Source organism: Nicotiana tabacum, chromosome 6 (assembly GCF_000715075.1).
Source record: "Nicotiana tabacum cultivar K326 chromosome 6, ASM71507v2, whole genome shotgun sequence".
NCBI lineage: Eukaryota > Viridiplantae > Streptophyta > Magnoliopsida > Solanales > Solanaceae > Nicotiana > Nicotiana tabacum.
Window position 1 is genome coordinate 212,307,592 of NC_134085.1, and position 70,266 is coordinate 212,377,857.

The 70,266-nt window shown below is 36.7% G+C and overlaps 8 protein-coding genes across 9 annotated transcripts; 3 read left to right on the top strand and 5 right to left on the bottom strand.

Moving 5' to 3' along the window:
- Nucleotides 1–20,420: 20,420 nt before the first annotated feature.
- Nucleotides 20,421–23,672, bottom strand: LOC142182321 (uncharacterized). The gene is made up of 4 exons (XM_075256571.1): nt 22,098–23,672; nt 21,865–21,935; nt 21,506–21,776; nt 20,421–20,867 (listed from the first exon to the last, which is right to left on the bottom strand). The coding sequence occupies exons 1-4, from the start codon at nt 23,670–23,672 to the stop codon at nt 20,421–20,423; spliced, it is 2,364 nt and encodes a 787-aa protein (XP_075112672.1).
- Nucleotides 23,673–30,502: 6,830 nt separating this feature from the next.
- On the top strand, nt 30,503–32,294 carry LOC107793212 (uncharacterized). Its single transcript, XM_075256572.1, has 5 exons — nt 30,503–30,541; nt 30,630–30,745; nt 31,119–31,350; nt 31,580–31,690; nt 32,238–32,294. The coding sequence occupies exons 1-5, from the start codon at nt 30,503–30,505 to the stop codon at nt 32,292–32,294; spliced, it is 555 nt and encodes a 184-aa protein (XP_075112673.1).
- Nucleotides 30,608–35,860, top strand: LOC107793211 (uncharacterized). The gene is made up of 5 exons (XM_016615508.2): nt 30,608–30,745; nt 31,119–31,350; nt 31,580–33,138; nt 33,251–33,993; nt 35,400–35,860. Exons 4-5 carry the CDS (start codon nt 33,286–33,288, stop codon nt 35,679–35,681), a joined length of 990 nt encoding a protein of 329 aa, XP_016470994.1. The 5' UTR covers nt 30,608–30,745; nt 31,119–31,350; nt 31,580–33,138; nt 33,251–33,285; the 3' UTR covers nt 35,682–35,860.
- Nucleotides 35,861–35,987: 127 nt separating this feature from the next.
- LOC107793209 (PHD finger protein At2g01810-like) lies at nt 35,988–38,729 on the bottom strand. The gene is made up of 4 exons (XM_075256574.1): nt 38,373–38,729; nt 38,008–38,257; nt 37,959–37,965; nt 35,988–37,830 (listed from the first exon to the last, which is right to left on the bottom strand). The coding sequence occupies exons 1-4, from the start codon at nt 38,668–38,670 to the stop codon at nt 36,112–36,114; spliced, it is 2,274 nt and encodes a 757-aa protein (XP_075112675.1). The 5' UTR covers nt 38,671–38,729; the 3' UTR covers nt 35,988–36,111.
- A 1,372-nt stretch (nt 38,730–40,101) lies between these two features.
- On the bottom strand, nt 40,102–43,081 carry LOC107793213 (zinc finger CCCH domain-containing protein 39-like). Its single transcript, XM_016615511.2, has 2 exons — nt 42,176–43,081; nt 40,102–40,606 (listed from the first exon to the last, which is right to left on the bottom strand). The coding sequence occupies exons 1-2, from the start codon at nt 42,768–42,770 to the stop codon at nt 40,410–40,412; spliced, it is 792 nt and encodes a 263-aa protein (XP_016470997.1). The 5' UTR covers nt 42,771–43,081; the 3' UTR covers nt 40,102–40,409.
- Nucleotides 43,082–43,903: 822 nt separating this feature from the next.
- On the bottom strand, nt 43,904–44,985 carry LOC107793208 (uncharacterized). Its single transcript, XM_016615505.2, has 3 exons — nt 44,826–44,985; nt 44,648–44,722; nt 43,904–44,547 (listed from the first exon to the last, which is right to left on the bottom strand). The coding sequence occupies exons 1-3, from the start codon at nt 44,880–44,882 to the stop codon at nt 44,221–44,223; spliced, it is 459 nt and encodes a 152-aa protein (XP_016470991.2). The 5' UTR covers nt 44,883–44,985; the 3' UTR covers nt 43,904–44,220.
- A 1,910-nt stretch (nt 44,986–46,895) lies between these two features.
- On the top strand, nt 46,896–47,913 carry LOC107793215 (uncharacterized). Its single transcript, XM_016615517.2, has 2 exons — nt 46,896–47,058; nt 47,240–47,913. Exons 1-2 carry the CDS (start codon nt 47,005–47,007, stop codon nt 47,687–47,689), a joined length of 504 nt encoding a protein of 167 aa, XP_016471003.1. The 5' UTR covers nt 46,896–47,004; the 3' UTR covers nt 47,690–47,913.
- Nucleotides 47,914–48,947: 1,034 nt separating this feature from the next.
- Nucleotides 48,948–58,800, bottom strand: LOC107793214 (uncharacterized). 2 transcript variants are annotated; one of them, XM_075256644.1, is made up of 12 exons: nt 58,573–58,800; nt 54,339–54,437; nt 53,989–54,101; nt 52,624–52,778; nt 52,457–52,545; nt 51,832–52,369; nt 51,330–51,440; nt 50,251–50,489; nt 50,091–50,173; nt 49,719–49,830; nt 49,559–49,633; nt 48,948–49,477 (listed from the first exon to the last, which is right to left on the bottom strand). In XM_075256644.1, the coding sequence occupies exons 1-12, from the start codon at nt 58,660–58,662 to the stop codon at nt 49,301–49,303; spliced, it is 1,881 nt and encodes a 626-aa protein (XP_075112745.1). In that variant the 5' UTR covers nt 58,663–58,800; the 3' UTR covers nt 48,948–49,300. The 2 variants fall into 2 exon arrangements, with proteins under 2 accessions (XP_075112745.1, XP_075112746.1); XM_075256645.1 differs by having other exon boundaries at nt 53,989–54,096; nt 58,573–58,784.
- Nucleotides 58,801–70,266: the final 11,466 nt, after the last annotated feature.

Here is a 70,266-nt window from a genome sequence, read left to right on the forward strand (position 1 = left end):
ACCTCAGTAGGGCCCTGACTTTCCTCGTCACTACCCAACCGAGGTTAGGCTTGGCTATTACTGAGTACCGCTGTGTTGTACTTATGCCCCTTCTGCGCATGTTTTTCATATATAGACCCAGGTACTGCTGATCGGGCCTACAATCCTTGAGGGAGGCGACTGCTTTAGAGACTTCGAGGTACATCTGCCGCGTCCGCAGACCGAGTAGTCCCTTTCTATTCCTGCTTTTAGTATTTAGCCCTTCTGTACTATCTGTTCTTATTAGACAAATTCCAGAGTTAGAGCTATGTAGTATTTCCTTTTCTTAGCTTGTGATTCGTGGGTTTCCGGGTCTTGAATTTAGATATTGGTTTTGAGATCTATATAAATATGGTGTATGCCGAGCGGCATATTTAACACTGTTATTGCCTTATTTCTATTTTTAAATTGTTTTACTTCCGCAAGTTTTGGTTATCTTTCGCAAGTTTAGGCTTACCTAGTCGTAGAGACTAGGTGCCGTCACAATGGTTCACGGAGGGCGAACCGGGGTCGTGACAAAAGGAAATAGGTTCACATAAACTATATCAAAGGGAGTATTAATTAGTGAATCAAAGTATTGGAGACCGAAATATTAAATACAATTCAACCACCTCTAGACTCTTCAAATGAAAACAAAAGGGAAAGAACAATGTTACAGCCGGGATTCGAACCTACGTAAAAGGAAAGAAATTGGAGATTTGATCAACCAGCGGGTCTATGGGCATTTCTGGTTGGATTTAATATTAGAAATACCTTTATTAGTAAGTTGATAAAAAAAGAGAATAATTTATTAGTGGTTATATTCAATATTACAAATAGCTCTTTTTGTTAGAATACAACGTAACTAATCCAAAATCGTGGGGAGAGATAGCAACAATAATATAGTAGCTAAAATGCCATTAAAATCAAAAAACACTATAAGAAAAAATTGATATGTTTAAGTTTCATAAATCATTAAATACCAAGGTTTATACAAAACAAGCAAAATTTCTTCAAAATGTTCTGGACCAAATAAAATAACAATGCAATTAGGCCTACTGAGAACTCCAAGTTTTAGCAATATTCTTTATTATAGTTCCAAGTCTAGTTCGGCATTTAGATCAAACAAGCTTGATTGCGATTGTGCAACGTCAATTTGCTGCAATTAAAATCAAACAAACATTATAAGAAAAGATGATATGTTTAAGTAATAAATCAAATGTAGTCACAAAAGTATACCTCATTCACACCTAGGGTACCATTATGCTCAAAGTTTTTACCTCTCACCTCTGCCTTGCCCATTATCCCTACCCATGCATCCACCACTTCTACCAGCACCTCTACCACCACGATTGCCATCATTCCTACCACCCCCCTCTAACGCCAGTTCTTGTGCCATTATTACCTCCAAATACACCATGCGACTGTGATCTTGTAAAGTAGTATTCAATTCTTCCTCTATATCGATTTAAACGCCGCTTGCCACGTGAATTAGTGTATTGGGGATCTCGTAGAGTTGGGCCTTCAGTTTCATCTGAGTCATCCTGGTCGGGGTTTGGCATGATCATTTCGTCGTTCCAGTTTTAAAGATCATGTACCATCTTCTTCAAATTATGCTTAGCATATTGAACCTTCACGCTAGTGCCCAGTGCTATATCACAAGCCATGTCAAAATACTTCAACATGCTCATGTATGTCTTGTACTCAGGAGTCATGTTTGGGTAACCAACTTGATGGAACCGATTCAAGTGTGGCCTAATAACATCGCTTCTCCACCTTGTCAGTATATACATTTCATCAATCTTATCAATCTTCTTGTGCGACAAGATCTTGAGTATATGGCGACAAAGTATCCCTCTAGACTCGAACCATTTGCAGCTACAACTAAAATAATCGTTGATAGGCATATATTCAACAGTGTACTGAACTGGATTTCTATCATTTTTTTATAACTGAATAATCACTAACTAGGATTTTCTCAACACCGGGGACAACTTGATGATCGTCGGGGCTGCTAACTTCACAATGATACAATTTCCTTAGCTGTGTCTTGAAAAATTCATACACTATACGCGTATAACACTGAATTGCCTGCTCTTCCCTCTTGAACATTAACTCACACACAATTTGAAAGCCCTTTGACCTGTATTCTGCTTCTAACTCTTTCTCATGCTTAGCACTTATAGCTAACTCATACTGGTGAACAAACATCCTAAAAGTGCTTTGACGGGTAATATATACATCAAAGAAAGCATGTATCCCTTCACTTCTTTGTGTAGATAGCATACCAGCCCAAAAATACACATCAAGGTACACATGAACCCATTTTCCCTTCTCAAAGTAAAGTTTATTGAAGCAATTCCTTGTATGCAAATTATACCTTGCAATATATTCTGTCCATTTTCTCTCTAAAACTTTAACAGTAATGTGACAACCCGGCTGGTCGTCGTAAAAATTTGCGCCCCGATCCCCTATTAACTGCTTTCCTCAAGTTTATTTCTGCTATTTAGATTTGCCGGGATGCTCAATTTTGAGTTTCGGAGAGTTTTGGGACACTTAGTCCCTAAATGAGAGCTAATTGTTGGAAAGTTGACCGTAGTCGGAACAGTGTGAAGATGGCCTCGGAATGGAAATCTGATGGTTCTGTTAGCTCCGTTGGGTGATTTTGGGCTTAGAAGCGTGTTCAGATTGTGTTTTGGAGGTCCGTAGCTAATTTAGGCTTGAAATGCCGAAAGTTAAATTTTTGAAGTTTCCTGTTCGATAGTAGATTTTGATCCGAGGGTCGGAATGGAATTCTGGAAGTTGGAGTAGCTCCGTAGTGTTCAATGTGATGTGTGTGTAAAGTTCAGGTCATTCGGACGAGGTTTGATAGACTTTTCGATTGAAAGCATATTTTAGAGTTTTTGAAATTTTTAGGCTTGAATCCGATGAAAAATAGGTGTTTTGATATTGTTTTGAGCGTTCCGAAGGTTGGAACAAGTTTGAACGATGTTTTAGGATTGGTTGACAGGTTTGGTTGAGGTCCTAGGGACCTCGAGATGATTTCGTATGTTTCCGATAGTTTTGCGGAGCCGCATAAGCGACGGAGTAACAGCAGAAGCAGAAAAGGAGGAAAGACAGCAGGGACCGCAGAAGCGGCCCCGCATCTGCAATAGGATAGCCGCAGATGCAGAAATCGAGCCTTAAGTGAGAAGTCGCAGATGCGACCATGGTTCCACAAGATGCGGTAATAGCTAGGCAGAAATATGAAATTTCGGGGTTTAGTTTCATAAGTTAGAAATTCGATTTGGAGCTCGGGAGAGGGCGATTTTGAGAGGAAATTGAAGAGGAGATTATTGGGTAACGATTCTTTAACCCTTTCTAGTTATATTCCATCAATATATAGTTAGTTTCATCATTTAATTTCGGATTGGAGATGAAAATTGGGAAAAAGTTGGATGAAAGTTCTTAGACCTAAAATTTGACTTTTGATCGGGAATTTGACTTAGATTTGGATAATTTTGGTATGCATGAACTCGTGAGAGTATGAGGATTCTGAAAATATAAATTTTACCCGATTCCGAGACATGGGCCCGCGGGGCATTTTGGTCATTTTATCTAATTTCGCGTATTAGCTTAGAATTTCTTTGTAGAATCAATTACTTGAAGTGGGGCCATTTGGAGTTGAGTACTCGTGGAAAGAGCGTAGTTTCGGGTTGATTTTGAGCCGGTTCGAGGTAAGTGGCTTGCCTAACCTTGTGTAGGGGACTTTTCTCCTTAGGATTTGGTATATTTGATAATTGAAATACTTTGTACGTGAGGTGACGAGTGCGTACTTATGCTAATTGTTGGAAATCTAGTTTTCATTAAGTAATTACTAGTATGTTTCTTTTCTTGTTTTTATTACTCGCACTATTAAGCCTGTTGTTAGCTTAGGAAAGCATGTCTAAGTGATTTAATTGTTTTATTTGCTCAAACTGCCTTACCTGAATTTTGTGCAGCATGCTAAGCTAAAATTACTTGTGCCTTAATATGAAATTGGCCATTTCTGAATATTTTCCTGTTGCTGCTGTGTATTTACATTGGGACTACGGATGTGGTATTCCGGTAGATCCCCCTTGTCTGTTTATTTGGGACTACGGATGTGGGATTTCGGTAGATTCCCTCTTATCTATTAATTTGGTACTACGGATGTGGGATTCCGGTAGATTCCCCAGCACAGTATATGGAACTACGAGACTACACCCGGTAGATTCCCCCAGCACTGAGTATTTATATTTGGGACTACAGATCAGGATTTCGGTAGATCCCTACGCACTGATAGTTGGACTACGGGATGGGATCTCGGGAGATCCTTCGGATATATATGATGGATTACAGGACGGTGTCCCCGAGATCCACTGAATAGATGTAATTGGGACTACAGAACGGTATCCTGGAAAGTACCCTGGTTGTTATCTCTGTGTTGAGTTGTATTTCCTTTCCGTGATTATTTTATCTCTATCCTAGTTGGTGTTGTTCTTTCTATTCTGTGTTATTTCTTACTGTTGCACTTAATTATACGGTCTTATTCTACACTATTATACCTTATATTTTATTTAACCTCAGTAGGGCCCTGACCTTCCTCATCACCACCCGACTGAAGTTAGGCTTGGCACGTACTGAGTACTGTTGTGGTGTACTCATGCCCCTTCTGCGCATGTTTTACATGTGCAGATCCAGGTATTTCACTATGTCTTATCATCCTTGAGGTGAGGCGCTTCTATAGAGACATCGAGGTATATCTGCCGCATCCGCAGACAGAGGAGTCCCTTTCTATCTTTCTGTAATAGTATAGCCCTTCAGTATTCCTCTTTTGGTTAGACATTTCTGGAGTTAGAGCTTCTTATGTATCTCTTAGCTTGTGATTCATGAGTTTCCGGGTTTTAGGAAAATGTATTGGTTTTAAGAGTTAATATTGTGTATGCCGAGCGACACTTTTAAACGTTGTTTTATTACTATATTTCTGTTTTAAATGGTTTTCTTCCACAAATTTGGTTTATCTTCCGCATTTTAGGCTTACTTAGTCGTAGAGACTAGGTGCTATCACGATGGTTCATGGAGGGCAAACCGGGGTCGTGACAAGTTGGTATCAGAGCTCTAGGTTCATAGGAGTCATGGATCACAAGCCGATTTATTAGAGATTCGTTGATCGGTACAGAGACGTCTGTACTTATCTACGAGAGGCTATGTAATTGTTAGGAAAATTCCACTTTATTTGATTTCCTTGTCGTGTGATATTTTGACATCACAATTCTGAACTTCTATCTTCTATTCTCTTACCGATGGTGAGGACACGTGCTACCAGAGATGATCAGGCACCCACGCCCATGTGAGAGTTGCCAGAAGTCGAGGCCGGAGTAGAGGCCGAGGACACGCATGTGGTGCAGCCAGAGCACCTGCGTGAGCTACCACCGAAGTGCCACCAGCAGTTCCAGACGGAGTTCAGGCACCAGATGCGCCTACTACTACTACTGCTCCATCACTTCAGGAGACATTAGCATGGTTCCTAAGCATATTTGGTACATTAGTTCAGGCGGGGTTGATTCAGGTTGAACCAACTACCTTACAGATCAGGAAGGGACCCAGAATTCTGCTACCCCCACTCCAGGGCAGCGAGTTCTCATTGGTCGGGTTCCAGGTGTCATAGTGACACAGCCTGTGATCCTAGTTCAACGGGTGGTGAGGACCTCTCGCCGAGTAGAGGACGGGTGGGTCTAGGAGAGAGAGAACAGATAAGGTCAGGATAGAGAGTATAGGGAAGTAAGGAGACCTCGTAGACTAGAGAGACCCACTGGTCCTTATTCTGGAGTAAGAGTACATCATGGTAGAGGTTTTGTGGGTCAGACAGCTCAGTTTGCATCTCAGATTTCACACGGTGTTTCAGGAGTTTAGGGGTCTTAGAGTACCCGTACCGCACATCTTCCACTACCACGTCCTCCTAGAGCTTGTTTTGAGTGTGGTGACACACGTCATATGGTGAGGGATTGCCCCAGACTTGGGAGGGGTGCACCTCCACAGACTTCTCAGCCACAGTGTGCCCAGCAGAGTTCTCAGGATATGGTTACAGCTCCAGTTGCTACCCCACCTGTTCAGCCAGCTAAAGGTGGAGACTGGGAGGTAGAGGTCGCCCTAGAGGGGGAGTCCAGGCCCGATACTATGCCCTTCCTGCCTGTACCGAGGATGTTGCCTCAGATTCTGTCATCACATGTATTATACTGGTTTGTCACAAAGATGCATCGGTTCTATTCAATCCAGGCTCCACTTATTCTTATGTGTCTTCTTATTTTGCTCCTCATTTAGGTGTATATCGAGATTCTTTGAGTTCCTTTGTTTATGTTTCTACTCATGTGGGAGATTTTCTTGTTGTGGAACGCATCTATCGGTCGTGTTTGGTTGCTCTTAGTGGTTTTGAGACCAGAGACGATCTATTGTTGCTTAGCATGGTAGATTTTGACATTATCTTGGGCATGGACTGGTTGCTATTCTTGATTGTCACGCCAAAATTGTGACGCTGGCTATGCCAGGTGTACCGCGTGTTGAGTGGATGGGTATTTTAGATCACACTCCCAGTAGACTTATTTCTTTTCTTAAAGCTCAGTGTATGGTTGAGAAGGGGTGTGATGCGTATTTAGCTTATGTGGGAGATGTCAATATTGATACCCCTTCAGTTAATTCAGTCCCAGTAGTACGGGATTTTCTCAATGTATTTCCAGCTGATCTTCCTGACATGCCGCCTGATAGAGATATTGATTTTGGCATTGATCTATTGTCGGGCACTCAGCTAATTTCTACTCCTCCATATTGTATGGCTCCTCCTAAGTTGAAAGAGTTGAAGGATCAGTTACAGAAATTGCTTGATAAGGGTTTTATTTGGCCTAGTGTATCACCCTGGGGTGCTCCTGTCTTGTTTGTGAAGAAAAAAGATGGTTCTATGCGTATGTGTATTGATTATCACCAGTTGGACAAAGTTACAGTTAAGAACCGTTATCCTTTGCCTCGTATTGATGATTTGCTTGACCAGCGTTAGGGTGCACGGGTGTTTTCTAAGATTGACTGGTGCTCAGGTTACCATAGGTTGAAGATTCGGAAGCCATATATCCCGAAGACTGCTTTCAGGACTCAGTATGGTCATTATAAGTTCCTTGTTATGTCATTTGGGCTGACCAATGTCCTAGCAGCCTTTATGCATTTGATGCACAGTGTGCTCCGGCGTATCTTGACTCGTTTGTTATTGTCTTTATTAATGATATTCTAGTGTATTCCCGGAGTCGGGAAGATCATGAGCAGCACTTGAGGATTGTGATTCAGACTCTGAGAGAGAAGAAGTTATATGTTAAGTTCTCGAAATGTGAGTTTTGGTTAGATTTAGTGGCATTCTTAGGCCACGTAATATCGAGTGAGGGTATTTAGGTGGATCCGAAGAAGATAAAGGTCGTACATAGTTGGCCTAGACCATCCTCAGCTACAGAGATCCGCAGTTTCCTTGGCTTGGCAGGTTACTACCGTCATTTTGTGGAGGGGTTTTCATCGATTGCAGCCCTTATGACCAGGTTGACCCACAAGGGTGCTCCGTTCCAGTGGACGGAGGAGTGTGAGGCAAGCTTTCAGAAGCTCAAGACAGCTTTGACTACAGCCCCAGTTTTGATATTGCCTACATGTTTGGGGTCTTATACGGTCTATTGTGATGCCTCGAGGATTGGCCTCAGAGCGGTGTTGATGCAGGACGGTAGGGTGATTGCCTATGCATCCAGATAGTTAAAGATACATGAGAAGAACTACCATGTTCAGGACCTTAAGTTAGCTGCCATCGTTCATGCCCTAAAGATTTGGCACCATTATTTATATGGGGTTCCCTGTGAGATTTATGCTGACCATCAGAGCTTGCAGCACCTGTTCAAGCAAAATGATCTAAATTTGCGCCAGAGGAGGTGGTTAAAGTTGCTGAAAGACTATGACATCACTATTTTGTATCACCCGGGCAACGCCAATATGGTGGCCGATGCTTTGAGTTGCCAGGCAGAGAGTTTGGGGAGTTTGGCTTATTTACCAGCATTGGAGAGGCCTATGGCGATGAATGTTCAGGCCTTAGCCAGCCAGTTTGTGAGATTGGATCTTTTGGAGCCCAATCGGGTTCTAGCTTGCGTGGTTTCTCGGTCTTCCTTATTTGATCGTATCAGGGAGTGGCAGTATGATGACCCTCATTTTCTTGTCCTCAAGGACAAGGTTCAGCACGGTGATGCCAGAGATGTGACTATAGGTGATGATGGGGTATTGAGGATGCAGGGTCGCATTTGTGTACCCAATGTTGATAGGCTTCGGGAGTTGATTTTGGAGGAGGCCCATAGCTCGCGGTATTCCATTCATCCGGGTGCCGCGAAGATGTATCAGGATTTGAGGTAGCACTATTGGTGGATGTGGATGAAGAAAGATATAGTTGGATTTGTAGCTCGGTGCCTTAATTGTCAACATGTGAAGTATGAGCACCAGAGACCGGGTGGGTTGCTTCAACAGATAGAGATTCCGGAGTGGAAGTGGGAGCAGATCACCATGGACTTTGTAGTTGGGCTCCCACGGACTTTGAGAAAGTTCGATGCTATTTGGGTGATTGTGGATCGACTGACCAAGTTCACTCACTTTATTCCTGTGTGTGCTACTCATTCCTCGGAGCGGTTGGCAGATATCTATATCCGGGAGATTATTCATCTGCATGGTATTCCAGTTTCCATCATTTCAGATAGAGGTACTCAGTTCACATCACGGTTCTAGAGGGCCGTTCAGCATGAGTTGGGTACTTGGGTAGAGTTGAGTACAACATTTCACCCTTAGACGGACAGACATTCCGAGCGCACTATTCAGATTCTTGAAGATATGCTCAGTGCGTGTGTGATTGAGTTTGGAGTGTCTTGGGATCAGTTCTTGCTATTGGCGGAGTTTGCTTACAACAATAGCTATTAGTCCAGTATTCAGATGGCACCGTATGAGGCTTTATATGAGAGACAGTGTAGATCCCCGATGGGTTGGTTTGAGCCGGGTGAGGCTAGATTGTTGGGCAAAGACTTGGTTTAGGAAGCTTTGGAGAAGGTTAAGGTTATTCAGGATAGACTCCGTACAGCCCAGTCCAGACAGAAGAGTTACGCTGACCGGAAGGTTTGTGATGTTTCCTATATGGTTGGAGAGTGGGTTCTGCTTCGGGTTTCGCCTATGAAGGGCGTTATGAGATTTGGGAAGAAGGGAAAGTTGAGTTCGAGGTTTATTGGCCCTTTTGAGATATTGAGGCGTGTTGGGGAGGTTGCTTATAAGCTTGCCTTACCTCCCAGCTTGGTAGGAGTGCATCCGGTATTTCATGTTTTGATGCTCCGGAGGTATCATGGTGATTCGTCGAACATGTTGGATTTCAGTTCAGTCCAGTTGGACAAGGATCTATCTTATGTTGAGGAGCCAGTGGCAATAATCGACAGGCAGGTTAGAAAGTTGAGGTCAAAGAACATTGCGTCAGTGAAGGTTTAGTGGCAGGGTCAGCCGGTCTAGGAAGTGACCTGGGAGACCGAGCAGGATATGCGCAGCCGTTACCCTCATCTTTTCACTACCTCAGGTATGTCTTTATGCTCGTTTGAGGACGAACGAATGTTTAAGTGTAGGAGGATGTGACGACCCGGCTAGTCGTCTTAAGAATTTACGCCCCGATCCTCTATTAACTGCTTTCCCCAAGTTTATTTCTGCTATTTTGATTTGCCGCGATGCTCGGTTTTGAGTTTCAGAGAGTTTTGGGACACTTAGTCCCTAAATGAGAGATTAAGTGTTGGAAAGTTGACCGTAGTCAGAACAGTGTGAAGACGGCCTCAGAATCGAAATCTGATGGTTTCGTTAGCTCCGTTGGGTGATTTCGGGCTTAGGGGCATGTTCGGATTGTATTTTGGAGGTCCGTAGCTAATTTAGGCTTGAAATACCGAAAGTTAAATTTTTAAAGTTTCCGGTTCGATAGTGAGATTTTGATCCGAGGGTCGGAATAGAATTTCGGAAGTTGGAGTAGCTTCGTAGTGTTTAATGTGACTTGTGTGCAAAAGTTCAGGTCATTCGGACGAGGTTTGATAGACTTTTTGATCGAAAGCGTATTTTTGGGGGTTTTGGAATTCTTAGGCTTGAATCCGATGAAAAATAGGTGTTTTGATGTTGTTTTGAGCGTTCCGAAGGTTGGATCAAGTTTAAAAGATGTTTTAGGATTGGTTGGCAGGTTTGGTAAAGGTCCCGGGGGCCTCGGGATGATTTCGGATGGTTGGCGGAAGGATTTTTGGAGTTTGGGAGTTGCAGCTTCAGTTGGTTTCTGTCATAACCGCACTTGCGGTTTGGGCTCCGCAGGTGCGGAGCCGCAGAAGCGGCGGAGTAACCGCATAAGCGGAAAAGGAGGAAAGGTAGCAGGGACCACAGAAGCGGGGTCTTCACTGCAGAAGCAGCCCCGCATCTGCTAAAGGATAGCCGTAGATGCGAAAATCAAGCCTTAAGTGACAAGTCGCAGATGCGACCATGGTTCCGCAGATGCGGTAACAGCTAGGCAGAAATATGAAATTTCGGGGTTTAGTTTCACAAGTTGGAAATTCGATTTGGAGCTTGGGAGAGGGCGATTTTGAGAGGAAATTAAAGAGGAGATCATTGGGTAACGATTCTTTAACCCTTTCTAGTTATATTCCATCAATTTATAGTTAATTTTGATCATTTAATTTCGGATTGGAGATGAAAATTGGGGAAAAGTTGGAAGAAAGTTCTTAGACCTAATATTCGACTTTTGATCGGGAATTTGACGTTAGATTTGGATAATTTTGGTATGCATTAACTCGTGAGAGTATGAGGATTCTGAAAATATAAATTTTACCCGATTCCGAGACGTGGGCCCGATGGGCATTTTGGTTATTTTACCTAATTTCGCGTATTAGCTTAGAATTTCTTTGTAGAATCAGTTGCTTAAAGTGTTAATTACATTATGAAATTGAATTGAATAGATTTGGGCCATCTAGAGTCGAGTACTCGTGGCAAGAGCGTGGTTTCAGGTTGATTTTGAGCCGGTTCGAGGTAAATGGCTTGCCTAACCTTGTGTGGGGGACATTTCCCCTTAGGATTTGGTATATTTGGTAATTGAAATGCCTTGTACGTGAGGTGATGAGTGTGTACTTGTGCTAATTGTTGAAAATCCGCTTTTCATTAAGTAATTACTTATATGTTTCCTTTCCTGTTTTTATTACTCGCACTATTAAGCCTGTTGTTAGCTTAGAAAAGCATGTCTAAGTGATTTAATTGCTTTATTTGCTCAAACTGCCTTACCTGAATTCTGTGCAGCATGCTAGGCTAGAATTACTTGTGCCTTAATATGAAATTTGCCATTTCTGAATATATTCCTATTGCTGCTATGTATTTACATTGGGATTACGGATGTGGAATTCCGGTAGATTCCTTTTGTCTGTTTATTTGGGACTCTGAATGTGCGATTCTGGTAGATTTCCCCTTATCTGTTTATTTGGGACTATGGATGTGGGATTCCGGTAGATCCCCATGCACAGTTATATGGAACTATGGGACTGCACCTGGTAGATTCCTCAAGTGCTGGGTATTTATATTTGGGACTACGGATCAGGACTCCAGTAGATCCTCGCGCACTGATAGTTGGACTACGGGACGGGATCCCGGGAGATCCTTTGGATATATATGATGGACTACAGGATGGTATCCCGTGAGATCCACTGAATAGATGTAATTGGGACTACAGGACGGTATCCTGGAAGGTACCCCGTTTGTTATGTCTGTGTTGAGTTGTATTTCCTCTCCGTGATTATTTTGTCTCTGTTCTAGTTGTTGTTGTTCTTTCTATTCTATGTTATTTCTTACTGTTGCACTTCATTATACTGTCTTATTCTACACTGTTATACCTTATATTTTATTTAACCTCAGTAGGGCCTTGACCTTCCTCGCCACTACCCAACCGAGGTTAAGCTTGACACTTACTGAGTACCGTTGTGGTGTACTCATGCCCCTTCTACGCGTGTTTTTCATGTGCAGATCCAGGTACTTTCACTCTGTCTTATTATCCTTGAGGCGAGGCGCTTCTGTAGAGACTTCGAGATATATCTGCCGCGTCCGCAGACCGAGGAATCCCTTTCTATCTTTCTGTAATAGTATAGCCCTTCAGTATTGCCCTTTTGGTTAGACATTTCTGGAGTTAGATCTTCTTATGTATCTCTTAGCTTGTGATTCATGGGTTTTCGGGTTTTGGGAAAATGTATTGGTTTTAAGAGTTAATATTGTATATGTCGAGCGGCACTTTTAAACGCTGTTTTATTACTCTATTTCTGTTTTAAATTGTTTTCTTCCGCAAATTTGGTTTATCTTCCGCATTTTAGGCTTACCTAGTCGTAGAGACTAGGTGCTGTCACGATGGTTCATGGAAGGCAAACCGGTGTCGTGACAAGTAATGCTATCAAGGACCATGGATTTAAATTCTCCAAGTGCAATTTTAGAAGGACGAACACCACTTATGTAAAGAGGCAACTTTGAAAATATATGTCATGTATTGTATTTGCATCACTTCAGCTATGGCTACTTAAATGCTCTGACACTGATCAGTTATGATCGCATCTGAATGAACATTTCCCATGGCCTCAAGCCATGTTCTAAAAACTAATTTGTAACTATCGATATCTTCATGAGACATAAGAGCATATCCTAGTAAGATGGACTGTCTATGGTGATTGATGCCACAAATGTCACAAGGTACGTCGTATCAAAGCATATCGCATCATGGAATTGCTCATATGTTGCCTTACAGTGTGAATGCACCCATACCACATTTTGCATCCTACCAATATTATCAACATCGATTGAATAGAAAAACTCCCTATCCTTTACCTACATTTCACGAAAAAAGTTGAGCAGCGACTGTGCGTCCCTTTCTTGCATTTCAAAATTCCTACTCTTCAAAATAAAGTTTCTACAATCCTTTGGAGTGCAACCCAAATTTTGCGGTCCACCACATTGAACCTCAGCAAGTTTAATATTCTTGGAGGGTCTAATGCCAGATTGATCGTAAGCTACAAGATCCTTCTTCATAGAATCACAAAGGGACTTATGTCCAGCCATCAGGCGCGATATGGATGGGAGCAAATCATGATTGTGACCGTGAACAACCTTAGAGATGCGGCAACAACCAGAATCATCCAAAACAACAGCTAGCCTAGCTTTATAATTGTTACTCTTGGTGGAAAACTTGGTTTTGCGAATCCTAGCCCTATCAGAACAATAATGTATGTACCTGGCAGTGTCACCACCCTTCTTGTTGGAATTTCTTTTAACGACGGAGAATCCTTTCAGTCGTGCATGTTCTTTGTAGAATGCAAACAAAGAATCTTTATCTCTAAATCGCATTCTAGAGATTGGACCTACAACCACATCCTCTTCAATGAATTCATTCTCCATTTCCCGATCAACATCACATAACTCTAACTTATTTCCTAAAACCTGCTCCTCATCATCGTTAGCTTCTCTGTGATATTCTCCATCGGCTTCATCATCATCATCATCATCATCATCATCATCTAAGTGCACAACATTATTGAAACTGCCGTGAGAATCAACATCGACCCATTCGTATTCATTCAACAAACTATAGTCTGATGTCATCCCTAAAGATCTGTACAACTCGTTCCTAACTCGATCAAACCTATTATCTTGGTTGATATTCATGGTTGTTGTATTTGTGTTATGTTCATTTGGATTCATATTTTGTTGCACCGCCAAATTTTCTTGGTTTGAATCCATTTTTAGAGAAGGAGAAAGTGTCGCTTGACTTGGTTTGGTAAGGAGGAAGTATACAAAATTGTATACCGTATTTATTTTTAAGAAAGGAAGAAAATACAATAATTTGTTAAAAATACTAAATCGTATAATTTGTATAAAATACACATAATACAATGGAAATACAAATATAATGCAAGAGACTCTTCAGCTGGCTACATTTAATTTTCGCATATTTCAAGGCTTGGGATTTAATTTTGTGTTTTGGAGGAAAAAATGTAAGCTAATTAGTTAGGAGGTCTTAAATGTCTTTTCACGCGTGTGGCAAATGTTGGGTCACAACAGTTGAGCCGTTTAGCATCATGAAATATGAATATTTTAAGGAAACTTTTCGTTCCTATACCATATACACTACTACAAAAACGACCTTTGGCGGCAATTAAAAATAGCATTAGCGGCAATAACAATTGCCGCTATAGCATTTACCGGCAATTGATCTTTAGCTGGTGATGCCGGGGTCGGTAAAGCCTTTAGCGGTATTTCTGCCAAAAGCTGATAAAGGGTATGATTTATTGCCGCTAAAACTCATCTGCTTTAACGACAATTGTTGTGGCAATTATTATGGCTGCTAAATCCATTCTAAAAATGACTAATAATGCTCCTTTAACGTCCATTTTTATAGCCGCTAAATTCAAAATATTTGTCGGTAAAAGTCCATACCTTTAGCGGTAATTGTTTTGTGGCAATTAAATTGGCGACAATATCTCTTCTAAAAACATATTAGTATGCCCCTTTAGCGTCTATTTTAATGGATAGCAAAGTCAATTATATTGCCGCTAAAAATCATCTTTAATAGCAATATAATGGTTATAATATCCCTATATAAATGTGTTAATACTGTTAAATTGGCACTAAAATTCACAAGCTATAACGGTAAGTTTAGCCACCATTAATAATAGCTACTACATTCAACCAAAAAATAATGCAAATAACAAAATATATTGATATTAATTCATAAAACTATAGTATATCTCGTTAAATCTTAACGAACAAAAGGAAGCACTAATAATCCAAAATATTAATATCACAAAACCTTAAAAAATAACTCATATTGTTTGAAGTAAATAGCTTATGTCACTATATAACTAATCTTAACGAATAACAATCTTCAAATAATCTCTGAAACTCTTCCTCATATTGAAATCTTCCACCCGCTAAATTATCGAACATCAGACTGTATGACCTGAAATTATAAAATAACTATGTCAATAGGAAGTAAATGTTGCCAAACAACAAAGCTGATAATAGTTTGCGAGATAATAGATTACCAAGACAGTTGCCCAGGGGAAGCAAATACAAAAGAATAGGTTGCAAGGCTATGGAAGTCAAAACTGTTTGAAGCAAGCAGGATACTAAACTAGTTAAATACATTCTTTAAATCTCTCTGAAAATAAAATAACAAACTCAGGCGAGAGCATTTCAAATGAGGCTTTTTCAGTATTGCAAAATTATCCAGAGGTTTTCATACATTACTCAACCAGCTACCATGGCACACTCATCATTTTTGTGACACTTTTTAAACAATTTTCTGCTTAATAACAGTTGTAGACGTAAAAATTAATAAAGAGTGTCCTTTCTCTAACAGTTTAAATTATAAACTAGCCGGCCACACAATTCAGTTAACTTCGTATATTAGATAGTTCAAACACTTCAATATGATGTTAGCGCATAACAGATCAGAATTTCCATCTCAAGCACTTTGGTTGTGTTCTTTAAGTCGATAATATTCTGAAATTACTATAACTCTAGATATCTGCAATCCTATAATTCTTATGTTAGAATCTAGAGTTTTCTATCAGATGAATTGCTACAGAACAACACCAAATGTGGTGAGAAACCAGACATTATTTTTAAGACATGAAACGCAGATTTATAGTGATTTGACATGGCTTCATAACACTTCCAAGTCCTCGTCGTGATCCTTTTTTCTTAAACTTCACACATCTCATTTCAAATACTAATATATATATTTTAACTAGTTACTGACCCAAAAAACACATTCAAAGGCAATAGTTCAGAAACAGGATTCTAGCTCAACTATCTGTCATGACAGGATTCTAGCTCAATTATCTGTTATACTTGGTCATGTTGATTGAGTTTTAAACAGTGATCCTTGGCTTCAGTCTTCAGTAAAAGGCAATAGTTCAGAAACAATCAGCACACACAAACAACACACACAAACAAAAACAAAAACACAGAGCAAATCTTGGCTTCAGTGATCTTTGGCTTCAGTCCAGTTTTTATTGGAGCAGTTGATTGAGTTTTAAACAGTGAACTTGGCTTCAGTCTTCAGTAAAAGGCAATAGTTCAGAAACAATCAGCACACACAAACAAAAACAAAAATACAGAGCAAATCTTGGCTTCAGTGATCCTTGGCTTCAGTCCAGTTTTTATTGGAGCAGTTGATTGAGTTTTAAACAGTGATCCTTGGCTTCAGTCTTCAGTAAAAGGCAATAGTTCAGAAACAATCAGCACACACAAACAAAAACAAAAATACAGAGCAAATCTTGGCTTAAATGATCCTTGGCTTCAGTCCAGTTTTTATTGGAGCAGTTCAATTATGCAGCAGTTGTAGCAGAACACACTCAGTCTCCCAATAGATCAATTACTCAGTTCGAAACAGAGAAAAGGTAAAAAGCACACCTGAAGAAAAAGGTTCTGCTGTAGATAGCACTGAAGCCAGGCATGTTCTTATCAGAATTGTTAGCTTCACAGTAACATAGCAATCCAAAAAAGCATTTATATTCTAAGATTCCTGATTTCCAGCTAGTATTTATTTTATTTGTCGTAGGCTCCAAGAATTAACATAGTTGATTTCTTGAATTAACATAGTTATCACTATCACTATAAGTAGAGTAAATTGAATAGATCCAAACAAACAGGCAGCCAAGGTGCAGATTGCAGCAGAGGTTATTGTTATATTGGAAACAGTCCAATTCCAAAATAACAACAACACAGGTAACAAACAAGTGATTGACATGCAGAAGAACACAGATCTTTGGGCTACAGAATTTTCTCAATGTACTAAACATGGAGATTAATCTCCTAGGCATATTGAGCAGGTGAAATCTGCAGAAGTTTGACCAAACAATAGAAAAATTAAATAGTAGCTTGCCGAAGGATAAAGATGAGTAGTACCATGAGACGTTGAAGTATTTTCAGCAACATTAGGTATCCTTGATCTTTGTGGTACTCGTTCATGGCGACTATTGGCAGCAGGGACCTAATAAATATTAACACACCAGATAACAATACTTTTATAGGATTAAAACTTCATTAATAATGTACATAACTTATAAAATTGAGTTACCTGTTCAATTGAGGTGTCATTGATATTTTGAGGCAGAGATTCATTGGAAGCATATTTGCGCATCAATTGTCGCATTTCGAGTAATTCTGATTGCATCTTCTCCTGATTTTGTTTCATCATATTCATTTCTTCATTATGTTTATCCTTTAACTCGGTTATCTCTTGTGTTAACCTTTGGACAGCTTCATTTGACGAATCCTCTCCGATAATATTTTCTAAGGAAGATTTACTACCCCATAGACCAGAAGGAGTTGGACCAAGTCCTAAACCACGAACATATCTACTTTTGTCATTTCCGAACACCTGAGAATACACATCGCCTTCCCAAGCAACACCGCGAGGAGGTTGGTCAGTAGAGCTCTCACTATTGTTCGTCCTTTTATTTATTATTTCCTGGCCATAAAATACATAAATCCAATTTGAAATTCATTTATTCACTTTTATGTTTTTTCCTAACTATTTCCCAATTAAGAAAATAAAAGAAAAAAAATATTACAATTGCCTTGACAGAATCATCATCCAGTGGTCTACCATCCTTACGTTTTGTATGAGTTAATATGAAAACTTGTGCTCGTGTAGCCTCTATCCCATTTACAGCCTAATACAATAAAATTGATGTAAGATATACGTGGAAAAAAAATTAAAACATTATAGTTAGTAATTTGAACAAGTTTACCTGCTCATCCATCAAGGTAGCAATACTTTTGGATCCTCCTGTGTGAGGCATCTTTTGATTGGCCCTATTATTTCTATTTGCTTGGGAACGCCTCTGTCGTTGAAATATTAAAATGATATCTTATAAATTATACATAAAAATTGAGCATCACTAAAATTAAAACACTGAAAATAATCAACTTGAGGTGTTTTAAAGATTTGTTAATACCTTAGCTTTATCTGAAAGCCAATAAGCGACAAGACCACTCCATTGATCCCTCGGTATGCGACTTGGTCTATTTTTCAGCAAAAGGTCTTTAGTCTTATATTTTCGCAAATACTCACCTTTTAACTCACACTTGTAATCTTTCCATTTCTTTCCTAGTGACTTTAGGACATAAGCTTCTCCTCGTCTTGGGATAGAAAACATCTTCTAAAAAAATAAAGAAAAAATATCATGTATAAAAGATTGAACCCATTCATATAATAATAATAATAATAATAATAATAATAATAATAATAATAAAACAAACAAATAAATAAATAATAATAACTACTCCATACCCTCACAAAATCCACCAATTTCTTCTTTTCCTCCTTGTCAAAATTTCTCCAATCATCTACATGTAACGGTGTTAGTTCTGGAGTTCTTGCAATGATTCCTAGAAAGCTAGCAAGCTTTCGACCTTTTTCCCCAATAGCTTGGTTACGATTATTAAACGGCACATCAACTACCTTCCCCGAAGGAAGTTTCCAAATATCTTTTAGTAAAGTAGGCCCACGAACCTTTCTTGGCTCCAAATTACCTAGAATAGAAGATTCAAAGGTCATCAAATGGCAAAAAATTATATGGTTAAATATGTTTAATAACACTATAATTATCTGATAGTTATATGATTGTTTGATGACACCATCTACTAGTGCTGCAAAAATTCTAGAAACTAATCCTGGCTCAAAGACTGCTGTTAATCGAGTAGATGCAGTTGTAGGCTTGGCTGCTGCTGAACAAATCTCAAATGGTCAGTTACAAGAAGGTAATGGGTCAATAAACTATGACAACTCACCAGGTGCAAAGGCTATAATTTTAACCATCCAAGCACATAGCTCCTGTGGGGATCCTGAAGTAAAGGCAACAGTTGGTGGTGATAATATGGTGTCCAAACAACTAGTTCTAAGGTCCAGTAATGAACAAGAAGAGCAGGGCAATGCTGATTTGGATAAAAATATAGGAGTTCGACGAATTCATTCAAAGAACAATTTGGGAGCTGAACTTATAACCATCCAAGCACATAGCTCCAATGCACCAGTTTTACATTTTTCCAATCCTAAGGTAGAACAAATTATTAAGAATGCTCAGAATGAGATGATGATGGAGGCTGCTATGGTTAAACAACCATTGGTAACATTAAATACTTCCGTACATGATATCCCCTCTCAATCAGTAGAGTCTTTTGGTGAGTTTGAAGGGGAATCTGGACAGCTCATGATTTCAACTGGAAATAACAACGAAATTATACGAGCAAACGTGAGGAACATGGTTGCTAAATCAAAATTGTGGAAAGAACAACGAGAGGAGGATGATGAAGAGGACTGGGGCTGGGTGATGCATCTTGACAGTAACCTGGGATTTTATCGGAAGCTTCAAAACTGATGGTGGCAAAGCTAGTAGATGGATACCATACTGAAATTGCAAAAGATCCTAATCTCCCTTTGTCAGCATTTGTTGGTCTAGCAGAGATGGTATCCAATTTTCCTCGACCCGGTCAAGCAACTAATGTCAAGATGCAATGTTACAATTTCACATACACTCAGAGAAGACACCCTCTTACTTGGTTGCAAGTTGCACTATATAACTAGTTCGATATCACAATAGAAATTACAAAAAATCACAGTTGCTAATTACACTATATAAACGAGTTAGATTAACCATTGTATTCACACAATTATGATTTGAAAATGATTCCAGAGAAAAGTGCTACCTGATTCATCATCACTTCGTTGAACTTCAGTACCACCAGCAGAACTATTCAAATCACAAGATTGATCATCATGTGCTTGGTCTTCAGAAGAGTTTTGATTATCCATCAACTGATCAATATAAGTCTGGGTTGCAGAATGGTTTTGAACATCCATCAAATGCTCAATATAAGGTCGCACATCTTCATCGTCGTCTTGTTCAATTACCAGTCGGTTGCGACCTCTAGTTCGCATAGTTCCTTCTCCAAAATGAAAAAAATTTATCTTGCTGCATTACGCTATATTAGTACTAGATTGACTCCAACAAATCAGCAGGCCACTAGCAAAACATGAGGAAGCATCATCCAAATCTCAATATGTGAAAAATATCAACAACTCAGGTAACGCAAACAAAGCCTTGCGAAAAATATTGTTCTAGAGATAAGAGTTATTTATGCACTAGGAAAATAATTATCAAGTGATAGTACCACCTTATAATATCACATTTAAATGGATACAATAAGCAAAATATAAGCAGAAGAAAGCATAATAAATTTGCTCAAACATCCAATATTCAAAAAAATAACACCCTTAGAGTTTATTATATAACACTTGCAACAAAAATATTCTATAAGTACCACCTACCTTATTCAGAATCACATTCATTTTCTATGTTATTTTCTCCCTCAACATTAGCTTCACCATCATTTGGAGAAGGTTGAGAATCTACGTTTGTATCAATTATTATCCCATCGACACCACTTCTTACCCAATCATTATACCCATCTTCTAAAACACAAGAATTTTCTAAAAGAGCCAAGTCAGTGGCATCACTTTGCGTTGATGACTCAAACTGCACACTATTTTCCTCTCCCATATTAAAAATTTCTCGAGGTTTAATTAACCTAGGGAAAAACCATTCATGGTCTTGAGGATCTTGCACAAATATTACTTGTTGAGCTTGTTCTGCAAAAATAAAGGGCTCATGACGTTGTCGATCGCCAGAGTCTGTCAGGTGTGTGAAATTCACAAGTGTGAAACCCAAGTCATCTTCCTTAATTCCTCTACCTTTGGTTACATCAACCCAATCACACTTAAATAAGATGACCTTAAATTTCTCATAGTATTTTAACTTCATTCAATCTGCCATAATATGTGATATTTGCAGATTTTGGAGCATTATCACTTGTACTTGCATAACTTTCAGTCTTTGAAACGACCATAACACCACTATTTTGTGTCTCATTGAACTCTTCACTTTGTTTTATTCGGAATCGATATCCATTATTAACATCGAACGCACTGAATCTTTTGCAATGTAGCTCGGTCCTTATGCTAGGATTTTAACATCATTTAAGATATTAGACGTGGCTTCCAACTCCTTTACCTAACCAAATAAAAGATGCAACTATAAATGTGGATATTTGTACAAGGATAATAATTTAACATAAACAATGACTTAGTCCTACTACTTACTTGCTCCTTGAATCACTCATGAAATGTATCGAAATGCACACGATCAATTTGATGTTGTGTCAAACGACGCTTACGATGTGCTCTTTTAATTTCAGCAATATGTTCCCTATACATGTAACTCGCATATATCAATTTTGTTATGAAATATATATATATATATTTTGTTATAAAATAAGTAATATATATATTAAATAATAGATATAACACTTACTTTTTATAATTCTCAACGACTTATGATTCACAATTGAAAAGTACATGCCGATGTGCTTGCAACCATGTTTTGTCATCCAACTCAAATACATCTACTCTACCGTACGACTCCCCAACAGTAGGAAAAAGAGATTCTTCTTTATTAGTCTCATGCTCAATTTCATCACTCCATTTTCTTGAATAATAAGACCTTGAATCTCCACCCTCTAAATATCGTGAGCAGAATGTCATACACTCATTTGCTATGTATGTTTCTGCTATTGAACCTTCAGGACATGCACGATTACGAACATATGATTTTAAAGTACCCAAATACCTATGGAACAAAGTAATGTTATTAGTTTGATATTAGAGTATTTAACAACTAAAGACATATAACAAAGATTCAGTGATATTCTACATACCCCTCAATTGGATACATCCAGCGATAATGTACTGGTCCCGCATGTTTAGCCTCAGTTGCCAAGTGAATAACCTAGTGTATCATAACAGTAAAGAATCCTGGGAGGAAGAGTTTCTCCATAGTAGACAATGTTTCTGGGATTTTTTTTTCAAGTAGGTTTAACTCTTCTACTTTTAGCTCTTTGCTACACAAAACACGAAAGAATGTGCATAGTTCAATTAAAATTAAACTTACTCTTTTATCTACAAATCTCCGCAAGGCAAGAGGAAGAAGTTCTTGCATTATAACATGACAATCATGAGTTTTTAGCCCAGATAACTTTCGTTTGCGAACGCAACGTGAAATATTAGACACATAGCCATCTGGAAATTTGGCATTTTGTAGTACTTCATAAAATAACTCCTTTTCCTGCTGAGACATTGTGAAAAAAGTAGCAGGAAGATATGCTCTCCCACTAGCTCGATATTGAGGCCATAAGCTTGGTCTTATTTTCATCTCCTTCAAGTCCAATCGAGCTTCTAAGTTGTCTTTAGACTTTTTACCAAGATTCAATAGTGTATAAATTAAGTTATCGCACACATTCTTTTCTATGTGCATCACATCAAGATTATGGTGCACCAAGTTAAATTTCCAATAAGGAAGATCGAAAAAAATACTTCTCTTTTTCCATGTGTTTTTCATCACCCCACTTACCCCTTCACTTGACTGGCCTAGAGTAAATTTTATATCTTTAACTTGATTCAGCACTACTGACCCAGATACTGGAGAAGGTGCAGGTCTTGTTTCTTTAGTCCCATCAAATGATTTTGCATCATTCCGATATTTGTGTCCCGACTTCAAGAAGCGTCGATGCCCCATGTAACAAAACTTTTTGCCATGTTTCAGCCTTTTATATTGAGTGTTTATGTTACAAGAAGGGCATGCAAACCGACCATAAGTGCACCATCTAGATAGAGTACCATATGCAGAAAAGTCATTTATAGTCCACATGAGAGCTGCTCGCATTTTAAATATCTCCTTAATAGAGGCATCGTATGTTTCTACCCCAACATCCCATAATTCATTTAACTCTTCTATTAGAGGTTGTAAAAATACATCGATATTATTGCCAGGCGCTTTGGGTCCAGGAATAAGTAAGGACAGAATGAAGAACTCTTGTTTCATGCACATCCATGGAGGAAGATTATATGGCATTAAAATCACTGGCCATGTACTATGAGCAGTTCGCATTGTGCCAAATGGATTGAACCCATCAGAAGCTAGTCCTAGGCGCACATTGCGAGGGTCTCCAGCAAATTCGGGATATCTACTATCAAATTTTTTCCAAGCTTCAGAATCTGCAGGATGTCGTAGAACTCCATCTTTGTTGCGCTCTTCATGATGCCAACACATTGCTTTAGAAGTTTCCGAAGACATAAACAGTCTTTGTAGCCTTGGTTTTAAAGGAAAATACCTTAGAACCTTGGCTGGGATTTTTCTAGCATCATTTTTCCATCTAGACGCTCCACAAACATTGCATTTACTGACATTCTTATTAGCAAACTCTTTCCTAAAAAGCATGCAATCATTGGGACAAGCATGAATTTTCTCATACTTTAAGCCCGAGCCTTCAACTATCTTTTTAGTCTCAAAGAAAGAAGGAGGAAAATTTTCTCCTTCAGGCAGCGCATCCTTCAATAGTCCAAGCAAAGCATTAAACGATTCATTTGACCATTTGAACATGCATTTTGTACGGTACAGATGCATCAAAAGGGACATTTTGCTAAATTTTTTACATCTTGGATATAGTTCTTCATTTGCCTCCTTCATGAGCCGTTCAAACTTATCCACCTCTGGATGCGATTGATTTCTAGATGGATGAGCAGTATTCTCTTGTAAGTTATGCTATACGCCACCTAATTCACTAACGTCGGTATCCATGAACTGTGTAACACCTGCAAATGCATCATGTATCATTCCTCTCATATCATCACCCCTTTGAGTTGACTGACTGCGATTATTTGCTTCAGCATTGTTTGATCCCTTTAGAGACTCACCATGACAAAACCAAGTATCATAGGATGGTATAATACCATTAACCACAAGATGATCATATGTTGTAGCCCGATTTACTTGATGGATAAGCACACACTCCGTACAAGGACATGCAATTTTTTCTCCATCTTGTTTTTCAGAAAAGGCATGATTTAAAAAATCCTCTACTCCATCCAAATATTCTTTACTAACTCTTTCACAATACATCCATCTTTTATTTGTAGGATTGTCCATGACGTTCAAGATAGTCTTTTCTTTTCTATAATTACTGAAAGAGCTAAAAATGTGTTAGTAAAAAGGTGGAATTAATGAAAAATGTAGCTAAAATAAAATAACCATCCTATTAGCAGGTAATTCCATGGCTCAAAAATATCATTTTAACAATTAAAACTATTAAATGGAAATTTATTTAATCATAAAGTTCATCTCAGGCATAAGTCTTCTGTATTACTTAAGGAAATACACATAGGCAGAACACAGTCATCTAAAAGGTGTAGAGACTTAACCACAAAAGACTATTCAACCGCTATCTGGATGTAGTTTACATGAACGTGAATGAAGGAATATTGGGTAGTGAATAAGACTAGAGAATTGAAAAAAAGGCAAAAACTTCACTGAGCTTATCAATGTTTAGTGTTTACAGGTACTACATATTGACAAGGTAAAGGAATTAAACCTAGAAATTTGAATTTCTCTTCAAACAATAAAAATGCAAGCATTCAATGTTACCAAGGAATATGATCCCACCTGCTCGGGAAATTCCAAAAAATGGTGTAAAATAAACAAAAAGGAGAAGTTTCTTCTTAGTTTTTAGTGGAATAATCAGCACGATTGAGCATCTTTTTACAATGCCAATACCAAGAATAGTTGGAAAACTTATTATCTCCTGTAGGCATTTGCATCTCTATCATGAAAATGTAGTTGAAAAGCTTATACATGGCATATTCTACTCAAGAATGATAGGGAAAACAGATATACAAAATGTAAACAGCTCCTTCAGATCACTTATTCCATGTTTATTTAATGGAGAAAGTTACATCAATTTCACCTTTAACAACTTGTTGACAATAGTTCGTGCAACAAGTGCTCATCAAGCTTTCTTACCAAGATATAAGTGATACAGGAAGCTTGACACCAGGATAAAGAATGGGGATGCATATTTTAGTATATCTATAAGGAACCTCTTAACCACCCTTTTGTATTCTTCTTCCCTCCTACCTGTTATTCCCTGACGAAGGGGAACCTTTTGAACAGTGAAAAGGACGATGAAAAACAAAAACAGGAAAGATAACCACCCACTTTTTGTTCAAAACTAGAAACCAACAATCTGAGTATACTGCGAATAAGCTTCTGATGCAGCCTCGTAGTTTTCTTCAAATAACTTTAACAGTGATATGCATCGACTACGGAGGATTTGAAACAGATATGCATCGACGACAATGAAAATTTTTGAACAATGACAAGAATAACAGAAAACATACAAAGGAACAAATGCATCGACGACAATGAAAATATAAAGATTTGACACCACAATGCATCGACGACAATGAAAATTACACACAACATCTCGACTAGTGGTAGATTCAATGCATCGACGACACTTAGAAATTTCTGAATAATCACATGAATAGCAGAAAACAGAGGAAAAAAATCAGAAAAACAGTCACGGAACAGAGGAGGAATAAACCCAATCATCCCACCTCAATTTAACAGCAGTCGGATATCACAAACAACGGGCATATGCCGAAAAAATTGAACTTTCGCAAATTTCAAATCCCAACAGTTGAAGGCACAAATTCGTACCTGGTAAGCAGATTGCTTTGCCAATAAATACAAGAAATTGAAGGAGAAGAATGAGTTCTGAAACAATCTTCAAACCTACACGAAAATAGAAGTGAGAAACGGATATAACAGAGAATACTAACAACGATGATAGAGCATAATCGAGCAGCACAATCCAAAACTCAACTGTTAATCGCATTGGCTGGGAAAACAGAGAAAATACCTCGGAAAGAATTGCAATTATCTGGGCAAAAGGTTGGCCGACGACCTATATATAAGTGCGATTTTGACAACAAATTGTCTCGTCCGTCTCCAGTTCAATGAAGGAATATGTTTTCTGATTCAAGTCGATGAAGGAATCATATTTCCTAATTTTCTGATTCAAGTCGATGAAGGAATCATAGAAGGAATAGGTTTCCGCTGAATTACTGATTGGAGGGAATCTTCGATTTTGTTCTAAAAAATATGGAGGGAAAGATTAATAATTTGGGGGAGGGAAATTTAAAAAAAAACTTGTTGTGCTGAAAGTTTGGGCATAAATTAAAGGTTATTTTTAATTTTTAATGGCAATTAATTTTTATTGCCGATAAAGGGTTATTTTTTAGTGGCTAATGGTCATATGCCGCTAATATTTAAGCTTAAAGAATTTATTAGCGGCAATTGCCTTATTGCCGCTAAATAATTGCCGCCAAAGGCCTTTTTTGTAGTAGTGATATGAAACTATATTACCAAATATGTTCATAGTTTGCATTTTACCCGCCATGCTAATAGTATTTCTACAAAATATAGACAATTCATTAAATAAGGAATCATTGTAGTTGTAGGCTTCCTTATTTAGGTGCGCTAATATTGGAGAATTAAATATTCTTTCAGATATTTTGCAACGCAAATCATGCATTAATATTATCGGCTATTTCGATTCTAAATTTAGCGACTCTGTTTTTGCGATACACTGTGTTTCAACATTTTTTCTGACTTCACAAATCAAAACGACTAAATCTTCTACAATTCTTCTGCAACAAACACAATTATGTCCAAAATCCCAATTATGCTACAACTGAATGGGAATTTGGATAGCTATGGGAGATTTAGAGAATTTCAAGTCGATGGCATTGTAGTCGATGAGGATGCGAGTTATAGTGTATTGATTTCTACAATAGCACAACAATTAATGATCGATACATCCGAAAAAATTATAGAAATCAAATACAAAGCAAAGGAAAAGAGAGTAGCAATTCCACCATTGCAGCAATTAAAAAGCTTTGAAGCTTTGAATTCGAATTTGGGTTTTCAAAAATCATTATTTGTTTGGATTGGGTGTTGTTGAAAATAATTGGGAATATGGTTTGGAGTTTATATCTCAATTTTGAGGGTTTTGGTGAAGATTAGACTTGGTTTTGGCTAATTTCATATTGAAAGAAGAAGAAGAAGAAGAAGAAGAAGAAGAAGAAGAAGAAGAAGAAGAAGAAGAAGAAGAAGAAGAAGAACGCATGATATACATTATATTGCAGAAATTGTAGAAAAATTTGTAGGTTGTTGTTTATTTATTTTTCTTTTATTCATTTAACTATTGTATGAAGGTTGAACAACACTGTATAAAAATTATATTTAAGTGGTATTATATTGTAGTTGTGTATACATGGAGACGAAAAAGGAAAACAAAAACTTAGGATCATATCCGCTATGTATAACTGTTCGCGATTTCAATATGGAATTGAGTATCACCAATGAGAACACAGTTGTAGGTTTGTGCTGTTATATTTTCTATCAAATTCTGGTTGTATATCAATGTCCTACACTTTATCTACATTTTATCTACAAAATAAACTACATGTCAGAGTAATATATATATATATATATATATATATATATATATATATATATAAATAAACTACATGTCAGAGTAATATATATATATATCAGTATGGATTTTCACAATATCTACAAAATTTCTACATTTATTCTACAATAAAACTACATATCATTTGAAAAATTAATATGAAATACAGAATTTCAATGTTTCTACAAAATTCCTACAAATTGTTCATAACAGTATTTATCTTTATTTTCATGCAGGTTCGTCTGGAACACTAAAGTTACTTGATATGCCAACATCTCCCGTTATAGAGGAATATGAAAGTATAATAATAACAGATAGTACACCAAGTTTTATTGAAGTAGGACAAGTATACCAAGACAAAAAAATTTCATACAACTAATTATACATAGTAAAAATAAATTTCATACAACTAATTATATATTATACAACTTATCTACAATTTTCATACATTATTTCTACTTAGTTATATACAACTACAATATAATACCACTTAAATACAATTTTTATACAATGTTGTTCAACTTCCATACAATAGTTAAATGAATAAAAGAAAAATAAATAAACAACAACCTATAATTTTTCTACAATTTTTGCAATATAATATATGTCATGTCTTCTTCTTCTTCGAGTTTCAATCTGAAATTCAATCAAAACCATGTCTAATCTTCACCAAAACCCCTCAAAATTGAGATATAAACTCCAAACTATATTCCCAATTATTTTCAACAACGTCCAATCCAAACAAATAATAATTTTTGAAAACACAAATTCAAACTCAAAGCTTCAAAACTTTTTAGTAGATGTCAATGGTGGAGTTGTTGCTCTCTTTTCCTTTGCTTTATATTACTGAAATTTGGGGTTGAGAGATAGAGAGAGGCGTAGAGACAATTCTCAATTCTTTGCAACAATCCAAACAAATAAATGTCTTTTGAAAACTCAAATTCGAATTCAAAACTTCAAAGCTTTTTAATGGTTGTCAATGGTGGAGGGATTACAGATTTTCGTTGGTTTTAGAAGAGGAGATCGTGAGATATGGTTTGATACGTGAGTGAGGTGGTGGGATTTGGAGAGAGAAACTTGGGGGAGTGGGAATATATGATTGAGTAAAATTGGGAGACTAATTAATACTATTAAAATCCTAAAATGATACATAAATGGTAATTAAGTATATAGAAGATAATTATATTAAAAGTTAAGTATTAAGAGTAATATAATTTACTATATGGCATATGAATATAAAAATTCCATATTTTAAAGTTGTAAGAACAATGATTGTTTAGGACTTATCCTTAATGTAAAAGAATAAGAAAACGTCTTAGTCCCTTGAAATTTACGTAATTTCCTAAGAAAAAAAATTCCGTCCACGCCTAGTTCTTTCCAGAATTCGGTTATCATTAGAACCTAAGATTCCTTTTTATTTTTTAAAAAATAGGGAAAAAATTCCGTGCACGCCGCCTAGTTCTTTTGAGGATTTGGTTGTCATTAGAACTTTGAATTCCTTTTCCTTTATTTTTTTTAAAAAAAATACATACTTAGAAAATGATGCAAGCGGATGAAAAGAAAAACGGAAAAGGTTATAAAGAAAAACCAGTAAAAATATAGAGAATTTTGAATATTACTATTTTTTGTATATATTAGATTCAGTTTTTACTCTTATTTTATTTGGTATGATGATAATATGAGTTTAGTTCAAATAAAAAAATATGGTCGTGAGGATTCATATTACAATAGTTGTTGTTGTACTGCTTAAATGTGTTCAATTTTATTCTCCGTTAGACTTTTATTTTATTCGTATTCTCATCGTTAGCAAAATTATTTTGTATTTGTCTTTGTCATTAACTGACCTCCAACATGACCTCTTCAAATTTTTCGATAAAGCAGATCTAATTTTGTCAATTCTAACTAAAATTTAAATTTCATTAGGGGTCAAGAGCAAAAATTAGATAATTTTTTAATAAAATAATAATTTAATAAAGTCATTGTATTTTAAATACGGAAAAGGGTTCAAAATGCCCCTAAACTATTGGAAAAGGTTTAAAATACTCTTCATCCACCTATTGGGCTAAAAATACCCCTTCATCCACCTTTTTGGTTCACTTATGCCCTTTGACCGTTAGGTCAATACTGAATTAAAAAATAATTATTATTTTTTTTCTAAAATTAAAAAAAATATTTTACAAAATATTTTTGTTTTTTTAAACTATTGCACCTGTAGTCTACTAATTTAGTAAAGTCTTCTTCTTCTTCTTTTTCTTTTTTTCAGTTTTTACAAAAAACAATTCAGTTTTTACAAAAAATATTTTTTTTCATTTCTTTTAAAGAATTTCTTTGTAAAAACTGGAAAAAAATTATAAAAACAGAAAAATATATTTTTATTAAAATATTTTCGTTTTTAAAAACTGGAAAAATATTTTCAACAAAATATTTGTTTTTGAAAAATATTCTTTTTTTCATTTTTCAGTTTTTTTAAAAAATCAAAAATATTTTTTCTTTAAAAAAAATTGAAAAATGAAAATAAAACTAAATGCTTTACAAAAATTGAAAAAATGATGAAAAAAAATATTTTTCAAAAACAAAAATATTTTGTTGAAAATATTTTTTTCAGTTTTTAAAAACGAAAATATTTTTTGTAAAAACTGATTTTTTTTTGTAAAAATGAAAAAAAAAGTAGAAGAGTTTACCAAATTAGTGGACTATTGGTGCATTAGTTTAAAAAATAAAAATATTTTGCAATTTTTTTTTATGTTTTACAAAAAGAATAATAATTATTTTAATTTAGCATTGACCTAACGGTCAAAGGTCATAAGTGAACTAAAAAGGTGGATGAAGTGGTATTTTTAGCCCAATAAGTGGATGAAGGGTATTTTTAAACCTTTTCCAATAGTTTAGGGGCATTTTGAACCCTTTTCCGTTTTAAATAATATTAGGATAATTTGACTATTTTTCCAACCAAAAACAAAAAAGAAGAGAGAGGAGGAAAATGATGGAAGCAGCGCAAGTGATGGGAGATGGGCCCTTCAGGGTCTTAGTGGCCCACAAAAAAATTGGTTTCCCCATTTCTCTTTTCTTTTTTCTTTTCCTTTTCCGAATAAAGGTTATGGCTCTTTCAGGAACAGTTTCTGGCAATCGGCATGGCGTCTGCGTCAAAGAAATGGGCACGGGACGTCTATTTCATCGCTTCCCGGCTATACTTTCTTCTAATAATCTTCCAAATCCCACTTTTCAGGTTCTAATAAATACCTTCTCATTTGCTTCTGCACCAAATATTTCATGAGATAGGGATCCCGATATTGTTATGTTTTCAGATGGACGCCAAATGCCTTTCCTCTTAGAATATATTTGAATCTTAATTTGATAAAAGTCTTAACCAAATTTCTTGATTAGGATAATTATTAATGATAGGTAGGCGTCAGATTCACCTTATTAATTAATTGGTTCTCCCTTCAATTAATGTACGTTAACTATTCGAACAATTGCCTACGACAGTGTTCCTTGCGTTATGAAACTTTCGAGCCTAAGCATTTTGGGAAAATTAAAATGCTAGCATTGTTACTCAAATTCAAGAACAATTTATGACTTTTGATTGTAATTCTTTGCAGATTCCCATGTAGAATTGGTACATGTACCACACCTATTGATGTGTCACTGTCTTTATTATACGCGAATGGAATTATTCCTGGAGGTTTGGTAAGAGCCCTGCTTTACCCAGGAGCTGTAGCAAAGGCCATTTATAAGAACAGCCCCATCCCAAGCTATGACAACCTTCTAAAAGTGTACAAATTCACCAACATGAAGGAATCTCCTTTAACACATGACCTCCAAAACCTAGAGGTTGGTTATCAATTTATACTGCTTCTTTGGGCAAGGGTGGAGTTATTCCGGACAAGGGGTTTAATTGAATTTCTTTTACCGGAAAATTATACTGTACAAATAGTAAAAAAAAAGATAATATTTATTTTATTGTATATAAACTATTGAATGAATTACTGGCTCCGTCACTGCTTGGAGTTGTTCTTCTTTAATTGTTCTGCTTTATGATACTTGGTTTTGGATGTCACAGGTTATAGTAGGAAGTTATTTGTCAGTGGCAGGAGCATTTTTGGGTCTAATGAAATCAGGGAGATTCAGTCTTATTGGGATCCTTCTCATCACATGGGGTCTTGACAAGCAAGTCTTTTTAAGAAATTCCAATAGTGTAGTTATATACCCAACCATGATAATTGGTTTGCTTTCTGCCTTCTTTTCTATCAGAGCAGATGTCACAAAGCTGATCCGTTTCTCCAAACCTAAGGCCTCTCTTAGAAATGTACAAAAAGCAAAATATAACTAGAGTTAGATATGCTAGTTGATTTCATCACTTTCTTATTTACGTTGTCATATATTTAGGTTGCAATACTTATTTTTGTTCCCATGCTCTCAATTCCCCCCACCTGGCTTCCAAGAAATGAGATTGTGGGGTTTCAACTTTCAACATTATTGTAGGAGTGACATTGAACAGTTATTTCACAGTATGATAGAGAAACGTCAATTTTTTTCTTCTTTTATTTCTAATCGTCCATTTCCTTATCAGCATTATTGGAGCTTTGTCCAAAAACAGTATGAAATAGAACAGCTATACATCATACAGTTTTTTCTTTAAATAAATATATATTTGGAACATTTCTGACGCATCGTGCCATCATCCCAGCTTCATACATTTCTTCATACAATTATTACAGTATCTCAGCAATTTTAATGCTGACAAGTACCAAATGCTGAGTCAGTGGAACTTGTAACAGTCATTGATGTATTAAATTTCATACCTCGATCATGGTAACTAATACTATGTTTCTATAAGATTATGATTGCTCCTTTAGAAGTCTTATTGAGTCCTGTTTTTCCCTTTGCAAATAATCTTTAATTTTGCATTATAAACACCAGCAACTTATATGCAAAAGAAAGAGTGGTATTTTCAATAGAAAAACTAATTGTGGACCCTGCACGAATCATATGGGGGGGACCCAGCAAGACAAGCACCATCCGACACTAGGTAACAAGGAATTCTGTCTTTTTGTTAAGTATTTGGTTCCATGTTATAATTATTTGTTCAGCAAATAGGAAAGCGTGATAGAGAAAGATAAAACATAAAGAGATTCCTTTAGAACTTATACTCAGTGGAGTAATTGATTGGTGAATAGTTACTACCGGAGCCAACTCACTTGCATATATTTCCTTCCTACTAAGTATTCTTCTCAATTACAAAGAAAAGTAGTTGAGTTTTCGCTTCATACCAGGTTTTGCTTTTTCTGAATTTCTTTTCGGGAAAAGCTTGTTACGACTTGAAAAAGTTTCTGCCTTTTAGATTAGATTCCTTTATTCTTCTCTGGTACAAAGAATCTCGAACTTAAGAGTTCCATACACCCCAGCCCCCCAACTAGAGGAGTGTGCTACATCCATGGAAGCTGATATTAGCAGAATCATCAGAAGATTTGCACTTGCCGAAGTGTTTTTATGCTTCTAATGGCTAGCCAGTGTAAATCTAGCTGATGTTGGGGTGTTTCTAAATTTGCTGCAGAAGTCTTCTTTTCCATCTTGAGGGTATAGGAAGATTTTCTGAGAAATCCAAGATTTCTTTTTCAGGTAAAAAATTGGTAATTTATTCATTGAAATTAGATCTAAGAGGACTACCCCTTCTGCAGTTTTGTTAAGTTGACATACATTTTGAACCAAAAAGAAAGATTCATTCTCTCAGGTTTAAAAGAGTTGGCCTGAACTTTGTCGAGAACAATGATGATGTCTTTAAACTCCTTGAATTATTCAACATGTACATTAGCTCGTATGAGCAGCCACCATACCCATAACAGAACAAGAAAAAGTTCAGTTCTGGCCACACCAGCTTCATCCATAATCTCACAAACTGAAGAAAGCAGCAATTTTGCCCACTCAATGGAGAATTCTTGTTTAGATACGGCTTCAAAGCGTCCTGATTCTGCTTTTCTGCTCACCCAAGAAAATGCAGTAGGGATCATTGGGGGGCTATCCACTGGAACCACTCTCAATTTTGTGAGGAAGCTTGTCACGTGGAGTTCCAAAGATGGAGGGAATGGCCTTCCCTTTGTTCTTTGTTCTGATCCAGTTCTTAACAAAGAGCTTTCATTCCACGAAAGGGGACCTAGTTCGTTTCTCGTTGGTAGAAATGAGAACTTACAAAAGGATCATGCTTCAATTGTTGAAAATCTAAGGCATAAAAGGATCTTTCTTGAGAAATCTGGCGCTCGATGCATTGTCATGCCTTGTCACATATCACATTATTGGCATGATGAGGTGACAAAAGGTTCTTCAGTTCCTGTCCTTCATATGGGCGAGTGTGTGGCCAAGGAGCTCAAAGAATTGAATTTGCGACCACTAGAAGCCGGGAGTACTCTGCGAATTGGAGTTCTAGCTTCTGATGCAACTTTGAGTGCTGGAGTTTATCAGGAGAAGCTTCAAAATGAGGTATTGATAGTGGTTCTTGGAACTATTTATGTCATACTTTTATGTGATTGTTTCAACTATCTGTATATGTGTCTCTAGTTTCAGTATGTGACTAGTGTAAGAAACAACCCACTTTCCTATAGTCTGTGTTACCAATCATTATTTATCCTGTTGTAACAACCTTTTAACTAGCGAATTTGTGGTGCTTCGAGAACTTATGTTGGATAATTTGGACTTTGGGGGTATGTTTTTGGATAAGTTGTTTGTCAGTCTTGTGCTTTGAGTGCCATGAGATAGGAAATATCCATTTAGCATCCGCTCTTATCTATCCGGCTGTTCTGCGATATATTAATCTCACTGGTCAAGATGAGATTATTGTGATCCTTCTTTGTCAAAAAGACCACCAGTTTACAATGAAATTATTCAGCTCAGCATCTTTTACCTTTCCGGCATGTAGTCTTCTGCTCCTCTTCTGGCTATAGTGTAGTGGATACCAATATTTCAGCACTTTTGTTTCATTTAACCTTTCTGGCATGTCGTCTTATGAACCTCTTTATGCAATAGTGTATAGGATACCAATATTTCAGCAGTTTCGTTCCATTTATTTTCCTACAGTGCTATATAGAGCATTGATTTTGCGTTTATAGGTATGCATATACTGACAATTTCCGAGTCCCTCAGTTTGTAGACTGCTGACCCTGCATGATTCCAAGTATGTTTAGTGTCATTCAGAAAACAGAACCTAGTAAAAGTTATTTTTCAGTGACCAACCCGCTCCCCTTTTTTCCCTTCAAGTAATCAAAGAAGCAATTGCAGAGAAGAACCTTTCCCTGTCTTCTTGTATTCTTTCTTACTGCTGCTTCTGTTCCATTTTCCAACTTTTCTCCATGGGGTGGCATAGGAGGACCTAGCTAGTTTGCAGTTTAGATAATACCAAAGTAATATGGAAGTATTTTTCTTAAAAAATAGCTTAAGAACAAACGGAAAAACATGGAGGTTTCATCTTTGCCATAAAAGTCTTCGATACGATAGTGAAGAAGATGTGTTTCTTCAGCCTGATTTGATATGCATTGTCAGGCAATACAAGTACAATAAGTAACATTAAATTGGGAATGGAACATTAGAGTCGTGGAAATGTGTTGGTTAAGCAAGATTCTATGTATTGTTGCTATGAACTGAATACTTTTTCGAGGCATGCCTCAAAGACAAAAGGAAAGCACACTGTTTTAGGTATCACAATGAAAGATGCGGGGGTAGGTAGGTTTTTGGAAGACAGTGCTTTAATCTCCTTATCATTTGTCTAACTATGAAGCTTTTAAGTGTTGGATATGTGCACTTGCCAGACAATGCTGTATTTAAGTGATTTGATTTATTATTTCGAGTTATCCCTGATTATCAATTTTTGATGCCTCTCTTACTGAGTGTAGGGTTTTGAAGTTGTGCTACCAGATAAGGCGACCATGGAACACACCGTAATCCCTGCAGTGGAAGCCTTAAACAGGAAGGACATTGAAGGGGCACAGAATTTGTTAAGAATCTCGCTACAAGTTCTTCTTGTGAGGGCAGTTAACACTATAATAATTGCCTCGGATGACATGCGTGACCTGTTACCTCCAGACGATCCTCTTTTAAAGAAATGTGTCGACCCAATGGATGCCTTGGCTAGGTCAACCGTGGAATTTGCAAAATCAGTTGAAAGGAATACATAAAGACACCAAAACATATTTACGGTTTAAATTATATAAGGGTGCAAATATAGCGTGTAGTGATCAAATCATGGTAGCATTTTGTAATTCTTTAGTAATTTGGTTTATCCTGTTCTGATTAGTGAAAGTAATGCATTCACTTCACAATACGATAACAAAGCCATATTTCTTCGAACTAAAAACTTAAGTGCTTATACATCAAACAAACAGAATCTTAAAACTAAAGGAGTTACCAAAACTATCCCCTGCTTACACAAATGGTCACCTACTAAACACCAGTTCATGTTCTTCAGTTCTCCACTGCACGTGAGTGATAACAGGACAAGCTGCAGCCTTTCAGTCCAGTCAGCATAATTCATGAATATGTTTATATTTTTTGATAAATCTACAGTATTAGATTTGATAATTCAGTTTGTACTACTAATATCTGATATCAAATTAAAAGTTTTCTGCAACTCTCACACAAGAAAACTGCTGGTACCTCCTCATGATCATCAATGCCAGAGCACATTGTGTGAAACCAAACTTGGCAAGCATCACAATTTACCATTCTCTCCCCATCATCATCCCTGGCCCCACAAATGCAATCCACCTTTAACTTTATGGGCCCACCTTCATACCTCAATTCAGTATCCAAGTCCAGCCCACGCCCTCTCACCCAAACGTGTGCATCTCTGCCCACTGCGCAAGATAGCATCCTTTTATCCTCTATTCCCTTCAAACCACCAATTTGTGTTACTACAAAGTTTTGCATTATGCAATAAGTATCCCTTAATGCAAATTGTGCCACCCCCTTAAGCTCACGTATTGTAATCCAAGGGGGAACATAAACAACAACACCAGGTGACAATGGCCGTGTCAACTCACTCTCTAACTCGTCGAAACTCGGCAAGACTTTACATGTTAATGCCATTATTTGGCTTTCTTGATTCTCAAGCTTCCACTTTTTAACAAATTTCTTGCTGTCCAAGACAACCCGAGTAGCCAAACTCACCGAGTCAGACCCTGGGTAACTCAAAAGCACTGTTTCATACAAGTACTCAAGATCTTGATCAATATTGAAGTCTAACTCAATGTTGTCAACTCTGCTTGCATCAACAATATCTTCAAATGCAAATTCAATCCTTTTAGTAGACGGGTTTTTTGATCGAAAAATGATCTTGTTTCCCAGCATGGATTTGTTTAAGGATTTCAGCACGTAATCAATCAACCCGGTGTCACGAATAGTTGTCCTAGCCTTGTCACGTAGCTCCTGCCTAGACATTGCACCATCACCATTGTGTGCTCTCAAGATTTTCAAAATAAACTCTGCAGCTTTTTTCACCTTTCTCTCAGTCCACCTGCAACCAGAATCCATGTCCAAAAATGGAAACCTTACTGATTCTGCTTCCTTAGTAGCAGCTTCATGGATAGTGAATTCTAATAACTTAGTATTTGGGTTAATGGACCGACGAATAATTTGGTTTCCCAATTGAAAACATCTGATAGATTTCAGCACAAAATCAATCAAACCAGTGTCACCAATGCATTTTCTTGCCTCATCTCTCAAGTCCTGCCTTGTCATCCCATAATTTCTGTTCACATTTTCTTGATTTTCTTTCAGCAAATTCACAATCACTATTAGCACAAATTCTAGCCGTCTAGCAGGCCATCTACAATCATTGTTAGCCATCAAATTCACAAATGTATCCATACTAATTGGCCTATTTTTCTCTCCTATATCAGGATCACACCAGCAATCATCACTATTTTCAAGCTTCATCTTGCTATGAAACGGAGCTTTAGACTTAAAAGCAAGCATGAATTGGAACAAGTCACTGATTGTGATCAATGGGACTTCACTCAATTCTCTGTGGGTACCAATAATCTGCTTGATTTTCATTCTTTTCGGAATATCCTTTTTGAAATCATTCAAAATCTTGTCAAGTCCTAATGAGCTTAGGAATTGAACAGCAATTTCATATTTCTGCTCAGTCACTCCATAGCTTCCACGGCCAAATCTGTAATCCCATTTTCCAAACCAAGATTGTCCATAAGCAACACCATGAAGCAACCTCAAATCCATACCTCTCTTCTTTGACACATCATTCACCGAAATTTTCCTGCCAAAATGATAATCATAACAATAACATAAATGATTCTTCAATTTCAGCTAAAATGTTCCATACGCTAAGGAAAACACATACAAATAATACTACTTCCTCTTTTCAGAAAGTTTTGATGATTTAGCTTTATTACTTAGATCACGAAACTCTTATATTAGGACGAAAAATTTCTCACATAAAAACTATGAAAACAGATTAAGATTTATCAGTATGAACTTCATTACCTGGTTTTGAAGATTGTACAAAGACGATCCCAGAAATCCATGAAATCAGTTCCAGAGAGCAAATTTGAATCCCCATTGACAACGCCATTATTAATGGACAACAAATGGCCATAACCATTGCAATGAATCAAACCATGCAAAACATGAGTACCGATTTCAAATGAATCGCTTCCCAATGGCTTTTCCCATTTCTCATTTGCCGGTATTATCAAATGGTACCTTCTTTTCGACACATAATGGTGACCCCATCCTTCAACAACCCAAAAAAAAAAAAATACAATCAGCAATAATAATAAACAAAAAAACTACAAACAAAATTCAAAATCAATTTGCAGAATGAAAATTGAGTGTTCATATTATTTTACCAGAGAATTTGCAGTGATCACAGAAAGGTTGAAGAGAGAGTTGAGTGGTTTCTTCAATGGTGTAGAGTGGGAAAACTGCACCGGTTGAGTTAGAAATCAACCAAGTGGACCAAATTGGAAAACCAGCGACTGTGTAATCTTCAATATTAGCAAATTCTTGGAGGAACATTCGAATATTGTCTTTAAAAGGTCCTGAAAAACCGTCAATGGAGTTTCCAGTTGCAAATGTTTCGAATACAAATGGCTTTCGGTTTCTCTTTCTACTCTTACAGGCTTCAATAATGGTGGAAGAAGCCATGGCAGAAACTACACTCAGTCGTTTTTTCTGGAGAAATTGTTGAGAATGTCAGTTTGGATTTTGGGAGTGTGTTCGGATTTTATGGTTATGTTCTTTTACGTTTTGGCGCTCTATATTGATGATGCCAGTTCTGAATTTACAATTTAGCCCTGGGAAAATGCACAGTGAGGGAAGTTTGAATTTGGGGTTTTGAAATTTTTAAAAAGGGTACTGTGGTAAATAAGGCTCAACAGGTTTTAAATATTTGATTTTGTTTTCAATTTTTTTTTTGGTTCACGTGGTTTGGAGCAATGCTTGTTTCATGTTCGCGAGATCTTTCCAACCCCCCCCCCCCCCCCAAACAAGGGGATGGGTGGGAGCGGGCAGGGGTAAATTGTAACTATACTTAAGTTATTCAGACTTTTGAGTTGAAGAAAGAAAAAAGATTTTTTTGAAGTTGAGTCGATTAATGTTTGAATTGCAACTAATTTGTCCACATAGAGTGTGTTTGGCTAAATCACTTTTTGGCTTATTTACGCGTTTGATAAAGTTAAAAGTGCTTATAAGTTAAAAATAAGCCAAAAATTTAATTTTTAGCTTATAAGCACTTTAAGTTTGACCAAATTTTTTACTATTTTATACTTAAAATATTCCTTTTTCGAACAAAACTCCTACATCGATACTCATGACCTCAAATATTTTGTCTTATTTAGGTTTATTTTTTACTGAGAAATTTTTGTCAATTTATTATTATAACTTATGATTATATTCTTATCATAAAATATATTATATTTATCATAAAAATTATCTTATATAAGCACAATTATATTTAAAATAAAATGACAAATAGAATATTTCGTATTTGAATCGATTTGGAATCTAAAATTTTAAAGATTATGCCCTTATAAGTGTAAAGAGTTTTAAGGTTATTTAAATCATTTTAATAGAAAAAGAGCTTATCATCAATTTTTTTATTAAATACTGCAACAACTTATTATCAATTTCAGCACTTATACCTAAACACGTAACTGCTTATTTATTAAATAAGTTTTAGCACTTAAAAGTGCTTTTCAGCAACTAATGCTTATCAGCTATTTCAAATCAGCTAATCCAAACGGGCTCATAGTTTGATGATATAAAACAATTTTAAAAAAAGATTAATCATGCATGTGAAATTGTGAAACTTGAAAATTGCTCAGAGTTTATTAGATTCCCATCTTGAGGGCGTATTAACTCTTTGAATGCAATTGAAACAGCTACTGATTGCAATCTTGGACAGCTCTTTCCCAGAGGAAAAAGAAAAATGTATTACGCTTTCAGATTACAAAAGGACTGAGAAGTTGAGAATGCAATCAAAAAAGACAAATGAGACTAGGAAAAATTGGAAAAATAGAAGGATAAAAATAGAAAACTCCATGGACGCAGCTAAATAACAAGACACCCCGAATTCCATTCACGAAGTCCTCTTCCGTTGGATGTGTATATCTTTGCTGAACCTATTGGTGTACAGACTATACTTTTGACTTGCATCATTTACCATGCATTGCTGAACCTATGAGCCTATTCTGATTTGTGACACTATACATCACTTCACGAGACAATAACAAGGCAGGTTTCTTCAAACTAAAAACAAAGTGCAATACACCAAGCAAGTAGCATTTTGGACTAAAGAGTTATCAAAACTGTGGCCCCTGCATATGTAAAAGGTCACCCAATTCACCACTTCAAAAATTGATCAAAGTGCCACAAGTTCAGGTTCTTCAGTTCTCCACTGTGTGTGATGATAACGGGACAAGCTGCACCCTTTCAATCCAGTCAGCATAGATCCGGCTGATCTTCTGTACGTTCGTCCACTTGAATAAGAATCTACACTCGGATGCTGCATTTTTGGCTGGAGCACAAATGCCAGCGCTTCCCAACGACTCCAGTGTATTGGAAGAACCAAGAGTCTGCAGTTCTGTCAATATTGAGAAGCATCACAAATTAGAAATGGTATAAGGAAGTAAAGATGAATACAATAGGTAAATAAAAAACAAAGAAAAAAAGCATATATAGAAAGAAAAAATGTTGCATGGCTCTACCATCTTATGTGAAGTGCTGAATTTCACACAATAGCATCTACAAGAATTCTGAGATATAGGTTTTTGACCAAGGCCTAAACGCAGCACATTGCATAATTAACTAACATAAAACTTGTATCACATAAACCATTCTAATCCTTTACACCTAAGAACAAAATTTAAAACTCCACCTCCTAATCACACAGAAATTTACAATATCAGCACCTTATAAATTCTGGCAGCAGAAGTCGCAATTCATTTTAGAAATATCCAAGAAAAAACTGCAGCAACATGTGTTAATAACTAAGCTCATGAAATTTCTGTAAGAGAAGCTTCACTAGCCATTAAATGCAATAATTGAATCTTCCCCTGCTATAAGGAATCAAGTATTAGCACCAAGTCAACAGCTGAGGCCAGATTCTCTAGACAACTTAGACTGGTGATCTTTTCAGATCAATAGATAGCAGGGTGAAGCCACATAGACATGCTGTCCATGACATTTATGAAAATAGATTCGTAATATAAGTCCATCTTTCTAGTTGAAATCCAATTGAAAGTATATCTACCAACATTTAGACAGGCAGGTATTTTGGTAATAGCATGTCCGTCACCAATATGTCTGGCACAAATACATGCCTAACAGAAACGAAAAGAGGAAAATGGTCTGGCAGAAATCATAGAATAGAACAGACAATTTCTTATATGCAACAAATAAACTGCATTGTTATGTGTTGTATTAACTAAGCTCAAGAAATTTCTAGAAGAGAGCTTCAATAGCAATGAATGCAATATTTGAATCTTCCCCTGCTATAAGGAAAGTATCAGAAGCAAATCATCAGCTGAGAGCAGAAAGTATAGACAGCTTAGTGTGATCTTTTACATAAATAGATAGCAGGGTGAAGTGATTACTTGCAAGACAAACATGAGTATTCATGACATGTTTGAACATAGACTCGTAATACATGTCCATCCGTATAGTTGGCGTTCAACTAAAAGTACATCTACTAACATATAAACAGACAGGTACTTTGCTATTAGAATGTTGGTCACCAAAATGTCTTGTACAAAAATAAATTAAACAGAAATTTAAGGAGAAAAAGGCGCCTGGTAGAGATAGGAGAATAGAAGTTGGAAAACAGGAAATTGTACATTAACCATGCCTCCTAAGCTTCTTATTTTCTGCATAGTTTGAACAAAGACTCTGGCAATTTGCTTTATGCAAATCCTTTTGACATTGCAAAAGGTTCGAGGAAAAAATCCAACACCTAATAGACATAATGAAACTTTCACATGTTCTTAATAATAAATCATTAACTGACTTAAAAATATTTTCAGAAACAGCTTACGGACAAAGACATGGAATATCAACTAATCAACATGAAATCAACTCAAGTAACTAATCAAAATAATGAACGACAAAACAGGGATGTAAACATTCAATAATGAACTAATAGTTGTGGAAAGACCTGCTTTCCCATGAGCAAATTGACACTTTGAACCATATGCGCAGCTACCAGTCCTTTCCCAGTTGACGCAAAACTTGGTCTTCAGTAAATTTTTACGTAACTCCACAGACCTCTTGGGTTCATTCCCACTAGTCGCAATGCTTATCGCAGAGCTAACCCTGCAGAAACCTACGCCTCCCTCAAGTTTTTGACTACGTTCATGAAGAAAATGGCATTTATTTCCATATGGACAATCTTTACCACTATCGAAAAAATGACATGATTTCGGCTTACTGAGATTTCTTTGATCCCCAACCCTAATGCCGTTCAGAGGCCCAGTAATATGAGCATAACGACACTCGCCACCATAACGGCAGCTACCCCACCTTTGGAATTGTAAGCATGGTGGTTGAGGACCAAGTGTCATACCCATATTTGTCCTGTTATCTTCCGGCCCCATTTTTGAATTCATCATTCTGGGTCTCTTAAAAGCTTGACATTCGGCATTAGAATTAAACCCACATTTTTTACCACTCGTGTTATACTGAGGCCATTGCTTAGAAGAATGCTCTTCATGCTTACAAGAAATTCCAAAATTATTAGCAGGCATACTCATCCTCAAAGTGACTTAGGGTTTTGAAAAAATCAGTAAAACTTGCTTGAATGCGTTTGTGGGAGTTTAAAATCAAGTGATCCAGATGGTCATTGTGCTAAACTTTACTTCTATCTAAAATTTTTGGAGAATGCTCAGATTATCTTTCAACATGGAAATCAAAAGAGCAAAAATGACTGTTAACATGAGCAAAATGGGGCGATCGGTACACATCAACGAGTGTAGTGGGAGTCCTTTTGGCAGAAAAGCAGAAAGCAAATCGGCGGAACAGGTGTTATGATATGCTCTTCCCTCTTTCTTAGATGACCAAAAACGACGTCGAAAGAGGCCTGGGTGCGAATAACAATGTGGCATACATACTCCGTATTCGCATCATTCTGCCATTAACCATTTGCTTTGGAATATTTATGGACATGGCCAGAGTATTTGTGTGGTTATAAATAATTTTCATTAAGGGTGGAATGATAAGTTTAAGCTAAATTGTTTTCAAATTTAGAAAGGAATTATTCTTTTTGGAACGGATAAAAAATGAAATATGTTTCACATAAACTGAAACGGAGGAAATAGTATTTAATATCACAACTATCATGCGAGTAACTTATGTTTAGTCTTATTTATACTATATTAAAAGCGTCATCCTGCTTTTGAATCCGCGTGACCACATTATCATCAAAATATTTCCTAATAGGTGAATTTGCAAATTACATCATCATTGTGTTGTTACTTTAATTGTTACTTCTTCCGGTTCATTTTAATTAATTTTTTATTTTTTTTGCGGTCCACGGTATTTAATTTTTTCAAATATCAAGAATGAATTAACTTGTTTTTTTTAAGTTATCTTTGAAATAAAGAGCATAAGAGTATATGTAATATCTTCAATGAACAAATTAAGTTTAATATAGTCAATTTCATTGTTAATTAATGTTAAAATATAGATTTCTTAATATGCGTGAAAACAGTCAAAAAAATCAATTAAAGTGTACCGAAAGGAGTATTATTTTGTCAAAACCCTCCATCACATAATCTAAATCTATTTTTGTTGCTATTAGTTTGTTCCCAACCAACTTGTGATTGAGTTGTACTAGTATAGTTAATGTTGTGGTGGTTGTGGGGAGGGGGGATCGGAGGAGAAAATATAGCAAGGGTGCAAAACGAGAACAAATAACGTTGGTGCAGAATCCGGGTACATCTTTAAACAAATAATTTAACAAGATTAAAGCAAATACGCAGGTCAATCAACATCTTTCAACTTCAATGTATTCTCTCGGAAAAAAGAACTCGGGCCATCTATTGAAGCTTATTTTATACCAGGGAAAGAATAGAAGATTGAGAGTAGAGGGACAGCTCCTCCAGTCTGCAATCTCCCCTAAAAAAACAGAAGCAAACAAAACAGGGAAGAAAAATTATGAATCCCGATAATCAAAGGTATGATAAGAATTCTTGAATAACGGGTTTAAATGCCGGTACTGGGATTGATTGAGTTGGTAGGAAAGTTCAAGCTGCCAGGGTAATTTGTATCGCCTGGAACACTGGTGTTGGTGTTTGCATCATTGTAGTTGATAGAGCCTGGATGATTGAAATAGTTGCCACCAGTAGCAGTGTCAGTGGTGTTGTGGGAATCAGGATTTATTCCTAGAGTGTTCTTGACTGCACCAGCTGCGCCGTGTGCCATGTTTGCTGCACCAGTTGCAGCTCCTCGAGCCATGTTCACTGCACTTCCTGCTGCTCCTTGAGCCATATCTGCTGCTCCGTGTGCTATGTTCTTCACTTTTGTCCCCGTCTTAAACATTAATAACATCTCAACTTAATCATTCTTTAAACTTCTATATAGTCACTTAATTGATCATTACGCATCAAGATACTAAATTTAGAAATGTTACCTCTTGAAGCAAGTTGGTTGTTTGGCCTTGGTTATGGATGTCAGATGGTTGATTCACCATGTCTTCCCTTCTCATCTACAATTGGTTTAAAAAAAGAATGTTAGTAGTATTAGTATTAGTATAAAGAAAAAGCAGAGCTTCAGATGGGTAAAGGAAGGTTAAGAATTTAAAGGAAAACCTGAGCTTGGCCGGGGATTTGGATGCTATGAAGATTGTCACGTCCTTGGCTTGCCATGGTTAATTGGTTTTGGTACTTAATTTGTTTGTGTTTAGAAGTGTCACACTAGTAATTGTAGATCAAAATGCAAAAACGGAATGCATTTTGAAATAGTTGGATTGGTGAATTTATAAGCTTCAAAATGCAAAATTGGTTACCTCAATGAATGCATATTCTAACAGATGGCACAATGCTAGAAATCTTGATCTCTCCTAGCGTAGCGTATACAAGAATATGTCAAACGAATTATTCATCCGTTTATTTTGGGGAGTATTATAATGAGAAATATAGTTACGGACCAAATGCTTCGGCGAATTGTCTTATAAATAAAGACTAATAAGCCAATAATTTCTTTTAGCTAGCTTCTTTGACCTTTCTCTTTGTGGTTTATGTTTTCTTGGTAATTCTTATTTACAACAGTCTGTGCAGAGTAGTCACAGGGAAACACAAACATGTTGACTCACAGTGAAATAATTTCAAATTCATTTTCGTTTACAACAATATTCAGATAGGCCATTGGTCCATTGTTACATTGACTGTACATCAAAATTCTCTTTTTATTTCAGTTGAATGAAAAAGAGTGTCTTTTTTGTCCTTTTAAACGAAATAAAAGTTAACGTCATTAGACTTATTCCAAAAAAAATTCATCTCGTGAAATGTAAGAAAGAAAGAAACATGACAGGGAGATAGGAGCCGTTTGGCCATAAAAAAAAATTTCCTTTTTCTTGGATTTTTTCTTCAAAAATATATTTGTCCATGAAAATTTGTAAGTTTTTGGAGATTTTTCAAAAACCAAAATCTTATGTTGTGGATTTTTTTTTCCCACTCACAATATTACAATATTTTATCAAATGTAATACATATCCAAACATAATTTTAAATTTTAAATTTTAAATATCATTTTTCAACTTGACATCAAATACTAATTTTTGTCAAAAATCACAATTTTTATGTTGAAACGCCTACAAAAATGCCCCGTTGTTTTTATTTTGTCGGTAATTTTGCACTGTTAAAGTAGGAGCCAACTCACCCAAAAAAGGGCAATATAAACGACCAATAAAAAGCAGATCTCAATCCTCAACTAGATAAAATCAAATTGGGCACGTCCATGAATCCGTCACGGCAACATTAAAATATGAAAACGGTAGGCGGTTCTGATATCAAATAAATTGATGTCAAAACTTTTTTTCTAACTCAGTTACTAATTGCCATAAATTAATGTCAAAACCTTTTTTTAAACTCAGTTACTAATTTTGCCAAATAAATTAATGTCAAAACCTAACCACAGACATTGTTATCGACTTCATCATTAAAGTCCAAATTACATGAAAACAACGAAGAGAAAATTCCTGCAATGACTTTAAGTGGAATTTCAAGCTCTACTTCTACTCTCCGAAATCATTCAGCCAATTATTGTCAATTAGAGTGCTTCAATTCATATTCTTGAGAGACTTCTTTCAAAGCTATCTAATTAATGTCTGAAAATGTGAATATAGAAATCTATAGAAGAATTTCCATCATAATCCTACTTTCAAAGTTATCGTTGCTTTCTATAGATCTTTTCTTTTTATTTTTGACAAGCAGCTTTCAACCCGTAACCGGCCAGGTTCGAAACCCGGACTGTTTCAACTTTTCCCTAACCAGTTTTGTCCTGTCCACCCGTTAGATATCCTTAATTATTTTATACTATTAAAAACGTGCGTACGTCAATAAAAGACAATCAATTATAGTAGTAAATAAATTTAACAACTTCAAAAATATAGGAATAGTAAATAATTTAAACTATCAACTCCGACTTTTTAAGCAATTACCAAATGTAAAAGGTCAACCTTCTAACAATAGCATGGAATAGCAGGCAGGAAGTTATCTCTAATCATTTTCGTCGTCGGTATTGATCCTTATGGAATGAACCGAAGCTAACTAAACTGTGACACGTGCCTCTACACGCGTCAGTTAACAGGATACGTGTCAACAATCTAACAAACTACGTAGTCTTTATAAACCATGCATAACCATTGCTCCAATCTCACTTCAAGCAATATCCATTTAATCTTTCTATTTCTTTCTACTTTCTACTTTATTGCACTTACATCCATATTTGCGTCCATATATATATCAATTTACTTTTGTAACTTTAAGAATGGCTTCCCACGAACAGAGCTACAGAGCTGGTGAAACCAAGGGCCGAACTCAGGTATCTCTCCCTTTAGTTTCTATAATAATATATATTTGATTCAGAAGAACTTAAACAACCATTTTATATCCATGTAATTCTATCTAGTTATCGTTATAGATTTTTGACGAATTATGAAGTTACAGATTTCGGACGAATTATGAAGTTTTCTGTGGTTTTTAACTTTTTGTTTTGAGTGCAGGAGAAGGTTGGTCAAACAATGGAAAGCATGAAAGACAAGGCGCAAGCAGCAAAGGACAAGACTTCTGAGACGGCGCATTCAGCCAAAGGAACTGCTCATGATAAGGCAGGCACCGCCAAATATAAGGCTGCAGATGCAGCTCAGGTTACTGACGAGAAGGCTCACGGAGCAGCTCAGGCAACCAAGGAGAAGGCCAGCGGAGCAGCTCAGGCAACCAAAGAGAAGGCCAGTGGAGCAGCTCAGGCTACAAAAGAGAAGGCTTCAGAAATGATGGAGTCTGCAAAAGAAACTGCACAAGCTGGGCAAGAGAAAACTGGGGGAATCCTGCAAAAGACTGGAGAACAAGTGAAGAGCATGGCTCAGGGTGCTGCTGATGCTGTGAAGCATACCTTTGGTATGGCCGATACTGATGAAGATCATCCAACTGCCACCAAAACCAGAGAACTTTAGACTTGGATCTCTTTCTTTCTTGAGAGATTTATGTACTCTTTGTGTTTAGTTTGTTTTTTTGCTTTGAAGTTTGCCTCCCTTTGAGGTGATAAAGGTTTATGTAATAATAAAAAGGTTTTAGCTTTTGTAGTCTGAAAGTGTGACCTCGACATCAAGCTGCTAAAAATGTAATCCATGTGATGTTGTCTACATAATCGATCCCGTGCGATTTCGTGTTAAGAAAACGTGTCTCGATATCCCTTCAATTTGCGTTTCTTAATTTATAATTTTCCGAAAGTGTTTAGATTTTTCTTTTCTTGTAGTAAATGAGGACGTCGAATTCACCTTAGTAAGTTACCTCAAAGTAGGTTGGACAAGATTGATGAACTGCCATGCAGTTTCCGCGAGGCTTGTCGTTGGTTCTCTTGTTTCATTTCAAATTATCCAGGGTTGAAGGAAAAAGTAGATATAAGTTGGTTAGTTTCGTTTCCCATCCAAAATTTGAACCAAGAGATGGTGTAAATCGTAATTTGAGCTATATATTGAGCTAGTTGAAAGTCATATCCAGGGTCACTTTCATGCAAATACAGAATACTGCTGAGCCTGAGCCTGAGCCTGAGCGACACTCAAAAAGTAAATGAGCTTTATCAGGGTTAAAACAGGTTATCGTAATGTTGTCTTTCCACATATTAGATTCATATTCACATAATACTTTCCGTATAGACAGTTCCTATCTATTTGAATTTTTCTGAGATCTGCTCATATGTCCGGCTGAATCTACCCTCACAATAGTAATTCTCATTAATTATGTCCAAACGTGTCAGTCAAAGTCAACTTAACTTTGAGCTTTTTACTTTTTGATGCAATAAAAAAGTCCAATTTAAATTCCAAACTACTAATGAAGTTCAATTCAGCACAATTTTTAATTTAATAGCTAGTTTATCTTTTTGGTTTTGGATAATTCCATCCATGTTGATGTTGCATATTTACACTGACCACAAAGTGATATTGGCTTTAATTTAAACTAATAATCATATAAATCAGTTGCATCTGATTTCAATTCTCAAATTAAACTATTGATTCTCACAGGAACAAACGTGAAAAACAGACTTGAGGCTCCACCGACTTGACCTAGGCTCAATTACACTATAGCCCATCTGGTTAAACACAGCTCAAGCTTGACACTGAAGGTATTCAATTGACTAGCTCGAACTCGGGTCTACTGGAGGAATAATGCACAACAAATAAACAAAAAAAGCAACGCATTTTACCATTCCTCTTACGTACCAAATTTCGCACTGATTTCCTAAAATAAAGCACAACGTTGCTTACAGAAGAGGGAAAGAAAGAATACAACTTTAATTTCATCTACGCATGTACGCCTACAACAGTACATGGCGAGTAGATCACCAAAAGTCCTCTCTGAAGCCTCAAAATCAGATGATATTCTCTATAATTTTAAAAACAAAATTTTCAGGTTACAGATCTTCTCCCGTCCCGTCTGGTCCCCGATCACCTCATCTTGATCTCTCACTCAAGACTTCCCATTTGGATCCGCTGCCCATTTTCTCGGACTGCACATTTGTCCGAAAATTGCACTCTCGTAAAACTGGCTGAATTCTAGGTTACAACTCACTCGCTCATGCCATCACTCAATTCGTGATCACTAATGTCACTAAAAGCCTCTGGTTCCTCGACGTCTGGGTTGCTTTCTGTTTCCATAGCAACTTCAGAACCCTCCTCGTCACTTTCATCTTCAAAGATGATAGGCTGTATGGCACCATCTTCCTCATCACCATCATCAATAGTCTGCAAAAATATAAATTAATTAGTCAAGATTTCATGGAAAAGAGGTTTGAGAGGGACGACGTTATTCCACGTTGCCCTTACCCCTGCATAAAGCAATTCTAAGGAGCTTGATAGCTGAAGAGCTTGGTGGAGAGTTGAAAGTCTGGCATCAATAAGCTGCACAAAGACCAGCAAAGTAATTTTTAATACATTCTAACAGTCGCTACAGGTGCTATCAACATATGAAGAGTTACTCCCAGACCTGATATAAAGAGTTGAGTACAAGCAAAGAGGATTCTTGAGACATTATTCCACTAGCGTGTTGAAGAAGCAAATTTCGCAACCAGGGAAGGGCACAAGCCAATACAGCGCCCCTGTCAAGAAAAAGTACCATAATAAACATTAACTTGACCAATCTATGACCAATCCATAAAAAAGAGCCAACTGCACTTTGCAAATGTGAATGGCAGAAAGGTTTTCGTTATGTTAATAGAATTGGTGGAACAATATATTGGCTGACAATTGGAACCAAGTAATCCCTGTCATGATTAGCATTCATTCCTTTGGTGCAATCTAAATCGATATCGCAAGTGTCGTCAAATGCACAACTTAGACAAAACACAATCTCCTTTACCTTGACTGAATAATTAACAAGAGTGACTGTAAAAGCTTGAGAACATCTGATGGATTTAAAAGAGATACTGAATTTGCAATGACCTGCATAGCCAAGATACATCCTACCGATTAGGAAATAACATATCAATTTAGATTTAGAATTTCAGTACAAACATAACCTTCTCATCTTGTCTGTATAAGCAATCTATCAAAAGTGCTCGATCATCAGCATGAAGGGCTTGCTTGAGCAGAACATGAACTGAATCAGCACTTGGCGGCTTTGTTTGAGGGGGAGATTCTAGATCCTCATTGCTTTTATCTTCATTGTTGTCTGCCAAATGGAGCCTTGCGAGTTTCTCACCCATGGTTGGCTCGTTTAGATCATCAATCTGAACTCCATCTATAGGTTCACCATTACCTACACATCATCAGACAAAAGGGTTATCCTCTAGAAGGTAGTGAATGTTCTTCGTACCAAATTTCTGAATCCAGTCTCAAATATCAAATGACCCCACATCCTAATGCTCAATAGAAACAGCAGAAAGATGATGCAAAGGCACCGCCCGCTAAATAATAAAAAAAGGAATCCTTTTTAAAGGGAATGAAAAGGTTCTCTACTGAATACTCGAAGGACTAACCAAGTTTCCAACTCCCCAGGTCTATTATAGTGGAAGCAGTTAACTTTAGCATAACATCCTGTATAACATAATGCCCATCTACAAAGCAATAAAATGTTTATATACAATTGCAAGTTTGAAAAGAGAATATTACATGTGTTTTGATTTTTAACACAGTCACCTATGTTGCTCCAACTCTCCGAAAAATGTCGCCAGATACGTGTCGTATCTTCCAAAAATAGTGTATTTTGGGAGGATCCGACACGGGTGCGGCAATATTTTGGAGAGCCCGCGCAACATAGATGGTCACTACCTTAACATTTCAACTTCCAAATTCAATAAATATCACAGTCAAATACATTGACCACCCCCTAGATATTCTCATAATATAACCAACCTTCCTGTACTCCTGAAATATGACTCCCCGATTTCACTTCTCCCTTTTGCTAGTCAACACTAGGATTGACGACTAAGCTTCTGAAGCAATATCAAGTAAATGGACGGATACAGTTTTGTTTTTAGAGAGCCATTCTCCAAGATATAAATATTAGTCATCTATAGTGGAGCAACAGCTCCAGGGAGCATCGAAAATATGTTGAATTTCAATGTGAGCAATACAGAATCATGCAAGTATGTCATACCATCATCTGTGATTATCACTGGTGGAGTGACATCCAGATCAGATGCTGGCCGTTTATTCGTCACTTTGCTTTTCTGAATTAATTTAGCACCTTCCTTTTCCATGTCTGCACCTGAAACAGAGGGAGGGGCAATCAGAAAGACAGATTATAAGGATAATTCTGTTCTGGGAACTGTTCTCGGCATAAATCAAAAATGTCAATTCATCATAGACATAATGTAAGAGTGTTGTGATGCAAGAAAGTTTAAAAATATTTGTTAAAACTAACAGAGTGATGGCCTCGTTTGCAGAAAAGTTGGTCTCTCTAACAGTGACTGTATTAAATCACCTAAAACATCAAGACAAGAATTTGAGTTTTAAAAAAATGCAGCTCAGCACTGCTTGGCCGAGTCAGTAATACAAATGGGATAGGGGAAGAGGAATGACAGTGCCACAGACTTCTGTAACAGAGTCCTGATTTTTCCATAAGGAGACAAGAAAATATAAACCACTATTAACAACACCTTTTCTGGCATGACCATTTTCTTGAACTGCAGCTAGCACTTTCTTGGTCTGGTCTACTGCTGCTATGACGATATCCTCCTCTGGACTTGAAATGTCTACTGATGTAAACTCTGGGGATTCCACAGAGCCATATGCAATCAAGGCTTTCAAATGTGCATCTCTATCCAAAGCATGCAATCTGGCAGCAATTATGGGCGCAAGGTTCTTTTTAGCTCTTCCAGTTTTCTTTTCTGTTTCCCCTTTGCTAGCTTTCACGGTGATCTTAATTGGCTTTGCAACTTCATCAGTGACAGACTCAAAGTTCCAAACATTACAAACACCCTTCTCTGATATTGCAAGGACAACCATACCGTCTTCTCCCTTGCAATTCTTCCTGCATTCAACAATTATAGGAGGATGTTTCATGGAAAGAACCTGCCCATAATCTGCAGCCCTTTCACCAAAATCAAGTTTCCACACTTGAAGTTGCTTCTCGCCAAGCCCCGCAGTAACAGCAAATTGGGCATCATCAGATAGCCATAAACGCTGTGCAGCAGCCTGTTATAGCAGCTTTTGATGTTTATGGATGTTTTTAGACTTTAAAAGAACATCACATGATGAAGACATAAACTTAAGACAACTTACCGAGTCAGGAGAAAACTTCAGCAACTCTTTCCCACTTTCTAAACTTAGAAATCGCAACTTATCACTGGCTGCAGCTATAATTTTCTCGTCTTCACATTGAGAATAAAGAAGTCAGATAGAAGTACTTAAAGTAAAACAGAAACTGTAGACATAAGTTGGATACAAACCAGTTGAATAAGCCACTGAGGAAAAGGGCTTCTTTGACACTTTGAATTCTTTGATGACTTCTCCAGTGTCGGAGTTCATCTCAAATACTAAACCATTCGCAGCAACAGCATGAATTTTACGGCCTTTGTCCACAAAAAACAGACCAGCAGCTCCACTGCATTTCAAAAGCAGCAGATTTCTTATTTATGCTTTTTAAATGTCTTTGGTGATAGACAGCTGTCATTCATGGTAGTCCATTAAATAGTTTGAACACTTCATCCATTTGTGATCACAATAAACCCTGCTAAGAAGTATAAGGCCATCGAAATCTATTGAAGTTGAATGGCCCTCCCAAGATTTAATAAATGACAGGCTACAAGTCCCCGGAACATTTGCAAGTAAGTGATCAACTGCCCGAGACAAAATTGTATTGCTATGTGTCAACCACTTAAAAGATGAAAGTCGTCCAATAACTTTTTACCAGCCCCCCTGGTTCTCAAACTAAGGCAGTTTGTGTTATAATTTCAGAAATCAAAGAAGGTTGGATATTAACTAGATCTCAGATCCTTTTGGAATTTTAGATAATTTCTCGACCTCTATATGAACCTTCCCACAATTATCCTGATGCGTCGGAGGATTCCTGATTGGGATTCCATCCTTAAACTTGTTGGAATTTTCTGAAGTATAAGAATCCATTATAGTGGAAATTTCCCATAACAAAATATCTTTACAGAAACTTTTGAAACACGTGGCTATTTGGAACCTTTTGACCAAGATCACTTGATGAATAGAATGGCATACACACAAGACATTTCTGGAAGTAATAGACGGCTTTAATGGAAAAACCTCACGGTTGAATTTTCAATTAAATACCATACATGATGTTTCCTACAGAATATCCCAAATCCCACCTAGAGAGAGAGAGATTATAAGATAAACTTCTAAAAAAGGTTCAAGATTTACGAGTTAACAAGTATACTAGCAACAACTTTCAAAATGTCTCTATAAAGCATACCATTAGACATAGAGGAAAGGGGCCCTATGGATCTTTGTTTTGACAAGGAAGGGGCTCTACAGATCTACTCATAGGGTAAACAAAATGTGGAGAAGTATCTCATTCCTGCCATTAGAACAATGCAAAAGCAGCAAGGAAAATTGAACTTTTAAACTTGCAGAATATGATGATACTTTACATGACATGCAATTAGTAAGTCATAACTTTGCCTGTCTTAAATGATGTGTTATAACTTACAAGTATGTCTTAAATTTTAATCCCACATCTGACACTCAAGTAAGGGTATTCATTATTGTCTAAGTGTTTCCTGACAAGTACTCCTCCATCCTACATAAGAGCAAAAGTACCTTCCATCAAAAGAATAACATACCTAGAAAGGGCTCCAGCTTTTCTCCACCTTATAAATTCAGCAGAAATATCAACTGCTAAAACAGTTCCATCATCTGTGCCAAGGGCTATTAATAAACGTTGTTCTTTTCTGCGCTAAAAGTTCAAACAAAAAAGATGCCATATAGTAATGAGATAAAAATAGCCTAACAAAGTGGGGGCTAAATATGAAAATCTTAAATTCTTCACAATTAGGGGTGGAGAGATCAGTTTTTTCTTTTTGGGATGAGTTGGTGGAGAGATCAGACGTTCTTCAAAAAACTTTGGCTGGTCTTTTTACCACTCCATCATCACAATAATCAGAAGCGGGTTTTCCCAGTTTCCTTATCTTACCTTCTTTCCAACAAAACCGCAAGCCATGTAAGAAAAACTGTCTCCAGAATTCTCCGGTTTCCACTGAGCAAATAGGCTTCCACTACTTGTGTTCCAAACCTGAAGAATAGGCAACAATTAGTCATCTAGAATGCAATAAGTAAAGCAAAAGAATACAACACAGGGTAATAGCAAAGCAGAGTGGGAATAATTATGTAACGAGGATACATCTAATGCTTTACAGGCATAATATATTTGTAGAGATTTCCCTATATAATATTCTTGTCTATCAATATTTTAAAAGAGAGAATACAATACCCAATATAAGTGATCTTCTGAGATGTAACTATTTCCATGAAGACAAAACACTTCCTTTATAAGGTTCCACGTAGACAATAACACTTCAGTTGCTTAAATGTCTAGAAAAAAGCACACTATCTTGTGTTGTACTTGCATGATAACCTATGTAAAGATTAAGGAGCACAATGTCACGTCCTTAGTTATTAACTAAGTACACGTGCGGCACTTGGCAACTCGCTCACGATCTTGCACAACTTCCTCACGTCCTTACTATGCCAAGTCAGCCTTACTACACTCAAGATCGCTAAGAAATGTTAGAACACATGAGAATTGCTAAAGGAAGCTTTTGTAGTAGAGAGAACTTGATTGTTTTGCTTGGTTGATAAATTACAAATGAATGCCCCCTATTTATACTAATCACCTAGGCGCTAATATGTAAATAATAATTATTCTACAAGTCCTTCCATATTTACAACTAAGTCCCTTCTCTAGAATATTCTACACAACTAGATTCTTCTAAGGACTTTCCTAACAATTCTATAGGGTTCTAGGTCTTCCTAAGGAAACCTCTATATTTCTCTAGAACATTCCTACAAATGCATAAATATCTAGAACTTTTCTAAAGAAATTCTCCATAGTTTTAGAATATCCAAGATTTTTTCTCTAACTTATGTAACCCTTCCATATAGCAAAAATATATGTGGCATGATGGTGCGGCGGGTCATGACACTCTCCCGCACCCAATTTTGTGCCGCCCTCGGCACAAAGCATCGACACATATGCGTGCACCTCGCCTTGGCGTCGCCAGAGATCTTTGTCCATTAGCCATGATGCCTTATGAAGCGGTTCTCCTTCCCATTTCACAAGGTACTGGCTACCTTTCTTCTTATGCCATTTGTACTTTGGACAGCTAGCAATGATGGCCTCCATCCTCCGCCCATCGGATGCCCCTCCTTGCTCTTGGCCTGAATCTTCTCATGACTCAACCAAGTCTAGCAACTTCTCAAGCATCGAGTTCATGCTTCCACTCCCTATTTGGCTGCCCTCTGTGGTCCAGCCTTACTGGCAAACTTGAACCCTCTGCTTGGTGCATCGTCTGAGTTCGATAGCATGCCATCACTTTATAACTCGCCATCCTTTTCAACTATGTCCGTCCAACATTTCTTGCTACCACCATGCTCTACCATGCTCAATTTGCATGGTGCCAAGATAGGCTTTGGAATCCCTTACTTTCGGTTTAGATTCCAAGCGCATCCCTCCAATACAGGCTGTTTCTCCTATGTCATCCTTATGTGCTTGAGCAAAGTTCCCTATCATTGCTGCAAGCTTCCCCAACTCTGAGCATTCACTTGCCCGATGTGACCCTTTGTAGAAGTAGCACCCTCCCTTAGGCACGTACTCCCTACCATTTTTCGGCCCCTTGCCGTTTCTCTTGGGCCCCTGTCCGTTATGGGATGGCCCCTTGCCATTACCCTTGTATACCTCGGTTATGCATTTCTCGTTGTCCTCATCATGATCTCCCTCATCCTTCTCGGCGTTGCCTTCTTTGGACTTGGCAAGTTCCATCTTGAAGTTAACAAGTGACTAGGCTACTCTGATGGCCCCGTTCACGTTGGCTATTTGATGTCTTCTTAACTTATGCTTAGCCCAATTTTGCAATCCATCCATGAAGTAGAAGAGGAAATCTTCCTCGGACAATGACGAGATTTGCAGCATTAAGGTAGTGAACTCGCGTACATACTCCCGAATTGTGGCCTCTGTCGGAGCTCCCTTAGCTTCCGCCAGTCTGCCACCTCGCGTGCAGCCCGTGCACCACCATAATGCTTTCGCTTAGGGACCTTCGCGTTGATCCCTTCTGCAAGTACCAAGCCCTTGGTAATTCCGGCCATGGTTCCTACAAAATTTCCTTCTAGCAATCTCTTTTATTCTTTCTAACATTCCTTAGTCATAACCTTTGCTCTGATACCACGTTGTCACGTCCTTAGTTGTTAACTAAGTACACGTGCGGCACTTGGCAACTCGCTCACGATCTTGCACAACTTGCTCACGTTCTTGCTATACCAAGTCAGTCTTACTACACTCAAGATCGCTAAAAAATGTTAGAACACATGAGAATTGCTAAAGGAAACTTTTGTAGCAGAGAGAACTTGATTGTTTTGCTTGGTTGATAAATTACAAATGAATGTCCCCTATTTATACTAATCACCTAAGGGCTAATATGTAAATAATAATTATTCTACAAGTCCTTCCATATTTACAACTAAGTCCCTTCTCTAGAATATTCTACACAACTAGATTCTTCTAAGGACTTTACTAACAATTCTATAGGGTTCTAGGTCTTCCTAAGGAAACCTCTATATTTCTCTAGAACCTTCCTACAAATGCATAAATATCTAGAACTTTTCTAAAGAAATTCTCCATAGTTCTAGAATATTCCACCAAGATTTTTTCCCTAACTTATGTAACCCTTCCATATAGCAAAAATATATGTCAAGTGGCACCTATGTGGCATGATGGTGTGGCGGGTCATGACAACAAGCTTGTAAGTAATATTTATAAGATGGTTGTTATCTTTTCTTTCATCAGCGGTAAGTTGTTCGTTTTACCATTTTAAATGTTCATTATCTTTCCTGATTCCCGGCTTCTTACAATATTCTGCTGAGCAAAGTACTTTCGCATCAAATGAAGAATGAGTAGGCTGCAAAGACGTGTTTGGGTGAAACAACAACCAAATATCTACACCGAAGTCATGTAATATTTCTGCTTATCGGTTTCAACACCACTTAGCCAACCAATCCCTAGAAAGCCATGCACCTAGTATTTCCAGCCAAGTAAAGCAAATATTCTCCTAGAGTTCAGAAAAGCTTATAGTATACAAATTGAGGTCTATCCCGTATCAACTGGATGTTATAATCTTTTTGCTTTTTGTGACAACTAGACGACGAAAACATCTAAGTTGCAAAAAGAGGATGACTGATATTACGCAACTGTTGTGAAACAATAGAATGCAATTGCCTATACTGTCATCAAAGAATGTAAATAAGTATGACCACGTTATAGTGTAAGACTATAGAGTGGAATCTTTTTTTATATTGTCACATAAGTGTCTAGAGGGAACCCTCCGTCAGATATGAACCTATGTAAAGGAGATTAAATAGTATATATATACACACAAAAAAAAAAAAAACTTTTACCCTTTTGGATAGTGTTATATTTTCTGAAGATAGATACACACATGCCCGCATAATGTGGTGCTATGGATCCGTAAACACTAAAATTCAACTACTTGGCTTCTTCTTCCTTTTTTTCTTAATAATGAGAAATCCAAGCTAGCTATGTCCATGCCCTGCATAATGTGGTCCACACCTATACCCTTTTCCACTTAAACACCAGGGTTTTTTTTACTGCAGTGGGGTTCGAAATTGTGACGTGACTCTCGGCTTCTTCATCTAAGAATAAACTAACTCTCCAACCCAAAGATATTCTAACAGCAAAATATCAGCAAACTCACTGAATCATTTACATCAAGTAGAAAGCAAACCAATGTAAAGCAAAAAGTCACTGACACAAATCTTCCATTCTTTTTCTCAGAGTTTTTATTTTTCAATTTTATTGGGGAACTATGTCAATTAGGTTAAGGAATAGTTAAAAAAAAAAAATGGGAACACCTTTCCTTGTAAACCCTATAAAAACTGAAATACAGTGAAATGTAAATTCTTATAATCTCTCAGTTAACCTAATTCCCAGTATAATTAGCCCAAAACTACACTGTCCCAAAAGCAGTTTGAAACCAGCAGCAAAATAGTACCCCAAGCATACCAATATGCAAAAAAACGCCGTAATTAAAACGGGAAAAAAAGTGAACTCAACACTATCAGTAACAAAAATAAACTGAGTGCTCCACAAGTGGAAAAAACTCAGCTGGCTGGTTCAGGTATAGAGTAACAAAGCTTACTCTAACGGTTCCATCGGGAGACAATATGGCGAGATATTCACCGTCCGCAGTAAATGACGTAACTAGCGATTTCAGCTTCTCCTTTCCCATGACAAATCAAAGATAACAAACTCTGAGTATAATAGGAAAGAAGCGGCGACTCCGAAAAAGAGGCAGAGGACCGACAGATAAAACCACAATTAATAATTTGATTTTGTCCGAAGAGCGTCGGCAGGAAGGAGCAAGCCAGTGGAGAGGGTTTTAGCAAAGGTTTAACGCGGAAAGTGATTTATATTTGGGCTTCACTACAAGGGATTTGGGCTTGTAACTGTGTCTTCTTTTTTAACTGGCCCAAATACTCTTTTTATGAAAACCCATTATAATAGGGAAATTACCAGCTATATCCATTTATAGGTAACTCATTATAAAAATTGGTCAATTGATAAAATATTATTAATATTAACCAAATTAGCCAATTAGCTATTTGTAGCAAAAAAATATCAAATTTTTGCTTTGTTTTGAGTGGGTGTTATTAGAATAGATTTGGCACAACTTAAGGAGCTTTCTCATTTTTGGGATGATTTGGTGAAGTTTTGAGGTGGTTTGAATTAAAAATTTGGTAAAAACTGAACATGAAAAAAATGATATGTGTATCACACTGTGTATCATTTGTGTATCACATATGTATCATATTTGTATCTATTGTGTATCACATGTATATCCATGTATACCTGTGTGTGAGATATATGCGTGATACATGTTTAATACATGTATCGCAGAAGACTTTTTTGAACTCGATTTAATTACAAATTTTGATACAAAACCAGTCCAAATCACCTCCAATCTTCCTCAAATTTTGTATATTGACTTATCGATATATTCTCAATGAATTTCAACAATACCCATTGAAAAAATTCCTTTTTTGTTTAGATTTTTGGAATATTATATATATTTTTGGTATTTCATCACCTTATTTGCTACCTCATCCATAAAATTTCCTTTCCATCTTATATCTAGTGTTGCTAATCACGCTTAAAAATATGAAAGGTGATTTTTGCATGTGATTCTTTGAGAGAAAGAACCCTATTAGTTGGTTTTTCAATTTTTGTTGGCTAGTTTTGGTAAGTCTATAATTAATGGCTAGAGGTTAGTAAGTTGAGATTTATTTGGGACATTTGTGTAAGTTTCCCATTATAATAGGGGTTTACACATAAAGCCAGATGAATTCACTATTTACTTTTTTTAGTAGGTATATTTAGATTATACACATATGATTATTCATAAATTTTATATGAATTATATATTATATATTCGCCGATTATTTTTAATTTAAGCGATTAGGTGTGTCGCTATTTAGGTTAATTTTTCAATACGAAATGAGTTTTTTGTTTGAGTTTATAGCTAATATTGATTGTTAGTCTAGTTAGTTATTCTTATTATATTAGTACTAAAAGATAGGAGTATTCTCATGTTTAGAACTGTAGTTGTATAAACAATAAACAAATTCGACATAAAGTTTAACATAAGACTGTTCAGTCTATTATTAAATTATATTATAAATGATTTAAATATAAGAAATAGAATATTCCTTCTAATACTTGGCTTGTTGAGTTTAATCCTAATACGCCTTTGAGTTTGAGAACAAGGTAAGCAATACCAAAAAATTTGATTTATTAGTGATGATAATTGTAATTACTAAGTAGGTGGAGAAAAATGATAATCATATTAGACAAATATCAAGGTTTTACCTTTTTATTTCAGGTTAGTTATAAACAAGACAAATTTCCTTTGTTTTCATCTACTCCATTACTTTTGAACTACATAAAATATACTTTTAAACTACTTTTTATTCAAGTTCCAACTATTTCGTTATCTTTATTGCTAGGGCTGTTTGAAAATAAAATTGAGTATTTGGGCCGCCCAAATTCGTTCTTACTGCGTCAGCCCAGTTTTGGCCCAAGTAAAAGGGGAGAAATTCAAAAATAGCCAGATTTATAACTGGTCATTCAAAAATAGCCCAATTTCAAAAGTAATCGAAATTTAGCCACTTTTCATGTAAAGATAAATATGAACGAAAACGTTGTTCAAAACCCGAAAAATATGTCAATATATTATGTTGGAGTTCCAGCATAAGTATGCTTGAACTCCAGCATATTATACTGGAGTTCCAGGATAAGTATGCTGGAACTCCAGCATAATATGATGGAGTTGCAGCATAAGTACACTAGCACTCCAGCATAATATACTAGAGTTCCGGCAAGTATACCAGTCCAGCATAATATACTGGAGTTTGGAGCACCGGTGCTCTAGTCACCAGTATATTATGCTGGAACCAACAAAGTATACCGGTCCAGCATATTATACACAAGTGCACCGAACTTTAGTATATTATGCTGGACCGATTTCTGTTGCAGCAAAACAGTGGCTATTTTTTATTGACTTGATAAACGCTGACTATTTTTGAATGACCAGTCCGAAAACTGGCTATACCGTACTATTTTTACAAGTAAAAGTTCCCTTCCTAGCAAAAATGCAAATCATGGTCACTTGCCATCTCTCTGTCCCGTTCTAGACTTCTAGTTATGAAGACATTCCAAATTCGTCGCGAGGCAAAAGCGAAATTGTTGCACATAGGTTTTGAGGTGACATTTTCGGTCATTATTCTATACATGAACTAGAGTACTACTACAGCTAGTTTTGCGGCATTAGCACCTTATTTTAATACTCCTTCTTTTTTAATTTATGTGAACCTATTTGACTGGATACGGAGTTTAAGAAAAGAGAGAAGACTTTTGAATTTGTGGTGTAAAATGAGTCACGTATATTTTGTGTGGTTATAAACCATTACATAAACGTAAATTGTTTCCAAATAAGGAAAGGGGTCATTCTTTTTGGCACAGACCAAAAAGGAAATAGGTTCACATAAATTGAAACGAAGGGAGTAATAAATACTCCCTCCGTTTCAATTTATGTGAATTCATTTGACTGGGCACGGAGTTTAAGAAAAGAGAGAAGACTTTTGAACTTGTGGTGTAAAATGAGACACATATATTTTATGTAGCTATAAATCATTGCATAAAGGTAAATTGTTTCCAAATAAGGAAAAGGGTCATTCTTTTTGGCAGTGACCAAAAAGGAAATAGGTTCACATAAATTGAAACGGAGGAAGTAATAAAATGGTTTGTTCCCTAGTTCTTTTATACCTTTTTAAGAAAGTGGTTTTAGCAGTAGGAACAAAATTGTACTAATTCCTTTTTCACGTCACGTGTAATTTGTAAACTTCAGCTCTGACATTATGGTGAGGTCAGTGTCTCACATACTCTTACAACATTTTATTGTCTATCCCCCTGTATGTTTTCATCCGCTATTAAAAGAACCTATGTAACTTTTAACAAGGCAAAATACATGGCAGCCCTTTAAAGTTGTTCACACCTTTCACCTAGACACTTCATTTTAAGTCTGTTCCATTTGAACACTCTAACCACATCTCAAATGTGTCATTTATACACAAACTTGATAGGCAGTCTAGCACACGGGATGTGTGTCATTCACATACCAAAGTGACAAATAAAATGCGGACACGTGGATTTAACTATCACGACCCTAAATGGATCTGGTCGTGATAGCGCCTATCGTGAAACTAGCCAGCCGACACAAACTCTAAATGCCAACTAATCAAGTATAATAAGTCATTTAAAGACATTAATAAGCTAAAATCCCATAGAATAAAGTAGGATAAAACAGTGCGGAAACCAAAAACACAGCCCGACATCGGGGTATCACCAGTCATGAACATCTACAACTCGTCTAGGAATATGAAAAGATAACATAGTATGATACAAAGCTAGTACAAAGCGAAATAAAGATAGGAAGGAGAAGCATTGGGCTGCAAACGCCAAACAACTACCTAGTCAACTCCGAAAAGCCTGCTAGAAGACAATCAGCACTCGCTAGCGTGACCTGAGACTCCTGGATATGCACACAAGGTGCAGGGAGTAATGTGAGTACGCCAACTCAGTAAGTAATAAAAGTAAAGACAGCTGAGCAGTAAGAAAACACGTAAACCACAGCATAGTGCTACAACAAAACAGTATAAATCCAGAACAATGCAGTAAAGCAGTAAACTCATAAAAAACGTCTCAGTACAGTAAAAACTTTTTTAAAACATCTTTCAGTAGTTCAAACGAGTGATGAAAACAATGAGAAAAGGATAGAAACAAAGACCAGCCCCTCGGGCAAAAACAAATACCATAACCACCCCTCGGGCAAAATATCAAGAACCGCCCCTCGGGCAAAACATGGATCAAGAACAACCCCTTGGGCAACAATATGAAACAACAACAGCCCCTCAGGCTACATCATATCACTCACACTGGGTACCCGCGCTCACTGGGGGTGTGCAGACTTCGGAGGGGCTCCTACAGCCCAAGCGCTATAACAAGCCATCTCGTGGCATAATCAAACAGGCCCTCGGCATCATAACAAGCCACCTTGTACAACACTGTTGCGGCGCACACCCCAATCCCATAATATCCTCACAACACAGGCCCTCGGCCTCACTCAGTCAGAAATCTCTCAAGCCACTCGGGCAACAGTAACACTTGATGCTCAACCCAACAATATCATCTAAAATATCAAAACAGAGTAAATATGACTGAGTTATGAAAACTGTAGAATACAGCATGACTGAGTACAAAAATGAAGTCAAACAGTGATGAATAGTAGTAAAAATCCCCTAAAGGGCCAAAATAGTTGGCACGAGGCCCAAACATGGCATTTAGTCTAAAACATGATAATACTTTCCAAATCACAATGATATCAAACAGTTTTCAATCAAATATGCGATTTAACAGTCATACGGGACGAACTAAATCACAATCCCCAACGGTGCACGATCCCACACTTGTCATCTAGTGTGTGTGTCACCTCAAAGTAGCACAACGATGTGAAATCCGGGGTTTCATACCCTCAGGACAACATTTACAATCATTACTTACCTCTATCCCGTTCAAACTCTAGCTTGTGATGTCTTTGCCTCTCGACTCGGCCTCCGGATGCTCCAAATCTAACCAAAAATAGATTTATACCATCAAAATATGCTAATGGAACAAAGCTCACTCGAAAATAACCAATTTATATCAAAAATCCCGAAATTGGTCAAACCCAACCCCCGGGCTCACATCTCAGATTTCGAAAAAAATCACAAAACTAGAATCCTTACACTCTCACGAGTTCATACATATCAAATACATCAAAATCCGACCACAAACGACCCCTCAAATCCTCAAATCAAAGTCTAAAATTCCAAGCCCTAACTCTCCAATTTTAGGCTTTAGATTCCACAAATTTCATGTTTAATTAGGTAGAAATCACAATAGGATCGAGTATTAAGCCCATAAATCTTACCTTCAAGTGTTTCCCTTTGATTTCTTCTTCAATCCTTCTTAAAAAACTCCAAAATCGCTCAAACATTGTGAAAGCTCGACCCAAAATCGCGGACAATGGCTATTTAAACATTCTGCCCAGGTGACCCTTTCCTTCTTTGCGAATGCGGTCAACGCCTCGCGTTCGCGAAGCAAAAATCCGTTGACCACTTAATCCTTCTTCGCGAACGCGAAGCTTCAGCTCCTCAATCCGTCACAAATGCGACCTCTACCTCGCGAACGCGAAGCACAAATGGACCTGGACCCCAGCTGCTCCCATATACTCTACGCGAATGCGGGAAACTCATCGCGTTTGCGATGACCACTGAGCCTTTCCCTTCGCGAATGTGGGACCCACTTCGCGAACGCGAAGCCAAATTTCCAGCCTCACTACTCATCCCTTCGCGATCGCGAGAGCCCTCTCGCGAACGCGAAGGCCAAAAGTCTGCAACACCACCAACAGATTTTCTGCAACTTTCCACAACAAGATTTGATCCGTTCAACCAGCCGAAACTCACCTGAGGCCCTCGGGACCTCAACCAGACATGCCAAAATATTCCATAACATCATTCAAACTTGTTCTGACCCTCATAACGCTCAAAACAACATCAAAACACCAAATCATCATCGGATTCAGGCCTAAGAATTTCAAAAACTTCCAAATTTCACTTTTGATCAAAAAATTTATCAAACCTCGTCCGAATGACCTGAAATTTTGCACACACATCACAAATGATATAACGGACCTACTCCAACTTCCGGAATTCTATTCCGACCCCTATATCATAATCTCCCCTATGAACCGGAAAACGCCAAAATTCCAATTTCGACAATTCAAGCCTAAATTTACTTCGTACCTCCAAAAAATATTTCGATCATGCTCCTAAGTTTCAAATCACCTACCGAATCTATCTGAACCATCAGAATTCATATCCGAGCCATTTTTCACATAAGTCAATATTCAGTTGACTTTTCCAACCTAAGCTTACTCAAAAGAGACTAAGTGTCTCATTCCTTTTCAAAACATCTTCGGATCCGAACCAATCAACCCGATAACATATAATACAACTGAACAAGACAATAAGAAGCAGAAATAGGGGAAACAGAGCGGTAACTCATGAAACGACCGGTCGTTATATCAACTTAAATAAGTTTTAAAAAAATGTTAAAAGAAAAACAAGAATCCCCCCTCCCCAAGCATCTTCCGCGATGAACCCCCCTCATTTTGTCTTATTCCCCAGCAACCCATCCTCCTCATTTCGTCTCCTTTAAGAAACTCTTTGCCGCCACTATTTTCCTCCTTAGATTTGTCAAGTGTGGAAGCAGACAATGAAGTTAATTGAAGATTTCATGTAACAAATTAATAATCTAAACATATATATTGGAGTACTCTTTATTAACCTTCCTTGATGATCTGCGATTTCGTTGTATATGTGATAAATGTAATTCCAAATACATTTACATATTTCAAATGGCAATTGAACCCAATTATAAAAATCTGAAGGAAAGTTACAGGAATTATTCTCATTTACATTGGTGAAAACCCAGTTCTAAATTAAAAATAATAAAAAAAACTTTTTGAGAAGAGATATTAATGATAAGTCAAAAATCAGAGGAAAAATGTCTAAAATCATGAGTAGCTTCCATAAAATTTGCTTTAAAATCGTTAGATTTTGGTCAAAACTAGCTCAAAAAAGCTAGCATTCTTAAAAGAGAGAGAGAGCGAGAAAGCATTTGTTTAGAGTTCTGAAAAAATATCATCAATGTTCATAACCAAATACATATAACATAACAAAAAATAGTAAAAGTTAAGATTTTGAGAAGAGCTTTATTGTACGTTAAGTCTTTCATCCTTATATTTTATTACGGGCATGAGAATGATCAACAATGGGTAAAAGTTGATAAAGAAAAATAAAGATTCAACTAATTGTAAATGCCTAATTTTGGCTCTTTTCTTTCCTTCTTTTATGTTTATTATGTGTATGTGTAGGTTTTAAGATTTGATTATAGTTTAATTAAGAAGGGAATAAAAGGGTGGGCTAAGTTGCATTTTTAATTGAAATGGGCCAAAATAATCGGACCAAATCACTGACCCGATCCGGATGAGGCCAGCTAGGGAGATGAGCTAAACAGTGTAGTTTCATGGTGAAAGTACGTCGTTTTACTTAATGAATCAGAGATCCAATCTCAGCCATCCAATCTCTCTTAATCCAATGTTCCAAATTCATTCCACTAACATGTATTTAAGGCCTCGTATATCAGAAATTTTCCCTAATTTTTCCCTAGTTCTTCTCTTCTTCTTCTCTCTTCACTCCCTCCTCCCTCTCACCCTCTCTTAAGCCGCCTCCACTGCCATTACCGTGCGCTGCCATCGGTGGTGGTCCAATCACACCCAAACTTTCACCCCTCCCCCCAATATCAACCTCCTCTTTTCATATTCATACCCCAAATCCTCAAACTCCCTCACAATCTCCGCGAATCTAGCAAAAATCGAAACCCTAGCCGCCCCCTTTCCTCAAAATTTCTCGAGTTTTAGCTGCCCCACACCATAACACCTACAATGGATAGATCTCAACGAAATCTATCCATTTCTACCAATTTCACCCCTAAAAGCACACTACCGCGAGCCAACCGCCCTCACTGTTCGTCGCCTCTGCCACCACCCTTGTTGCCCCTAAAACCACCTTAGCCCTCTGTTTTAAAATATATTCGACCTAAGGACACCCGTTTCCTTTTGGTATGACTCCTAATTCATTGAATTTAGCGTTTACCAAAATGAAACAAGCGTTCTAAGGTCAGACATCTGTTGTTCGAGGTGCTCGACACCTCCTCACTACCCAAGATAGTATCGAATCCCGTTTTGTGGTAATATCATAGTTCCCCTTCTATTTTTCTAATTTGTTGCTTCTGTAATTGGGTTTAGGTTTAGTTTAATTGTATATTCCCCTTTTAATTTATGTGAACCCATTTAGTTGGGTACGGAGTTTAAGAAAAGAGAAAAGATTTTTGAACTTGTGGTGGTAAAATGAAGCACATATATTTTGTATTTCCAAATAGGGAAAATGGTCATTCTTTTTGGAACGGACTAAAAAAAATAGGTTCACATAAATTGAAACGGATGGAGTATTTCTTATTGATAGTTAATTGCTCGTTCTGATCAGTGTCAATTCGATAGATCACGTTCAGTTTGCGTATTCGCTTAATTGTTTGCTTGATTTAGCCATGAATCATTTCTCTGATCGCAAGTGAATCAGTTTTTCCATATGATTAGGTTCTGATTAGCTACTATTAATAATCATTTATTTAGTTGTTGTTAGTCGTTGTCGGATAGTTGACAATGCTTGTTTAATTTCTGTTTCGCACTTTAGTTGGTGAATTCAGTTTTTCCATGTTAGTTTGCACAAATCAAATCGTTTTAATCTAGTTAGTTTGAGTATTACTTCTATTTGTTTCTATTTTGGCTGCCCATAGTTGTTTGAATCTGATTTGTGTGTGAGCAAGTAGGGTGGTACTGTTATTTGCTGAAAAGCTGAAGAGTAGATATGTTTGATCATGAGAGTAGGGTACTTGTTTGGATGCTTTTTACTGTTTAAAGACTATTTAGAGTATACTGCTCCTAGTACTATTTACAGTTAGTGAAAAAATTATCCTTTGGACAGATTTTTGAACCAAAAGTCTGTCCTTTGAATAGTTAGAGCAGATTTTAGGTAAAAAATATGTCCTATAAAAAAAATTCAATCATGCATGCATTGCCTCTTCTCCTATAAAAGACTACATCATCTTTACATATTCTGGACACATATTACACTCTAACACATTACACACATCTTTAGGGGTCGTTTGGTAGGATGCATTAGATAAAATAATGCATGAATTAGCTTTGTGTATTAATAATACATTGTTTGATACACATTTTGAACTCATGGATTAGTTATGCAAGCATTAGTTATACATCATATTTGGTATTGTCCTATGCATAACTAATGCATAGAAAACAATGGTATTAGCAATGAATGAATTTTAATGCATGCATTAGCTTAGTTAAAGACAAAAGTGTCCTTCAAAATTTATGTTTGATTAAAATATGCTAGTTAGTATATTAATGCAAGTTCAAAATAACCCAAATAGTGAGAAATAAAATTATATCCCTAGTAAATAAATAAATACTTAGCATATTTTCTTTTTTTATAAATAAATGTTTAATTTTATTTTACAATATAGGTAGACAAATCAAATAATTTTTTGTAAACTTTTTCATATAAAAATATTTCTCAACATATGTTTTTTTAAAAAAGTTAGAGTGTGAACTAGTTTTGAGGGCATTTTTGTAAGCAAACAATTCTTTTAGAAATTGTGCAATGCTTTAATAGATCAAACTAAACAATGAATAAGAAATATGTCAGCATAACTAATACCAACATAACTAATGCAAGCATAACTAATATCAGCATTACTAATACACCCTATTCAGCATTATTCTTATGCACCCTACCAAACGACCCCTTAGAGTTATTTGAATATACAAAAACTTGAGAGAAAATCAGCAACTGAACACATAACGAGTAAGCTGAATGTTCTGAGGTTTTTGGTTGAGTCTTAGAGTGCAAAATCTTTCAGAAACATATAAGAGTCTTAGAGTTTGATTTTGAGTTCCTTCTCTTAAAGAATCACTGGTTTTAGTGAGATTTTTGGGCTGTTTTAATACGGATTCACTACTGGTTTATTGTTGTTTCTGCTGTCATTGTTGCTGGAATTTCTGTTTCATTCATCACCGATCTTTGCTTTTCTCTTATCCAGGTATTCCTAACATGCTACTGTAATCTTTGGATTAAAAATGAATGGAAATGAAGCTATTTGAGTTCCCTCCAGTTTATTATAAGTTTGAAAGTATTTTATTTCTTGTATAATTTTGGTATGGAAGCATGCTTAATAAATCTTTTGTAGTTGTAACTTATCCTTCAAATTTTTAGTTGACGCCATGTCTTAATATTATTTTTTTTCGCTCTTAAGTGCTCCATTGTTTGACTTTGTGTTTGTGAGAAATTGCTTTGTTAATCTAAAGAGGTTTATTGTGTTTTCCAATTGATATGTTCGTACTATGTAATATTTTTTAGGCGAGAGTGTATAAGATGGAAACAGTGATATATATTAGAATGTTCAATTTAAAATAGTTCAGTTTCCTTGTGAGCTAATATGTTGTTTTGGTTGTAAATTAGTTCCAGTGCAGTTTGAACTTTGGAAAAAGGCTTATATCAGATTGTGGTTTGTTATTTTCTTTAGTCTCTGAATGCTCTATTTCACTCAATATCAAGTTGGTTCTTTGCTTTTGCATCTGAATTAGAAGCAGTGGTTGAGTCGTGTTGTTGCTAAGCATAAGCTAGTTAATTCTTTGTTTTAGAAAAAATTATAATATTGTAGTTAACTCTCCAAAAAGAAGCAAAATAACTTCTCTTTTTCTTTCTTAAGTATTATGTTACTTTTTTATTAGTCCACTAGATAAATAAAATTAGATTTTGTCCATTAAATAAATTCAATAAGATTAGATGTTTTATTTATTTATAAAAATAACTCAATTACTCAATCATAAATGATTATGACTAACTCAAAAGTAATTTGTTTTAACAAAAATTAATTAATGTTGGGAAGACTCGCTTCGGAATAAAGATATAAATAAAATGAAAAAGTCGTGAGGACACGTCTTGTTCCAATTCTTTCAAATAAATAAAAAATTTATTTAATTAACTTCGAGTAGGCTCCAATTTTAGGTGCAACACACGAACTAAGGTCGGAGATACTCGTCTTAGTTAGTGTGAGCTAGGGTCGGGGATACTCGTCCTAGTTTGAGATTAATAAAGTCATCAACAGTAAAAGCAGATATAGGCAAACATGAAAATGAATCAAGTACATTTTATACCTAATTAATTCAAGCCAAATTCAAGTCAATAAAGCGACCGTACTAGAACCGCGGGGCTCGGGGAATGCCTTACACCTTATTCCCGATCAACATAATTCCTTATCCGAACTATATTTTCGCTTACTAATAATAATAGAGTCAAACCTTCATTTGACTAGGGATTCAAATAAAAGGTGACTTGAAGCACCCAAAAATCAATTCCAAATAGCGGCTCTCTAAATAAAATAATCGCTATTCAAATTTGTCACTTTAATTGAAAAAACTCTTTAACCCACGGTCCATACTACAATATATCTTTTGGGGGTGAAAAAAGGGTATGACACTAATAATATAATATATCTTTTGGGGGTGAAAAAAGGGTATGACACTAATTGCTCT

What these genes read in the sequence shown, in the direction of transcription:
- LOC142182321 (XM_075256571.1), bottom strand. Translation starts at nt 23,672, where the DNA reads ATGAAGGAGGCAAATGAAGAACTATATCCAAGATGTAAAAAATTTAGC. An exon ending in GGAGATTTGTAGATAAAAGA is followed by an intron (nt 21,936 to 22,097) that starts GTAAGTTTAATT and finishes ATGATACACTAG; the next exon opens with GTTATTCACTTGGCAACTGA. An exon ending in GGTTGCAAGCACATCGGCAT is followed by an intron (nt 20,868 to 21,505) that starts GTACTTTTCAAT and finishes ATCTTATTTAAG; the next exon opens with TGTGATTGGGTTGATGTAAC.
- LOC107793212 (XM_075256572.1), top strand. Translation starts at nt 30,503, where the DNA reads ATGGAAGCAGCGCAAGTGATGGGAGATGGGCCCTTCAGG. An exon ending in TGGGAGATGGGCCCTTCAGG is followed by an intron (nt 30,542 to 30,629) that starts GTCTTAGTGGCC and finishes TGGCTCTTTCAG; the next exon opens with GAACAGTTTCTGGCAATCGG. An exon ending in TTCCAAATCCCACTTTTCAG is followed by an intron (nt 30,746 to 31,118) that starts GTTCTAATAAAT and finishes AATTCTTTGCAG; the next exon opens with ATTCCCATGTAGAATTGGTA.
- LOC107793211 (XM_016615508.2), top strand. Translation starts at nt 33,286, where the DNA reads ATGATGATGTCTTTAAACTCCTTGAATTATTCAACATGTACATTAGCT. An exon ending in AGGAGAAGCTTCAAAATGAG is followed by an intron (nt 33,994 to 35,399) that starts GTATTGATAGTG and finishes TACTGAGTGTAG; the next exon opens with GGTTTTGAAGTTGTGCTACC.
- LOC107793209 (XM_075256574.1), bottom strand. Translation starts at nt 38,670, where the DNA reads ATGGCTTCTTCCACCATTATTGAAGCCTGTAAGAGTAGAAAGAGAAAC. An exon ending in TGATCACTGCAAATTCTCTG is followed by an intron (nt 38,258 to 38,372) that starts GTAAAATAATAT and finishes GGGTTGTTGAAG; the next exon opens with GATGGGGTCACCATTATGTG.
- LOC107793213 (XM_016615511.2), bottom strand. Translation starts at nt 42,770, where the DNA reads ATGAGTATGCCTGCTAATAATTTTGGAATTTCTTGTAAGCATGAAGAG. An exon ending in ATTTGCTCATGGGAAAGCAG is followed by an intron (nt 40,607 to 42,175) that starts GTCTTTCCACAA and finishes CAATATTGACAG; the next exon opens with AACTGCAGACTCTTGGTTCT.
- LOC107793208 (XM_016615505.2), bottom strand. Translation starts at nt 44,882, where the DNA reads ATGGCAAGCCAAGGACGTGACAATCTTCATAGCATCCAAATCCCCGGC. An exon ending in AAATCCCCGGCCAAGCTCAG is followed by an intron (nt 44,723 to 44,825) that starts GTTTTCCTTTAA and finishes AACCAATTGTAG; the next exon opens with ATGAGAAGGGAAGACATGGT. An exon ending in CAACCAACTTGCTTCAAGAG is followed by an intron (nt 44,548 to 44,647) that starts GTAACATTTCTA and finishes TTAATGTTTAAG; the next exon opens with ACGGGGACAAAAGTGAAGAA.
- LOC107793215 (XM_016615517.2), top strand. Translation starts at nt 47,005, where the DNA reads ATGGCTTCCCACGAACAGAGCTACAGAGCTGGTGAAACCAAGGGCCGA. An exon ending in AAACCAAGGGCCGAACTCAG is followed by an intron (nt 47,059 to 47,239) that starts GTATCTCTCCCT and finishes TTTTGAGTGCAG; the next exon opens with GAGAAGGTTGGTCAAACAAT.
- LOC107793214 (XM_075256644.1), bottom strand. Translation starts at nt 58,662, where the DNA reads ATGGGAAAGGAGAAGCTGAAATCGCTAGTTACGTCATTTACTGCGGAC. An exon ending in CTCAGTGGCTTATTCAACTG is followed by an intron (nt 52,546 to 52,623) that starts GTTTGTATCCAA and finishes CTCAATGTGAAG; the next exon opens with ACGAGAAAATTATAGCTGCA. An exon ending in AGTGATAATCACAGATGATG is followed by an intron (nt 50,490 to 51,329) that starts GTATGACATACT and finishes GATGATGTGTAG; the next exon opens with GTAATGGTGAACCTATAGAT.